This window comes from Orbicella franksi, chromosome 5 (assembly GCF_964199315.1).
Source record: "Orbicella franksi chromosome 5, jaOrbFran1.1, whole genome shotgun sequence".
Classification (NCBI taxonomy): Eukaryota; Metazoa; Cnidaria; class Anthozoa; order Scleractinia; family Merulinidae; genus Orbicella; species Orbicella franksi.
In genome coordinates, this window is record NC_138149.1 from 17284465 (window position 1) to 17356553 (window position 72089).

Below are 72089 nucleotides of genomic sequence, written 5' to 3' on the forward strand. Positions count from 1 at the left end.
AAAAGGAAAGAGGATGAGCACACTTTACAAGATTCTAGTTCAGCTCATTGTCGTTTGCAAGCAAAATGTCAGATAGTGCAAGCCAGTTACATTAAACAAGTGGGTCTCTATTTAAAATGCAGACCAGATGGGGGCAGATGGTGGATGGAAAAATGCAGACGATGAAATGCGGGCAGGAAAATGCAGATGACAAAATGCAGATGGAAAAATGTGGATGACAAAATGCGGATGATAATATGCGGATGACAAAATCCGATTATAAAAATGCTGATGGGAAAATGTGGATGATAAAATCCTTAGGAAGGGACATTTTCCGACAGTCCTAGTTGTTAATAAACCAGGCCCTCTTAAAGAATTTAGGCTGGGAGAATCCAAATTTTTTTAAATTCAATCACAAAACAGATCGAAACATTTTTTACGCCGGTTGAAAAAAAGGAAAAGCCTTGATTGAATAATAACAGACTATTGTAGACTTCATTCTTCTTTCATTACATTGAAGAACATTCACTGTTCACCCCTAAGCAAATTTCCATTGCCGAAAATAGGCATTGTCAAATTAAATGAAACACCACTACATGTACAATAACCGATCGCACCACACTTCCACTGTGCTGAATTTGAGAAGTTTACAAGGCACATGGAGTGTTTGCATATGCACAAGACTTAACACGCACAACACGTCTTCAAAGGTCGGTGACTCTAGTGCAAGTGAAAGAGCACGGACAATGGAGTTTATATAGTGATGATTCCTTGAACAAAGTTACCTTTGTTTCAGGTCAATCAAACTGACGGCAATCTTTGTTAGCCTTTCAGTTTGTGTGCTTTCTTGGGCAGTGAAAAAGCTGGTTATGTTATGGATGATAAAATCCTTATGAGGGGAAAATAACTACGATGTTCTCTTAGCGGCAGCCAATTTTCAATATTTTAGTTAGGGCAAAGTGGAATATCTGTCAACAGAATTCAATCATCACAGAAAGTTAATACTGTAGTTGCCTCTGATGGCTGATGGTGAAAATATTTGTGAGATGGATGCTCTTTTTGGTGCACTAAAAAGTCAAAGAGAAGAATCAGCTATTATCAACAGAAAGTGATAAGGTATGATTTAAGATTACAACCTTTTTGATGGGATTCAATACTGAATTATTTTCTGGCATCATTTTTGTCATTTTATTGACGCACGCCGTCTCTGCTGTAACAAGATCATGATAAATTATTTAGTTTTGATCTGACAAAGCTGTTTACATGTAAATGCACTAGAAAAACTGTGTTGTGGAATATATATGTTCAGTTAGGAATTGACATGCACTTTAAAATCTCTGGGACAGATTTCTAAATTAGGTTTTTGCTAGATTCCCATGCCATGACATGCTTCAGTAAATTGCCACCTTCAGCTGTTGCTGGTGGACTGAATAAATTACGATAAATTTTTGTTTGAACTGCACTACATGCAAAAAGAACTCCTTGTGGAGGTCTAAAAAAACTCAATTTTGGTTTTGTGCCATCTTACTTAATTGCAGAGCACAAGCTGAGAAAAAACTCTTTAAAAACTGCTTGTACTGGTGTACCTGTTTGATATCTGAAGGTCTTATACTGTCCATTTGACACTTATGAACCAGCTTTTCCACTGCCCAAGAAAGCACAGAAACTGAAAGGCTACCAAAGATTGCCAGTCAAAGTTTGATTGACCTGAAACAAAGGTAACCTTGTTCAAGGAATCATCACTATATAAACTCCATTGTCCGTGCTCTTTCACTTGCACTAGAGTCACCGACCTTTGAAGACGTGTTGTGCGTGTTAAGTCTTGTGCATATGCAAACACTCCATGTGCCTTGTAAACTTCTCAAATTCAGCACAGTGGAAGTGTGGTGCGATCGGTTATTGTACATGTAGTGGTGTTTCATTTAATTTGACAATGCCTATTTTTGGCAATGGAAATTTGATTAGGGGTAAACAGTGAATGTTCTTCAATGTAATGAAAGAAGAATGAAGTCTACAATAGTCTGTTATTATTCAATCAAGGCTTTTCCTTTTTTTCAATCGGTGTAAAAAAATGTTTCGATCTGTTTTGTGATTGAATTTAAAAAAATTTGGATTCTCCCAGCCTAAATTCTTTAAGAGGGCCTGGTTTATTAACAACTAGGACTGTCGGAAAATGTCCCTTCATAAGGATTTTATCATCCACATTTTCCCATCAGCATTTTTATAATTGGATTTTGTCATCCGCATTTTGTCATCCACATTTTTCCATCTAGATTTTGTCATCTGCATTTTATCACCCACATTCTTTCATCCACATTTTTCCATCTACATTTTGTCACCCACATTTCATCATCCGCATTTTTCCGTCCGCCATCCCCCGGTCCGGGAGCCTAATACATCACATACAACAACATATACTAAACATTTTATTAACACCTGAGTTGCACATGGAGGTTGGGTGCCCAGGAACCTGGGGGCTAGAGTTGCTGACCCCAAACCCATGTAGCAAGAGCACCCGAAAAGCTTAGCCAGCCACAAGCCCCTCCCACCACACCCAGCCCCAACCCAAGCACCTGTCAGCCAGTCAATCAGCCCACAAAACCATTTTGAAATAATCAGTATCTAAAAACAGAGAGGTGTAAATGCCTGAAACTTTTTGTATGAAGTGAACCTTTCTTCACATTTAGAATATTTGGATAAATCAGCTCTGTAATCATGAGGTTTGAGATTTTGCTACGGCTTTCCAGGTGCGAAAACATTCCAGGCCTTTGGAGAAACGGACCCCTGGTGTCTCAAAAACTAAGACCTAAGATCTAAGACCCCTTGTGAATCTCAAAAACTTTAAACCAAGACCACCTCTCAATCTCAGTCAAAGAACTATTAGAGCCTACTTCTGAATGCAAGGGCCTTTGCCTGATTCAGTTCTTACTGATATAAGTCATGTTCATTGCCTGGTTTCTGTGCACTGTTGACGGGCACTTTGTCAGCCAAGAGCTTGAAACAAGGAGTGTGGTGCTTAATGGTTAGGTAGCTTGCGTGGCAAGCATTTAGTAACAAGTGTTCTTCTCCAAACACTCAGCATTCTGACCACCCAAAACTTAGGTCTTGAGCAAAAACTATTGACAAAGCTTAACCTCCGACTCCATTGTTTTTTGCTCTTGCCTCTAGTTTTGAGAGAGCACACTTTACTCATTCGCACTTGACTACAGAAACGCTTGCTATATACAGTTAATGATTAGGTTAAGTTCTGATTTTGGAGTAACCTTTATAGTAGGCTATTATGAGGTTAATTAATATCAAGGGATTGCTCTGCTGCTGGTCTCCATGCAGTCAGCCAGATAGCTTTGTGTGCTAAGTTCTCATTCGAGTTCACTTTATCTGTCTCATCCTCACTCCATTCGATGCCAACAGCGCTATTCGCCACGAGTTCAGGTTCTCGTTTGACACGCAACAGCCACCATCATCTTAGCTCAGATTATGAGTGGGGAACGCTGCCATCTATTGACGAGAATGCATTGTTTAACGTATCTCGAGAGTCCCTGCCAACAGCCTTCGCTGGGAAAGTTCACAGGGACAAGAAATCCACACCAACCGACTGGTGCAGTCCCAAAAAGTCAGACTACAAAAGATACTCCCTAACAGCAGGAGCAGCAGCATTTCCACAACCTTCCACAGAACAAGCCATCATAGAAACACCACCCACTCTTTCTGGCCTAAACCTTGCCACGAGTTCAACCCCTTCGCTGGCCGTTCTTCAACTTTACAAAGAAACTCAAGAGCTCGAGATAAAGAAACTAGAATTGAAGCTCCAGCTCGCCCAGGCATAGATTTTTTCGCATCCTGGGAAATCACTTGGCGTCTTAAAGGCACCCCAGAAGACCCTACACCTGCAGCCCTGGCCACACATTTTTGCACCAGGTGAGATGTATAATGAACTATCTATGACTGAATTTTGGGCCGGGCATTTAGTCATTGTACAGCAAAGTGCCACCCAAACCCATTTCACCGCTCTTCTAGAACATTTCTGCCAACTCATGGTCCTCGCATCAACCCATCAGTGGTCAGCAGTCCAATCATTTCACTATAGTGTTGCATTCCCTCAAGCTTGGTTTGCTTAAATGGGGGGACACTTGATCACCTTAAACTTCAGTTTTTGACACCATCGTCCTTGCTGTCCAACAGCACCCCAAGGAGAATGGCTAAAGCTCCCGTTGGTGGCGCTGCGATTTCTACCCTTCCTAAACCGGCAATTTCGCGCAACCAAATTTGCGATGAATGGTCCTAGTATAACAACTGCTTGTCAGGCAATTGCTCCAAGCAGCATGTCTGCATCATGTGCAAACTTTCTGACCACCAAGCCCTTGCTTGCCCCAAGCACAAGTTTCCAGTACCAGCTCGCTGTACGGACCCATCATCTCCATTCCATCGCCCTTGTCTTTTCCCTCTGAAGTCATCACTTACCTCGGATTTACTTGCTCTCCATTCCCGGCTTCAGAATTCTTCCGGCGTCAACGCCTTCACGCTTCGTCTTCGGTTCCATCAAACCTCAACATTCCTGAATGACGCCACTGTCTTCACGATTATCCTGCCAAGTCTCTGTGTGACTTCTACAAATTTGCTGCCCAGTCGGATTTCCCAGTAGTACACCGCCTGTCCAGTCTGCCCAGAATCACAGTTCTGCCAGGTCTAATCCAACAGTCATCAATGACTTTCTTGGCTCTGAGTGTGACCTTGGGGCCACCTGCGGTCCTTTCGTTACCAATCCTCTTTCTGTTGACATCTTGATCTCTCCTCTCCAAATTGCTTTCAGCTGCACCGGCAAACCAAGCATCGTTGTCGACCTCGGTTACCCTCCTGGTCAATCTATCAACTGTGGTACTTCACGCCACCCTTACCCCAGTGAACTGTTCTCTCTTCGCTTAACCGGCCTGGATGCTTTGCTTGATATTGTCTGTCAAAAAGGCCAGCATTGTCATTTGTTCAAGAAAGATCTGAGTCAAGCATACTGCTAGTTGCATATCAACCCCTGTGACTATTATCTCTTCGGCTACCAGCACTGTGATTACCTATTGCTCCTCAGCTATGATGTGCCAGACCACCACTTCCGCTGTCACCTTTATGTGCAAGAATCTCGGCTACTCTTGTACAAATTACACTGCCGATTTCGGGGAGCAGAGACTCCTAATAAATTGGCCACCGCTTTCCAGGCCTTGGGTGATCTATTACATTGCCTTGGGTTGAGTACCTCTCTCGAAAAAGGATTCACCTCCGGCTACTTTGATGGTCTTCCTTGGTGTCCTCGTCAATGCGACTGAGATGACCATCTCCATCACTACTGATTGCCTTTCAGAGCTTCATTCACACTGTGCATCTCTGCTCTCTGCGATGTACGTTTCACAACAAGACCTGCAGCCCTTGCTTGGCATCATGTTTTTTGTCACCCCCTGTGTATGTCCCCCGCCATGTTTTTATGTCGTCACTGCTTTACACCCTCAGATCATACAAGCTGTCTAAATACTGCCCTATTTCAAGTGTTAATCACTCTGATATATGCTGGTAGTGTCACTTCTTACGTACTACGATGGTGTCTCGATCATTAAGACTTCACCTTGGCTGGATGATCATTTCTTCCTCTCCACAGACGTATGCAGCACCGCTGCACATGTGCAGCAACGTCAATGTTTCTTTGTGAAATACTATTAACTATGATGGGAAAACATTTTATAATTATTATAGTAAACTATAATAACAAACTAGCACACTGAAGGCTGGATTTCCATCATGCCCTCGTTACACCTGTATATGCTTGGTGCTGAAATTGGTAATTGTACATAAACAAAAGTCTAATTATTATTACTGTTATCATTGTACTTCAGTTCATATTACATCATTATCATTATCGTAGTGTTCTTCTTCACCATCACATTTTTTTGAGTGAGGAGGTAATAGTTTGTTAGTGTTGGTGTTCTTTTTGGAATATATATATTAGTACCTGTAATGAAACTTGTGACATTTTTTGTAATGTATGACACCATGGTTATATAAACACAGTGAATCAAACTGCAGAGGCATCAATAGCAAGCAGTGTATGTGAGGTTCAAAACACTGATTCATACAAGGACAGGAATGGAGCTGTAAGTCAGTGATCATCATCATCAATCCTTATTGCCCCCAGTGGGGGATGAGGCCGTAAGTCAGTGATACCTTGAGCATAATCAAATTTATACCTACCACAATATACAGCTCTACCCTCTGAGTGATACTTGCACGTACATCTGCATATTTTTTACATATGAACATGTTAGAAAGGTCTTTTAATGCTGTACTCTTCTCTGTTAGACTGTCATACCTGATTGCCACCATGACTCAACAGCTAATGCCTATCATTCAACAGTAGCAATGGTATCTTATCAGTATGTAAACACTAGTGATGATCAGCAGTTCATATCCCTTTGTAACATTAGTATTTCATGCTACAATACACTTGCTGTACATGCTTTTAAACAAACACGAAAGAACACCACACATTTAATTGAGTCGATGTACTGATGCACCATTGCCCTCAACTAGTAGCATACCAAGTTATAGAAGTCTATTGTGCATAACCTGTTTATTGATTTTGGGTTTTAAATAGGCAATAGCAGTGCAATATGAAATTAAAACCCAAAGACATGTCTTAATACATTATGGTAACTGGGCCTTTCTGTCTCCAGAGGTCACTTACAGTGAAGCATTTCTATTTTATAGGATGCAACAAGTGCTGGCTGCTCAAACAGAGACGAAAGTGGATTTTCAGAGCTTCCAAACACATGAGTTTGAGGCTATTAAAAAAGTTATCCCTGTTGTTCAAGCTAAAGGTATTTACAGTTGCACCACTCGTCACGCACCTAGATTACATGTAGTTCTCTCAATGTAACAGTAGTTTATTAACATATACTGGTACATCTTTTGGGACTCAATGTGATAGAAGTAGCACATGACTGTGCCAAAAATAATAAACTGGCTTTTACAGCAGAACATACAAAATTCTTTTGACACTTGGCATAGTAAGAAATTAATCACCTGATAATTCAATTCATATTGCAACAGTAAGCACATGGTTGTACTTATTATTACTGGCACTAGTAACACATTTTGAGTGGATTTGAAAACAAGACAATACATGGTGTTTCATGGCATTTCAATTTCTTTAGAATTAAAATCATAAGCCTTGTCTTCCAGTGAATCAGTAATCTTACTTTATTTCATCTAATTTCTCGTTGCTTTTAAGAACGAAGGGAGTGGCAAAGGCCATGAAAGAAATAAGTAGTGGTGCACAGAAATGGGAGGATGAAAAGTGGTATTCAGAGCTATCAGACAAGCGTACGTACTGGAATCTTTTTTTCCTAGTTAACTAGTATATTTAGGTACAACCCCAAGGGTTAGCAGGTATATAGAGTTGCACTGCTGTTGTTGAATTCGCTTATATTTTTAGAGGTGAGTGTTAAACAGCACCTCTACTATTCCATGAAGAATTGCACAAGTCCAGATGATCTGAGGAGGAGACTGCTCACAGTAGTTGATCACTGTCAGGTATGGCACTGTCTACTACATGATCAGGTATGAAAAGGTCAAGAAAACTGATTGATATCAATTATTGAAATGTAAGCAAGGATTTCTTTCAGTAACAACTAATCCTAGTGTTTAAGTGAAATTTTAAAAAATCTAACCACTCATTATTGTAGGGCAACCATGGTAGATACTGTTCTGCACACATTATTTTAGAATCAAAGGTGTACAAGCTTGCTGAGGACTACTATCTGGTATACTAGCAACCATTGGTATTTCTTCTGTGTTTGGTAGTAAGCCTTTAGCTCATGCCAAAGAACATGAACAATGAGCAAACAATTTCCAAGAAAGGTTTCGACAAATCACCACAAAGCTACTTTAACACTGAACCATTTCTATAATTGCAGTGCCATGACACTCACTGGGTGGAGTCTTTAAACAATTGCATTCTCATCTACTCCCCAAAGAAAATTCACTTCGCTGACCGCACTTTTAGCATGCGCAATTGCCTGGCAGTAATGAATTGGGCAAGTCACAGACAGATGGATTTAATAATCTGCATACATACCAGGGTGATCCACCTATTTGCCCCCTCCCTACCTGTATACTCTCTATACTCAATTTGCAGATAAAGCCGCTTACTGATTTTGTATGCCAATGGTAAATATCTCATGTTTCAGTTCATCAAATTTAACACATATGGCTGATATTATGTACACTGTTATTGCTATTGTATCATTGCAGAATGAATATGTTAACAGAGAAGCAAGCACAGTCAGTTTGTTGCAGGATGTCCACCAACCGAATTGCAGAACAGGTCACAAAAATCTTCGCCCCAAAACATTTCTATTCAGGGAGGCTGTCTGGAGTAGATTTTTCCAGTTGAACTACTGAGCATTGTGGAGCAAGATGGATGACTAACATGTAAGACCTACTCCAAAAAGGCTCTTCGGCAGTTCTCATGCCACGCGGGATAATTCAAAATCTACTTGGCCATGTTTGTCGGTTAATCGTCTGCTAATAAAAATCTTCCTTAAGAATGATTCCTTATATAGTGACCCTCCCCCCACGTTTAACTCAGCAGACATCTTCATACCATTACATTTTGGGTCATCTTAATGCCATCTGATTGTTACACCTCTACCATGGTCTGCCTATTGACTCTTTTACTTGTTTTGAAGTTTAACTAACCAAGAATGGTCTCGAGCGTGTTTTGGGTACCGCCACTTCTCAAAAACACCCAATTACGCCTGCAATTTTGATTGCCATACACCATTCTCTTGACATGAACTTACCATCTCCATTACAATTTGTTGCTCTCTTCTAACCATAGCAAAAACGTTTCTCAGCATTTGCCTGTTGTAGCCTTCAGACTTTCCCCAACCTTCATGACTTACTAGCTACAGCTAAAATCTCTTCTAATTCTGCCAATCCCCAACTTCCTTCTGGTTCTTTCCATTGTGGCAAAAACTGTTACTTGTCCCTACATTTCTTACACACCTACTACATATACCTTCTTTTCTACTGGGGAAATGCACCCCATAAAATATAACCTGACCTGTGACACTAAAAACGTCCTCTACATGATTCAATGTAACCGCTGTAATTTACAATGCATAGGAGAGACGAAATGTCGTTTAAGAGGCTGTCTCTGTAAGAACCACCCACTCAATTTCGCACCAAAAATAATTTTGCCTGAAACTCTGGCAACTGAAAGACTTTATTAAGGTTAGAATAAAAACAGGTTGGTTTGATTCAAAATTATTTTCTGGTCGCGTTAGGAGCCAAAAAATATTTTGTCCGGTCAGCGCCAGTTGCAACGTCTCCAAATGCATAAAATTGGCATTTTTCGTGGCCCTGAGAAATACTTGATTCGCAACATCTAGTATTGAATCTTCTGTCAATTTACTCATAAATCTCTCTAGTTTTTCAGGAGATCAACAATTTTTTTCTTTATTTAAGTGGCAAGACGAAATTAAGCAAATTGCTGGACACTATTAATCGCCATCGAACGATAGCTGGAAATAGCCTTCATCTAGAAGCTAATTTCTAAACTTTGGGACCTAATTGAGAACTATAGTCTATACAGCAAAAAAGGGTAATCCTTTGTCGACAAAAATATGCAAAAAGCCCTGTATGTTTTAGGTATTTCAAAAGTTATGGCTGTTTGTATCAGCACATGTACGTGCATTTGCAACTTTCATGCCTGCACCAAAATTGACCTATCTCAAGCAGATTTTATCATAAATACAGCTTACCTGCTACGCAGCTCGGGTTTTTCTGCAACTTTGGCGATTTTCTAAGCTTTCACATTGTTGAATTCAACGACAGTTCCAGTAAATAGGGAGGTATTGCCCTCGATCGAAACTTGAGCGCGATGGAACACAAGTGCTTATTAGAGACCAGAGGGGAATCATTTTGTTCCGAGTCGGCAAGTGCACTCAGCTTGATAAAGCTTTCTGACTGTCGAAGTAATATCGATGACCAGTTGCAAACGTGGCACCTCAGCCAGCTAATAGGTTCCATACAAGAATTTCAGATAATTCTCAAGAGGTTGGGTTTGCCTCATGACCTTTCCCCTGAACAGCTCGAAGGACTATGGATCTGTGAGAAACATAGAAATCACTTTGGTAAAAAGTGGTGCCTGCGACGCACATGCCAGTACCCGCTGCATACTGGTTGGCAGAAGCAACTGAAGACAAGAAACGCAGTCAGCCCTGACATGCCAAGGGAAATAACTGGTATTTATGGGAAGCATGTTCCAGTGGGATCCCGTAAGTCTGAAGAATTGTAGATATGGCATAAATCAACTCAAAGTGTCAGGACTAACAAGGCTTAATTTTTACTCTTTGTTTATTCCTAAGCCAACAGAACCAAACTTCGAAGTAACATTTGTGGCATTGTTATGACGCTGTTTTCACTTTGTTCATAGCAGAATATTTAGGACTAAGATTAGAATTACTGTTTCAGAAAGAAACATTAATTTCTCCTTTTCTAATTCAAAGATAACGAAGAAACGAGAAGAAAGTACTCAAATCGAGTCTGATGAAATAAGACGTGCATTTAAGTTTCGGTCTCTGCCGACAATATTGTTGGTTGACATGCCTTAATTAAATTAAATTGAAGTGTTAGATAAGCACAGAAGAATGATTAAAATTGCAGTAAATATATACGTATAGTGCGCTCCTAACAAGAAGTGTTGAATAAAAATGGTTCAAAAACAATTTTTTTATATAAGGAAAACATGAAAATGAAGGTTGAAGCTAAAATTCCATGTTTGAGAAAGGCATCTGGTCAATTTTCGCATATGCAAATTTGTTATGTTTGCAGTCTTTTACGCGCTTAAACTAAAGAGACATGAAAATGCTTTTAGGACTGAAAATAATTATTCAAAAGTACACTGCATTCGGTTTTCGATGGAAGAAAGTTTTTATTAAAATTTTTTCACAGCTCTTTGAGTATTTTCAACCGTCTCAAGCTGAAACAAACACCGTAATCATGCCAATTGAAACAGGCAAAAATGTTCAAGCGTATTTTTTATTAAGAGTTGTCCACATTGCGGTAGGGATTAGCTACTTTTAATGAAAAAAAAAGGTAAAAAATGAAGAGAAAATTACTCACATTTTTAGTGTACGCTCTGTAGATTTTGCACTGACTGGGCCTGGTCGACACCACAACTTACCTGTTTTGTGCTACTCAGTTTCAATTTGCATTCGTTTCCAAGCTAAGAATGTTATTTCCTATTGGCTATGCTTCTCAGTGATTTGTGTATCTTGCTCTAAGCTTCACCATATCAAGTTGGAGGAAAACAAGGCGTGGTTGAAAGGGCAACAGGTCCAGAGCAATACCCAACAGGAAGATCAGCATTCCAGGTGATTATGGGTTATTTTGTATTTGCTTTTTATTAATAATGGCTGTCCACATTATACCGGGACGTAGCTGTCAGGAAAAAAAATAAAGGCAAATCGAAGTCGGAAGTCTATTAACCCGTCTCTACCTAGGAAAAAAAACAAAACAAAAACAAAATACTCATGTGAATGTTCGTTAATGATGCTACGAGAATAATGATGTTTACAAAAAATATAATATATTCGCTATTTTGCACAATGACTGTATATGCATTGGGACACTAATTGGGCGTTTACCAATGGTGAAACTAGTGTTCAGCTGGTCAGCACTTTCAATAAAGTTTTGTTTTGACTCAAAAAGAATGAAGGACCGGACATACGCAGCGAAATGGCACACAATGTAACACGAAACATCTTTTTTCTCTACAGATGGCTACAAGCTGCAATTTCTGCACAATCAGCACTGACTCACCGAGCCAGTTAGAAGCCACATTTGTATAACATGACCAAAATGGTGACATCAACATTAGAATAAGCTGCAACTGTTCAGTAGCCTGCGTAGCAGGCGTTTCCAAAAAAGCACGCGAAGAGAACGAAACTGCAAGCGAGTGCGTTCGATCCCTCCGCCCAGAAAAGGAAAGGAAACGGCTGCTACACAGGCTACTGTTTAGCGCTAAGCGCATTTGTTCTAGGAACACAAAAGACGAAAAAGCAAATTGTCGTGTGTTAGTTGGTTATTGGATGCTCAGATTGCAGAGAATGACGGACATTATGCCACATCATTGTGCGCAATGTCACTGATAGTAGGCTAACGTTGAAATTACTGCGCGCAACATTGCTGAAGTAGAACGAGATGATACTACGCCACATATTACACCCAATAGGCATAGTTGTACTGTATCTAAATTACTTTTACTTTGATTAAACTAATCAAGATCAATGTACGACAGGATTATATTTTTTCTTTCGTTACTCCCGGACTCGCCAAATGTATTGCAGCTTTAAAACTCACAACTGTCATGTCAACCCCTAACGTAACACCAGCTCATCCGAAATCTGCCACCTACACTGCTGATTGGGCTCCAGGGTGCGAGTCTGAACAGGACAGTCAGAGCTCTGAAGAAGAAGATGAAGCTAGAAGTGGAGCTAAGGTGGCAATTGCAGCATTTAGTGATGCAATGCAAAGTCTTCAACAAGTGGCAACTAATGCTGGTAGGGTCAGTCCCATAATGTTTCAGCTCAAAACTTCATGGGACAAGGCGAGTGAACAAGAGAAGCAGGTCTGTATTGACAAGGCTACGGAAGCCTGCAATCTGGTATGTGATGTCATAGCTCCGAAGGCCGGACCAGAACTGTTTCAGTCCTGTCACACCAGAAAAAGACGCACACTTCGGTGACCTTTGCTAATGGAGGCCTACAGTAACGCTAGCACTAAGAATGTGAAGACCCAGATTCTGAGCCTGTATGTATATCGATATCCAGTGAAGACCCTTCAGAGGATCCATGAGCCATACGCTAAGTTAACTGAGTGGCAAATCAGATGTGCTAGAGCTCATGCGCAAGATTGTGGTCCAGGCTCCTTAGTAGAAACGTTGCCTTCTCATCGAGTTTGCCTACCCCCCAGCGAAACTTGACCATTTCTTAGACTTTGTGAATCGCCCATACTTCTATCAAAATGTGGCGTTCGGTACAAGGAAACTAATGCTTAACAGCGGCGAAAAGATCACGATGCCCAACGTTATTCGGAAGGTGACAAGGGCAACAATGATCAAGCAGTACCTCCAGTTTTGTGAAGAAGAGCAGTTTGAACCACTAAGCCGTGCAACTCTATTTTGAGTTCTTGAGGTAAGGGATGCCTCTCAGCAGAAGTCGCTTAGTGGCTTGGACAACATAGCAGCTGATGGTTCAGCGGGATTCGAGCGACTTGACTGAATAGTAGATGAGCTCAATCAAATAGGCCTGAAGGACGTAGCCGAAGAATTGAGAAGGTCGCTTTGCGACGGTAAGAGGTACTTCAAAACGGAATACGAAAGTCAATGCCCTGACCACTGCCGTAATCTGGGTCTCAGCGATCCGAAGGATCCAGATTTCCAGGAACATTGTACACACCAACATACGCTTCGCTGCCCTCAATGTGACGACATCACTTTGTGTTTGCAGAAAATGCACCAAAGTGATGCACACCCAGTGAAGGGAACAACCGCTGCAGTCAGCGTAGTCAAAGAATCAGAGAAGTCACTTTCAGTCAACAAAATAGAGCAGTTCAGTAGTCTTCACAACTTCCAGTATGAAGATTCTGGCCTGAGGGTTTAGAAATGTTACGATATTGGTAAAGGGAACTTCCTTCCATTCGACGGTTTCTATATCAAGCACCAGGGTCCAACATTGCTCCAGACTGCCGAATCACATGGGTTTTTATGATCCCCCCTGAAAGTAGTGAAGGGCAACAAAACGGTCAGCCAGTTGCCTTGCGACTTCTCCCAAATAGCGCGGTATTTTCTTGCACGTAGTGGAGAAATCAGTGTTGAAGTAATCGGTCACAGATGACATTGAAAGTAGCTTTGTGGAGGAATGGAGATTCCATGCCAGTTAGAGTTTACCAGTTCAAAAAAATTGCAAATGAAATGCTTGAAAGAACTACTGGCGGGCAAGATTCAGGTTTAGAACCGGAAGATGCAAACAAATGGTTCCTTTAGGAGCCACCACTTTTACCGAAAGCAATGATCAACAAGCTTCAACATGTTTAATCTTTATTAACTGGAGGTTTTCAGTTCAATTTATGACCCCTACAAGCCAGTGTATTCCCTGTGAAAGCACTGGTCTCGTGTATAAGCTGCGTCCACGACTTTTGGCCCAAAACTTAAGCAAAAAGGTGTGGCTTATACAAGAGTCTATTCTGGAATGTTTTCACTTTTTTAAAAAGGAGCTCCCACAAAATGCCCAATTTTGGCATCAATTTAGGCTACCACGAGCACAAAATACAAAAAAAATATCAAAAAATAAATAAAAATCTAAATGACTTATATTTTTAGAACTGGTTCACCTAAGCCATTATTCTGGCAAAGTTTGAGAAAATGGTTTTTTTTTCTATCTTGCATAGTTGATCCTTAGAGCAAACTTTGGTATGTTGACACTGAAACAACTTTGCAGTAATATATGGAACTAACAGAGGTTCAAAAATAACAAAGTTTCAGAGTGCTAAACTGTTGCGAAAGGCAATGGAACCAATCTTCAATCTGGGCACCAGTCTCCTACAGAGAGGTATCAAAAACAGCCCCACTGCAGGCAAAGAGAACAATTCAAATGGCCCTACCCCAGAGACAGCAGAATCAGTCAGAAACAGAGGACTCCTACAATTGAAAGGCTTGATAGAGAAAGGGCCTTTGGTATTTTTGGTGTAAACTTTGTTGAAAATACTCCAAATTTTGCATGCAGTTTTGTTTAGGTGTGTTTAACAATGGCCTGTAATTTTTTCCGCTGGATTTTGCTTTGATATAACGTATGCAAAAAAAACACTTGGTTTTTCCTAGCAGTGTCTTTAGAAGGTTTTTTTTGAACAAACATATTGTTTGTAGTGTACAAAGTCAAAATCTAATCCCTCAGAATCATAGCTGTCTTTCTTTTTAGAACATTCTTGCTAATTGTTTCTGCACAAATTTTTCTGCGCATCTCATCTCTCTAAGAATTGTGTGCGAGTCCCCGAGGTCCGCGCAAGGAAAAAACTGTCATGCAAAGGTTTGCAAACAAATATGGCGTCCGCTACGCAAAGTAAAAAAAGAAGTAAAAGTGGGAGATTCACAAAGGGTGAACTAAACCGACGAAAATTACGCGCTGAAAAGTTGCAAGTTGAAGGTCAACAATGTTCTCAAGGTGAAAAGGAGCCGGCCAATACAATGTCTGAAGAAAGTGAATGTGAAGTGTCATGGGATGATGGACAGTCATAGAGATAGGGATGTTAACAGAGGGTTTGGAATCGTGTTGCTTTAGTCAGCAACCCACACAACTGAAAAATGTTGTTGACAAAAAAAGGCATGGGCTGGCAAGTTTACATCCAGTGCAGCTAGTGGCAAATAAATACTTTGTGCACTGGTAAAAGTCATTGATCTACTGATGCACGTCGTAGAGTGCTGATTTATGATGTCAGTACAAAACTAGTCACAGGTACATAAAAATTTCTCAATCATGACTTCTTTACTTTTTGTGCTGTTCCCAAGCTTTAAAGATAAATGTTTATTTTGCAGTGATAAATCTTGAAAAAATTTAAAATGCAAATAGTAAACAAGTTTATTTGTAACATTTTGTCGTGCTCACATGCTCAAGCTAATGCAAGGCTCATTTTTAAGGAATGTTGCATACCGGTGTCGGAGAGAGACATGTAAATGATTTGTTGGCAGCAATATGTGTTCCATTTGTCCATCATCAGACCTTAAAGAGAAGAGAATGGGAAGCTGGGAAGGGGTGGGAGAGATTTTGGCAAGAAAAACCGTGGAAGATGCATTGCGTGAAGAGATCGAGAAGAGGTTTGCTTATAAATTATTGAAGTCTTCACTTAGACTTCGGTGCTTTGTTTTCCTATATCAGAGCTATTCTAAAAGCACACTTACCGATCTCCTGCTTTTTTAGCTGCCTTAGAATTTAATACAATGGTACACACATGTTAACACACTGGCTGTAACATTATCGTCTCGTGAAATAATCAACTCACTTGTTAAAGATTATTAGGCCAAAAAAATTGCAAATAGCTTCTTGCTACTAATCCACAAATAAATTTTAATCCATGTCATCATGCAATAAACTTACAGAAGCTTATTTTACCTTTCATGTCAAAAAGCATAAAAGAAATCACTGTACCAGTGTGTTTAGTCCACCAATGTAATATGCACACCACTGAGGAAACACATAGTCAACAAAATTTTGTCTCAAAAGTGAGGGGAAAAACAAATCTTATAGCTAAGAAATACAGAAGTAAAAGCTTTCATTTCAATCATAAATTTGAAATCCTACTTCAAGTCAATTTGGCCAGAAGGATTGTTTTTGCTGCTTTCAACTAGCATTATATTTCATTAAGCCAATAATTGCTTTATGGTGATTGAAGTTCAACATAAAATCACAAGTATGATTTAAGACCATAATTCGATTGGTCAGAGCTACAATTTACTAGGTTTTATTGAGAACTAGCTAACATGAATGTTAATCTTGTGAATACTGCTGCGGCTTCAAACAAAGAAGGACATACCATTCAATGCCCATTTGACATTAATGAGGTAATCCACAATGCTAAAAGCCAAAATCTTCAAGATGCTGTAGAAGTATGAAGGTTCCTTCAAGAAAGGATTGTTAAAGGAAGACAACTCGAACTGACCTCTTGTGAAGAAACATGTGACGGGGAAACAACCTTTACTACTATTGACAGGGACAAATTTTTCAAACAACCTTCAGTGAACTGGAATTTGTTGATGACTAAAAAGTAGAACAGTCCATTGACCTTGGAGGGCCACGCAGGGAGTGGATCAGATTGGTTAACAGAGAAATACCTTTCACAAGATTACCTTTATGTTGGTATCATGATTGCAGTGGCAATGTTACAGAATAGTCAAATGCCTGCATCATTGAGGATCACATTTTACATGAGATTGTTTCAACACTCGCTCTTCATTGCAATGCAGGCTATGTTTATCATTTGCATGCTACCAAGGCAGCTTGTAGTTCCACGAATAATCAATTCCTATTGTTATGAGATTTCAGCAACAGTGATTCATTGTCTATTCAGATCGGATATAGTTTGCAATGTAGTACAGTTATCGTATTTGCTTTTCAGTTTTTTACATATTGGACCAATAAAGATTGTAATTAAACATGGTTCGATGTCCAATTCAGTCAGAAAACCTATTGCTGTTACACTTGTTTATTTGCTGAGACCAGGCTTGCAACACAAGATGACTGTCCCTAGACTCCTCCAAATGTTGTTTGTAAGATATACACGAGAAGTTGCAAGTGGCCGACAGTCATGTGGGAGAAGGAAACTTGAGTTATGCCACATCTTAGAATTAGTCAGAGGTGCATCTGAAGAACTCTACTAGGATTTGGAATGAGTCCATCAATAGAATGTGACATTCTGAACATCACAAGAGGTCAAGATTACGTCCTTCAGGAGACAAGTATCATGGAGGCAAGAAGTGTCCAAGTTTCCTCTGACCAGGAGCCAGATCTCCAACAAGAAAGTGCTTCAGACTCCACTGCCCGAGAGGAAGAACCCATGGTGCATGCAGGATTTACACCTAATGCCCACACTTGTAGTGTGTTAAGTCTTCCAAGGCCAACCCATAAGGTTCAGTCGCCACCACAGCAGAAGTTGTTTGACATTTATAATTTGCCATTCTTGCAGCCTTTCTGTAGTAAAGGTTAAAGATTAGATAAGATTTTGTATTTCCAGAAAATATACAATGCTTCTCCATGGTTCACAGTGGAAATTATATTCCAACTTGGGGGAAGTACAGCATATGGATATTTTCAGAAATACAAATTCATCAACATTAGCCTGTGTAACTTTTTTTTTTCGTTATATTTCATCACTGTTACCAAAGCATCACAGTGGGCACAGGAGACTCAAAATGTGGCTGCGAAATCTGTTTTCAAAATGGTGGGAGGTTATTTCCCCCGTGGGGGTAGGGGTCAAATTACTTCTTTGCTATGCTAATCATTAACTTTGCGTCCAAAGTGCTATGCAGTAAGCGGATACTGCCAAAAATGCTCCTCAAAGAAAGATGCTTGAAAACTGCAGCTTTCAGATGGTACCAAACTCACATGGCTTGGTGTTTTTTACTCGACGAAACGAGCTTTTACACGTCAAGGTATTGTGAGAACTTCTTTGCCTCTTGTTTTTTCGTATTTTTGAGCATTTTAGGCTTCAAAAGGCTTTAGCATGGACAATTATTCAATCGTAAATTTGGATGTTTTGGGAAGAAGAATACCTGAAGAAGAAACCTATGTTTTTTGTTTGTTTAAATCTGCATTTAGCGCCGATATTTAGGAATTTTTTTTGTTTGGCAGGCGGAGAGGACGCGCGTGAAGACAAATTGAAGCATCTTATCATGGATTTCAAAGTCCTGCTGATCCGCGTTAAAGATTTCATAAAATAAGTCTAAACTGTGGAACGGTCCTTTCTGACAAAACCAAACTGTGGCTGTAGAAGATCAAATTTCGTTTGGGAGGAAAAGTCAGCATCAGGCGTCCTTATCAATGCGAAATAATTCGAAAAACATAGCATGCCTACTCGGGAGAAAAAAGTGTATGCAAGATTCAATGTGGGAACTATGATGAGAGAGCTGAAAGAGCTTCGAGAAAGAACTGCCCTCGAACATGAAAAGGTTTTGACCGCAACAAGAGATCTTCAGGCAAAGCAAGTCAAAGGACAAAGACTTCAGCAGAAGGTTATCAACATTTTAAGTTTTTTAATAGCCATGAGAAAACCGATTCGGTTTACCACAAACCAGATCTCCTTAAACACTTAATTCACTGTTGCAATTAAACCGGCTTCGACAAAACACTGACCCCCTACTGACCCCCTACTGGCCCCTGAACTGACCCCCTTAAAAATCATCAGGAAAAAATACAAAGCGTAGTACAAATCAAGTTCATAAAATAAAATCATGTTACCTGAAAGTTCCGAGAACAAAACCTGTACTTGTAACGAAAGAAGAAAAGTGTCAGACCTTTACAACACTCGCCCGCCATCTTGGAACTTTCAGGTAACATGATTTTATTTTATGAACTTGATTTGTACTATGCTTTGTATTTTTTCCCGATGATTTTTAAGGGGGTCAGTTAAGGGGTCAGTGTTTTGTCAAAGCCCTGATTAAACTGCTGTTTTTTACACTCAGATAATCTGAAATTTTTACAGAGCCAAAGTTTTGCATTGAATATTTATTTTCACTAGTATAGGTAATCACATGATTTTGAGTGTAATTTGAAATGCATACGCACTAGTAAATTTTTCAAAGGCTAGCAAAACTGCATGAGCCCGAAGGGACAAGTGCAATTTGTAGTCAGTAATTTACAGTTTGTAATTGCATGAGAACAATCTGTATGTGCAGCATAAAATGTTTTTACCTCAGAATAGTTTTTTCACCATTAAATTTGAACAATTTGATAATGAAACAAAGGGAAAATATTGTTTCGTTTTTAATAGGTGGATGATCTATCTGACAAGGAAAACCGACTACAGGCAACTATTTGTGAGCATCCTGCAGCCATTCAAATTCGAATCCCGTTGAAGCCCTGATTTTTTCAGGCTTCCTCCTTCCAATTGCTTAAATTGGAAAATTAACTGCGATGATCATTCTTCACTTTCATCTACAACCGCAGTTCATATATGAATTATTTCATATAAACTTCACATCATTTGACTCCTCACGGGAAGATATGAACTCAATTGTGTGGCCTCGCTCCCAATGTGTGGCTTCATAGCTCAGTTGGTAGAGCATCGCACCGGTATCGCCGAGGTCACGGGTTCGAATCCCGTTGAAGCCCTGATTTTTTCAGGCTTCCTCCTTCCAATTGCTTAAATTGGAAAATTAACTGCGATGATCATTCTTCACTTACATTTCAGGTTGTTCTTGGGGGGGATGGTGCCCCTTTTGGAAAAGATGAGTCAGCCACTGCTTGGAATGTTAGTTTTCTCAATAGGGGACAACATATCCTAAGCAGTAATGAGAACTTCCTCATTTTTGGAGCTAACTGCTCTGAAAGTTCTGTTTCTGTACAAAGGTATGTGAAGCACCTCTTACAAGAGATGACCACTATCGAGGGCAAAACCTACAGTATTAATGGGAAACACATCAACTTTAAGTTTGCAGAGTTTCCTAACGATCTCAAAATGCTTGCATTCCTTGCTGGAGAACTATCTTTAAGTGCCAGATATTTCTCAACCTTTGGAAATGTGAGCACTGCTGACTACAGTCATGTAAAAGGGACTTTTGGAGCTGGTCCAGGCAATAAATGGAAGCCATGGGCCTACGACAAACGGGTGGCTGTTGCAAGGGAGGTTGAAAAGCTAAAGGAGCAGGTCAGTAAACAAAAAGTTTCAGAGAAAACAAAGCGAAAAAAAGTAACTGACTTCATTTCCTTGAAAGGTAGTAGACAAGAATTTGTACCATTCATTGGAAAGTTTCTTGATAGAACACATGTCGAACTGTTGCATCCAAAAAACAATTCTTGCCAGCAATTATTTAAGCTGATCCTATATGAAAGCATTGGAAAGTCAGCACTTTCATCAAACATCACAGACTTTGATGTTGTGCCTTATACATCCCCATTTTACAAATTGGTCGACTGCCTTAAAAAAAAGGTCAAAATGGGTCGTCTTGCCAAGAAAGTGATTAGGTGGTTTAATGAAAACAAAGATCTTGCCCAATTTCAATACAGATTCACTGGTCAAGACTCTCGTTTGTTCCTACAGAATTTCATGTTTATCATTGATTCTATCAAGCAAGCACATGATTCAGAGAAGCAAACCTTTTCTCTCCATGTGTTTGCCTACATGTCACTACAATTGAGGCAAATTGTCTCCCTGTTTTGTAGAGTTGTCAATGTTTCTCAGGAAAACATTGCAGGGCTTAAACAGTCCTGTACCAATTTCTTCAGATGCAGCAGCTTGTTTAGCACGGTGACCCCAACAACCTGGACTGTGGGACATATCATTCCTGCCCATCCATCTGTTTTTCAGAAATACAATTTGGGCTTAAATGCAGTGTCTATGGAGGACCAAGAAGCCAAGCATATGGCAATTCGAAGGTATAGCCAAAACACCAATCATCATGCAAGGCGGATGCAGATTTTTCAGCATGAATTTGTTCACCTTATCTGGCTCAGAGAAAGGGGCTATGGGGGAGAAGGTATTTCTAGATCTAAGCAAACCTATGTACCACTAAGGGTAACAAATGGACAATCCTGTTTTTGTGGGTTTGACAAAGGGCCTGAAGAAGAGAAGTGCTGTTATTGTTCACATAACTACAGAGCCCAATTTGAGAGGAGTGTTCAACTAGGGAAGATCACTGTAGACAAGAATCTCTGTTCTGTATAGTAGCTGCAGAAACTAGGATTAGCTTACGTAAGCTAGAGTATACTCTAAGTACTCAAAAGTAAGCCATCAACAGAGAGTTTAACAACCTACAACTACAACATTTCTCATTCCAGCCTGCAACTTTATTGTACAACTTTATTGCACTGTTCAAAATAATTTAAACTGAATTTTTAGATTATGCTGGTTAAAATTTAGTCTTGTTACAAAGTTTGTTGACATGTTCATATATTAGCATTTGAACTGTTGTGTTTAATTTCATTTTCAAAGAAGTAACTATCATTTTGTTTGGAAAACATAAATGGGCAACAGTAAGCAACTCACTTTTAACAACAGCCTACAACTGCATAATTTGTATTCAAAATAATTTTGTGTTGATTTTTAGACAATACTATTTACTCTTGTTACAAAGTTTGTTGACATGTTCATATATTAGCATTTGAACTGTTGTGTTTAATTTCATTTTCAAAGAAGTAACTATCATTTTGTTTGGAAAACATAAATGGGCAACAGTAAGCAACTCACTTTTAACAACAGCCTACAACTGCATAATTTGTATTCAAAATAATTTTGTGTTGATTTTTAGACAATACTATTTACTCTTGTTACAAAGTTTGTTGGCATGTTATTAAATATCAACATTGAATAAGTTGTATTCAACTCAATTTCAAGCTATTAACTCATTAAAACACTGTTACCAAAAACCAACTAGAATCATGCAGTCTTTCATTGTCTGGTAATATGGAAAATAAGCAATGATACTGTAACTTAGCTATGGAGTGGGAAGCTAAACTTGTTCCAAAATCCATAATGGAATGTTTTCAAGAGTTGGCCAGCTTTGATCTTGTAAAGGAAAACAAAGTCTTTCTCCAAGTTTACTATAACTTTAGCTTGTAAAAACTTCCATTCGACCCTTTCCTCTTGAAGTATGACCTGACTGCCCCTTCTGACATTCCTGACAACACAGAGAATAATGCAACAACAGCTTCCATCCTTGTGAATGATATCGCATAGCACTTATTATTTTCAGTGTGGGAAATGTTATCAACAACATCTTGCAACCAAGAGTGTACAACTCCACTTCGAAACACCAAAAAAATTTCTTTTGGTAAATTTCGAATTATTTCACATTGATAAGGGCACCTGATGCTGACTTTTCCTCCCAAACGTAATTTGATCTTGACTAGCCACAGTCTGGTTTCATCATAAAGGACCATTCCACAGTTTACAGGAACATTCAATAAAATCTTTAACGGATCAGTAGGACTTTGAAATACGTGGTAAGATGCTTCAATTTGTCTTCGCACGCATTTCTTAAACATATCCAAATTTACATCACATAAATCAAGCGAGTCAAATGCCTGAAGACACAATTCAATCTTCTCACTGAGAACGTCTTCTTCGGATTCTCCATTAACTGATTCTTTTTCATCGATTTCTTCCGATTCTTGAAACGACAAGTCATCCCTATCAGCTAAAACTGCTTCTCGAACTGCATCTGTCGAAAGATAATTACTCTGGCCTTTGGCCACCATATTGAAATGTTTCACTTTGTTGAGCAACCGCTGACATTGCGCACCGCCGACCCCTGCCACATTTTGAGTCTCCTGTGCCCACTATGCATGGAAATGTTAAAGATATAACTTCTCGTTTGACTGATTGATTGTTATTCAGACCAAACAGTTAAAATAAGTACCAGTGTTTGTCATTATGCAGATGATTTGTTACTTTGATGACTGTTTCATCAGCATTTCATTACTTCTACAAACTGTTTTACAGACAAGGCGTCTCTCTTGGTGTTACTGGAAAATCTCACAAAATTCCCACATATTGTCACCTGAGATCCACTGAGATCTACTGAGATCAAATCAACATTTGACTTTTGAATCAAGTAATGGTTTGAATTTTCAACTTCCATTTGGACGGTGAATCTATTGAAAGGAGTAATTAAATGAATTTTTCCATGATAATTTCACCCATAGCAGAGATGCTTCACCTATTATGACTGTTATTATTGTGGATGCACTTGACCTAGAGAACAGTGTAGGATAATTGAGTTTACTCCTTTGCTGTTGTAAGAATTTAATATGGGATATGTATTGATTTTTTACAGAAAACATCCATGAGTTAAAAACTTCTACCCTCCTAACACTCACCTTCCAGGACAATTTTCATCATAACTTTCAAAATCCTCCCCAACTGGGTACGGTTATTTTCTAGTATCATTCATGGTTCTTGTTTATTCCTGTTTGTAGTCCCATTTCTGTTGAGTTCAGTTTAGTCACATGTTAAAGATGGTGACAATTGTAATTTAATATTTCCAATAAAAGTTTGAAGTTTGTTACAAACAAAGGAATAAAGAATGTTGGGAGTAAAGTTCAGTGTTTATTCATGGTCGCTAAATGTGAACTTGTTCTTTAAGGAACCTCACCAGTTGACGTAATTCTTTTAACAGGTCCATTTAAACAATATTTGGCAGAAAATATTTCACTTCAAAGATCTAATTGCAATATTTTTGGACTTACAGCCACTGTGGCCTTATTCTGCAGCAAAGCCCGATTTTTTTCAGATCAAGGATTTTTTTCCAAACTGAAGTTGGCAACTTCATTTTTTTTACATTTCTGACATCACTAACTTGTCATCTTTCAATGGTAAAAGTCTCAGAAAAACATCAATGTTGGAAACTTTTCGCATGAATGTCCTTAAGTCAAAGAGAAATAGCATAGAGAGTAGGAATCTGAAAAACAGATTGTTTACATCAGGCTATTGTGACATGGAACTCAACATTTGAAATTGATCAACTGTCAAAGGAGATACCGTTGAATAGAAAATAGATGTGATGTCTTAGAGCTCTGTCAAGTAATATTTTAAGTACTCTTTTAAAGTACCTTGCATGCCTGCCTGGTGGTTGAGAGGCATCATGGAGCCTTGATAAACCCGTAAGTCATCAACATGTCCAAACAAAGATACAATCGAGTTACTGACATTTGAAGTCAGATTGATCTAGGCAGCAAAGTCTACATGCAGTTCTTGCCCCCCCCCCCCCCCCAAAAAAAAACCCTTTCACAAGTTGTGGCCCATTTGCCAAGCGCTGGTGTCATAGTTTGATATTCTTTACTTCTCCTTCTAGTAGGTCAAGTAGGATAGTTTATAGCATGTGCAATGTATATCATGCAGAATTTTTACCAGGCAAATGATAAGATATTTCCCAACAATACAGTAAACACCCACATATAAGAACACATGGATTAAGAACATCAGGCTGAAATTTGGCAAATAAAGCACCACTTTTATAAGAACAATATCAGCCTGGAAAAAAATAATGTTCTTATAAAATGGGAAGGGTGTCAAAATTACACAAATTACCATAAACACACCTGCTGACCAATGGTATTAGCTAAGTTTTGGGCACCTTTGTTCTCTTCAGAATATCTAATATCATGAATTACATTTTTTGCCTTTACAATACTATAAACTACTGTATTGATAGAGAAAAACATAAGATTTTATAGCTGTATCAAGGTCAATCACAGTTGTAGTTGATCAAAGCTTGCAAATACTTGTCCAGTCTTTTGTTGCCCATTATGTCATTCAAATTTATTGAAAATAACTGAAGTTCAAACTCAATACTTCTGTATCTTGCTCAGCTTCCATTGGTAATCGAACTCAATGTTCTTTTTCTGTAATTTCTTGAGAAGTTTCTTGAGATATCGAGCATTCCCAACTAGTCTAAAGTCTACTGGTAGCTCTAGTCCTTTTCCTCGCCCTTTGTTTATTCTACTTCCAATGCATTCTGCTTCAATTTTGCCATACTCTGATAGAAATTTGAAGAAGAGTTTAGAAAGCTCAATAGGGACATGACCAACAATCCTGTCGTCCTCATTTTTTACCACAACTGCATACTTGCTGTGGCGATTATTGGGCTCCATTTCGCATAGAAGAATCTCTCCAATGTAGACTGTGGCGTCCTTGAAATAAGCATGATAACCCCTTGTGCTTGCCTCTAAATATAGTTCATATTCATTCGTCATTATTCTAATGTGTGTGGGTTTATCCTTAAAAATCTGTCAAGGTTTTTCATGAATTCCAAGATGGTTCCTCACTCGCACAACCTGGCAGTGCTCGAAGTGGTTCCTGGGTAATATAACAAAGGAAACCGCTGGCCAATGCAGAGGCGCACAAAGTGTTCTTCCTCGTGTGTTGAACTTCACTGTTTGGAATTTTTATGAGCTGAATATATTAAGCTAAAACAAAGATGAATCGGACTTTATTCGATTGTGGCGTTCGAAAAAAAGTAGAATTGAAGAATGGTTGTATGCTTGACATCACGCCAACGATGGAAAAGACAGCTGAGATATCTAAAAGTGCTGAAGTAAAATGCAACGTCTGTGGTAAATCATTCAGAGGTCAACAATACCTTGACAGCCACATGAAATTCAAACACCCGATGACCGAGAACTCACACGAGGGTTCAAAGCAAGAGAATATGTTCGCCAATTGAAAGGAAGCAGATGCCCATTGCTCATTGCCTGAGACTAGCCAGTCAGGAAGTAATGATCCCATTGTTCTAGACAGTAATGAAGTCGAAAGTCTTGGAAACAAGAGAAGGGGAAGTAAGAAGCGAAAATCGTACACAGTTGAATTCAAAAAGAAAACCCTGGATCTTTTTGAGTCTTTGAAATCATCAAAACATAGACACAACATCGTCTCAAAAGAGAAAGGAGTTCATCGATCTTTGATTCAAAAGTGGGACAAAAACAGAAACCAAATTCTGAAGGAACTAGAACTAAATAAAAAGGGAAAAAATTCTGGGAATATAAGAGATGCAAGGCAGAGAAGAAAAATTGTGGCTGGGCGATCGAAGCAGAGTGAGAGGTATCCACTTGCAGCTAATCTATTGATTGCTGAATTCAAAGTTCGTAGAGCAGCTGGATGCAAGATTACAAAACTGTGGTTCAGGAAAAAGATGAAGGCAAAAATTGAGATGACTTATGGGAAAAAGGAGGCTGAAAGTTTCAAAGGAAGCTCTAACTGGTTCCAAAGGTTTAAAAAAAAGGCACGATATAGTACTGAGAAGAAGAACAAACAAGAAGAAAAACTCTGCTGATGATGGTAGGTTAACCATCCAGAAGTTCCATCAAAATTTGAGGAAATCCCTGAAAACACAGAGGAGGCGGAACAGATCAACTATGACTGACCCCAAATATGGCAGGTGGACTCCTGAAAACAGGTACAATGTGGACCAGGTTCCTCTTCCATTCGTGGTGGACCAAGGGACTACCTATGACTCACGTGGCAATAAACAAGTCTGGGTTGCACAACCATCATCAGGTCTGGATAAAAGGCAAGCCACTTTGCAACTTTGCATAAGAGGTGAAGGAGAACAGAATGTAAAGCCTTCCCTTGTGTTTAGAGGGAAAGGGAATGTTAGTTCTCAAGAGAAAGAACAATATGATAAAAGAGTTGATGTGTATTTCCAGCAAAATGCCTGGATGGATGAGGTGACAAATATGCAATGGTGTAAGAAAACACTCATTCCTGGGGTTGGAAAAACTGACCAGGAAAAGGTGTTATTTGCAGACAACGTGTCCTTCCAACAAACCAAAGAGTTCCACGAGACATGTAGGAATGAAATCAGTACTTCTGTGTACATGCTACCAGAAAACCATACTGATAAAATTCAGCCAATTGATGCAGGATGTGGAAGGATGATGAAAGTGAAAATTGCTGCTGCAATGGACAGGTGGTTGGAGATAGATGACAATCTTGAAAAATGGCATGATAGACTTTCTGCAAAGGACAGGCGAATACTTATGACTCAATGGACTGGGGAAGCCTGGAGTGAACTAAAAGAAAGCAAAGACTTTCTAAGATGGCTTTTTGAAAAGACCGGCTGCCTAATGACAACTGATGGCTCAGGAGACGAGAAAATCTCTCCCCAGGGCTTGGACGAATACAGTTTTTAAGATGCACAGCTGGCTTTTGGGTTACAGATCTACAAACAATAACAAGAGTACAAACCCTTAATGTTATTGTTTTACTGATGTACATGTCAACACAGTAGTAAATCAGACTTTCAGATTTGCAGATGTACAGTGGACCTCTACTTTAGGCATTTCAAGGGTGGGGCAGCATATGGATCTGCCACAGAACTATACATACACCCTTCTTGTTACTGTTTTGTTACATTACTGATTACAGTAGACCTATTTGAACATTAGGTTTTTAATTATTGTTCCATCAATTTATGTAATTGTCCAAAAACATGATTAAAATTTCTAGCAACATCTTTTATGCTGTACAGCACTGAATTTAAAAAAATTTAAGAACATTTAAGAACATCCTGAGGCTGATTTTTCACTAAGCATCCGATAAATAAGAACACAATCAGTCTGACCTCTGAAATTGTGTGTTCTTATATACGGGTGTTTACTGTATCGTAGTAAATTAGAAGTAAATGACTTTAACAAAATACCTCATATGTCCATGAGTGCACACTGAGATTCATGCTATTTATGATAAGCATCACAAGGTGTTCCCATTTGTAAAAAAGTCACCAAAACATGCATAATAATGTCAAATATGAAGTAATATGAAAATGACACTTTGTGATGCTTCTCATAAGGACCATACATCTCATTAGCATTCAATCCTGGACATAAGTGCCATAGATGCCATTCTAAGAGATGTCATAGCTGGCTCAATCAACTTGCAAGTCAGAGATAGATTGAGCCTGCCAGATGCCATTGTCAATATTCCTGGAACGTTAATTCTTCTTTGATACACCCCTTGAACATCTAGATAGGGTTACTCCAAAAAGTATCCTTGACATGCTGAGGTCTATTCTTGTGACATTCAAGTTCAGAAAGACAGTTAAATCCTTCCATAAAGAATTTGGAGCTGACTTCACAAGGCGTTTCTTTGTTCCTGAAATTAAATCAGTCACAGGTAACCCACATCATGAATGTGGAGACCACAATCGTCTGTTGAAGAGAGTGGGAGCATGTATCAGAAATGACAACTGCCCATATCAGAGTTTTGAGGCATTTGTAGAGGCTATGCATTCACCCAAAATTGGTCTTACCTCCTCAGCACTTGCAGCAAAAAGAATGAATTTACAGTTGATATAGAAAGACTCCTTTCCCATCATGTGACTGATTTCTTTTAGAGAAAAAGGCCACGCAAACGAGTGCCAGTATGTGAAGGTTGTTGCTCATTGACATGAATCATCTGACAGAAAAGGCATATCACAGTTCAAGAGGAGCAGTAGAGATGTAAGATTTGAACTACATACTTGATAAATGGATGGCCCGGCATAAGGATGATAAGATAGATTCCACAGGGTTTTTTTTCTTTCTTCCTCTTTCCACAGTAATGTGCTGGTGATACCTTTATTCAGAGCTTCAGTTTTGCAACTGTTTACTCAGTGCAGCTGTGTTTCTCATTGTTGTGACTGAATTCTGTGCTATGATGTAAATTGTCTGCCATTATGCTATTTGTTTCATTTTTTCATCAGAGGTTTCACAAGAGACGTAGTTATTGCAATTATGGCAAACATTGAAGGCAAGGAGCTGAGGTGCCAGAATAATGAAATTGGACATCCTGGACACCAACATACAGAAGTAACAGAGTACCTCAAGGTATCTGCACCTGCGATTTTGGGTCATTTTTAAAGGCAAATACTGTGGTGTAAATGACATTGCAAAAGGCCCTCTAGACACTTGAACACTGCGAGTTTTGCGTGACTTGAACACTGCGAGTTTTTGCGTTACATTATAATTCATTGTGTCATACATGTAGTATGTTCAGCTTTCTTGTGCGAGCCTGCAATGCTTGTGGTTACAGTTGGCCGCCATGTTTTGTAAGGACAGAGATTTGGTGATTAAAGCCTAGTATTTCTGCAGGCAATCGTCTCTTCTCATTTACAACAATTTAATCACCAGTCTCGATGGACAAAGTACTCCGTCCGGAGCACCTGGAAATGGACCCTAGCAGTGGCGAAGCTTCAAAAGAATGGCTTCATTGGAAATGAACCTTCGATAACTTTTTGGCTGTCCTACCACAAAGGGACCTCGACAAGCTCTCGGTACTGGCGAATTACGTTTCTCCCTCAATCTTTCAACACATCGAAGAGTGCACCGACTATGAGTCAGCAGTAGAAATATTACAAGCTCTTTTTGTGAAACCTCGGAATGAAATCTTTGCCCGCCATATCCTTGCCACGAGGTGCCAGCAACCTCACGAAACTTTGGACGAATTCCTCCAAGCTCTGAAAACACTTACCAGGGATTGCAACTTCCAAAGTGTCACTGCTTCTAAATATTGCGAAGAAAGCATCCGTGACGCTTTTATCACTGGTTTACAGTCACCTTCAATCCGCCAGAGGTTACTGGAGAATAATACGCTAGATTTGAAGGCCATATTTGATCAAGCTCGTTCTCTGGAATTGGCTATGCGTAATTCCAAGTCCTACTCTGGTCCTCCTTCATCTGTCAATGCAGCCATTCCACCCACCACTACGGTGGATCAGGAACAGATAGATCCCAGCATGCTAGCTGCGGTAGGGTCAAATGGCTCACCTCAAGCGACTACCTGTTTCTTCTGTGGAAACAGCAACCATCCTCGTTCAAAATGTCCTGCCTGTGATGCAGTTTGCTCTAATTGTCAGAAGAAGGGCCATTTTGCAAAAGTTTGCCGTGGAAAGAAGATGAGCAAGAATAAAGTTTCAGCTGCAGCCTGGTCTCCTACACTTGCCACAGTTGGTGCCCCTGAATCCCTTTCAAAGTCTTCAGGAACTGTAATCATCCAAGTACTGGAGGTCAAAGCCCTCTTTGATAGTGGTAGCACTGAAAGCTTTATTCATCCAAGGTTGGTAGAGAGGGTAGCTCTTACCGTTCATCCTTCATCTGGTACAGTATCCATGGCTACATCAGCATCTCGTACAGTTAGTATCACCGGTACCTGTGTCACTGATCTCTCCTACCAAGGACGTAAATATGCAGATTACAAACTGTCCATCTTGCCTGGACTTTGTGCTGACCTAATCCTTGGTCTTGATTTCCAATCCCAGCATTCAAGCGTCACTTTCCATCACGGGGGCTCTGAACCACCTTTGGCTGTCTGTGGTTTTAGTAAACTGAATATAGACCCACCTGAGCCATTTGCGAATCTGACTGCAGACTGCCATCCAATTGCCTCAAAGTCTCGAAGATACAGCCAAGAGGATTCCGCTTTTATTGACGAGGAAGTGAAAAGATTACTCAAAGAAGGCATCGTTGAACCAAGCCTTTCACCATGGCGGGCACAAGTCGTAGTGACTAAAGACGAGAATCACAGGAAGAGGCTAGCGATCGACTACTCACAAACAATTAACAGGTTCACACTTCTAGATGCTTTCCCATTGCCCAGAATAAGCGACATGGTCAACAAGATGGCCCAGTACAGAGTATTTAGCACAATCGACCTACGTAGTGCGTACCACCAAGTACCGCTTAAGAAGGAAGACAAGCCTTACACAGCCTTTGAAGCTCGAGGAAATCTCTATCAGTTCACTCGCCTGCCTTTTGGGGTCACCAATGGAGTAGCCTGTTTTCAGAGAGAGATGATGAAGTTTGTAGATGAGAATGATCTTGAGGCCAGCTTCCCTTACCTTGACAATGTTACTATTTGCGGCAAGGACCAAGAGGACCATCACACTAACATGGAACATTTTCTTGAAGCTGCCAAACGCAAGAACCTCTGTTATAACACAACCCGGCGTCTCCCCGTCTTCGGATACACCATCGAGGAGGGTACCATACGGCCGGATCCTGATCGTCTACGGCCCCTGCGTGAACTCCCCGTTCCACATGACTCAAAGTCCATGAGCAGGTGTCTCGGGTTATTCTCCTATTATTCACAATGGATCCCAAGGTTCTCGGATCAAATCAAGCCAATTGTTCCTTGCAGGTCGTTCCCTCTGCCTCCGCCAGCTGTTGAAGCATTTGAAAGTCTCAAAAAGACGATAGAAGAAGCTGTTGTCACCGCTATTGATGAGACCATTCCCTTTGAAGTCGAAACTGATGCGTCCGAAGTAGCGCTAGCAGCCACTCTCAACCAGAATGGAAAACCTGTCGCCTTCTTCTCGCGAACTCTTCAAGGCAGTGAACTGAAGCATGCATCCATAGAGAAGGAAGCCCAGGCCATAATAGAAGCAGTGAGGCATTGGAGACACTTCCTTACTGGAAGACACTTCATCCTGAAAACTGACCAGAAATCGGTGTCCTACATGTTTGACAAGCAGCACAGCGGAAAGATAAAGAACGAGAAGTTCCTGCGTTGGAGACTCGAACTCTCCTGCTTCAGTTTTGATATCGTCTATCGCCCCAGCAGAGATAATGTCCCAGCTGACACACTGTCCAGGACTACGTGTGCCATGGCCACTGAAGATTCCCTCTTTAAGCTTCACAAAGCACTCTGCCATCCAGGCATCACCAGGCTAAACCACTTTGTGCGAACCAAGAACTTACCTTATTCCCTCGATGAGATTAAGATGACAAGCCGGTGCCCTATTTGTTGTGAATGTAAACCTCAGTACCATCGCCCAGAGAAGGTTCCCCTTATCAAAGCCACTCAGCCATTTGAGAGGATCAACATCGACTTTAAAGGCCCTCTTCCGACAAATAACGGAAACAAGTACTTCCTTATGGTTGTTGATGAGTATTCCCGGTTCCCATTTGTTTTCCCATGTCCTGATGTATCCACGAACACAGTCATTAAGTGCCTTACATCGCTGTTCTCACTTGTTGGAATGCCAGCATATGTCCATTCAGACCGCGGAGCTTCATTCATGAGCAGAGAGTTACGGGAATTCCTGTCTTCAAAAGGAGTAGCTTCAAGCCGAACTACCAGTTACAATCCAGAAGGAAATGGGCAAGCAGAGAGATGCAATGGTGTGATATGGAAAGCAGTTACTATGAGTTTGAAATCCAAGAACCTACCATTCAAGAACTGGCAGGATGTCCTCCCCGATGTGCTACACTCTGTTCGTTCTCTTTTGTGTACTGCCACCAATGAAACTCCACGAGCGATTCTTTGGTTTCTCACGCCGATCATCAGCTGGCGCCTCCATTCCCACCTGGCTAGCTACACCTGGCCCAGTGTACATTAAACGCCAGGTACGCACAAGTAAGATGGACCCTTTGGTCGATGAAGTGGAACTACTCCAGGCAAACCCTCACTATGCGCATGTGCGCTATCCTGACGGTAGGGAGACGACAGTGGCCACAAAGCACCTTGCACCCAAGGGCCACATGGAAGTTGTCGAGGCCCAGCCAGCACCAGAATGTATTCCAGAGGAAGCAGAGAACTTGCCCCTTGACACACATGCGAGTGTTACGCCTGATGCAGAACCATCGTCTGTGCCCGAACCTGAACTTGAACCTGAACTTACACCAGTACTGAATTCAGAACCTGTACGTCGCTCCCAATGAGTTCGTCGTCCTGTAGTTAGACTTAATCTTTAAAGGACAGGGTGAATGTGGTGTAAATGACATTGCAAAAGGCCCTCTTGAAGGCCCTCTAGACACTTGAACACTGCGAGTTTTGCGTGACTTGAACACTGCGAGTTTTTGCGTTACATTATAATTCATTGTGTCATACATGTAGTATGTTCAGCTTTCTTGTGCGAGCCTGCAATGCTTGTGGTTACAGTTGGCCGCCATGTTTTGTAAGGACAGAGATTTGGTGATTAAAGCCTAGTATTTCTGCAGGCAATCGTCTCTTCTCATTTACAACAAATACTGCATCCAAAATGTGTAAAATAATGAAGATTCTGTCAATAACATACAATCTCATTCATGTTAAACTTGAAAGTTCACCTGTCTCCCTCATATCAGACCCCCTGTGGGGGATCTCGGCTTAAATATTAACCCGCCCTAAGAAAACAATTCACAGTTTTTATTTAAACTGCGCAAATAATTCAAGATGTAAAGACATAGTCATGTCTGTACAAATAAAAGCTTTATTTCTACGGTAGGGTTTCTATGATATGTCAAAGAAACTCAAATTATTACAATGTGACTGAATGCATACTTTGCCAAGTCAGAACATAGTTGTGTTGGCCTCTATGTTAAGACCCTATCAAGCGTTTCCAAGTTATGTCCTTTAGCCTGCCAAATTTCATTGCAAAAGAGCCACTTGATTCCCTAAAAAATCAAATTTTCTGCTTACAATCCCTCCAGGAGGCATTATGATAGAAGTGAAAAGCTATCTAACCTTTGAATTCTAACGATATCACTGGAAACATGGCGTTCAAGCTTTCTGCCGCCAAATTGGATTATTATCTGCCGATCAAATGAGCTGTGGATGCCTGTTTTACTTGTTTGGCCCCCACCCCTATTCCCCAAACTTGCTTTCTTTGTCAGTTGCTAAGGTATGTCATGCTGTGTCAACTACGTCATGCTTGTGCCAGCGTGAACTATATCCGGTTGAGTACGATAGCGTCGAGCGATCATGCTGCGTAAAAAGAAATGCAAGATATCCGATAAGTGCAAAAGAAAGCAAATGTTAGGTGAGAGATCAAAGAAAGCATTGGAATAGAGAGGTTTAGGAATTAATACAAGAGTGGCGCTTGAACACGAGTGCAGTATATTACCCCTGGGAAAACAAAGTACAGGATGCAAGAGTGTAGGAGAAGCACTTGCCTCTAGTAACTTGAAAGACTGGTTTCATGACGGAACAACAATGACAGAAGAGGCACCTCCCGATGATGATTCAGAGTATTTCTTGAGTTCAGACGAGAACGTCAAAGTGGCGTCAAAGATGGAAGAAAGAAAGGGTTTCATCACTTGTTTGTATGTGATTCCACACAGCTGAGTGATTTGGTGGATCAAATTAATGCCCCATCAACGTGTTCAACTGATGGATGCAATGGAACGTAAACATTATTTTTGATTTCAAGGAAAGTTGTTTGATTTTTCATCGTTTGAGTCACTGAAGAAGCTTTCACAAAATAAAAATTATCACACCTAATTGGGAACTATAGAAATTGTTCACACCACGGATCCACCTCTTTGATATGTTTTCTGCTTCATTCATCAGTTGATTTTATGCCACTTTTTTCCGATTTAAACTCAAAATACTGCAATTTAAAATTTACCGCACAACAATACTTGTCATAGTGAATGGTTTGAACCCAGGGGTATCAGCAGTTCGTACAGTGTGATGGTCCGGGTGAGTGTAGTTCTGAAAAGAACTGTTGTTGGTGACTGACATTTCGACAACCTGAGCGGAAGTCATCTTCAGAGTCAAGTGAATTGTGTTTGTCAGTCGATGATGTTATAAGTCTGTTCTGCTGAACGTGATTGGTCAGTATAGCCATGATGGTATTGGCTGAAAGACTCGTGTAGTTTGTCATCAGTCATTGGTGGGTTTCGATCCGTCTATTGTTAGTCAAATCTGTCATCTCACAGATAAAGAAAAATGGATAAATTAGAGTAAAGGTAGTTTATAAGAAGTACCAACCCAATTTCAGACCACATTCATCAATCTTTAAACTCATTTTCAGACAGAAATTCCTAAAACATTGCATGCTTCAAACCCCATGGCTGACAAGAAAGAACCATTATCCCCCTTTTCCTGAAAATGACTCTATTTTACCAACGTTGCTCTCTTGGGTGTAGGTACACATCTTGAAGTTTTTTGTAAGTTCAGCGCATTTCTAATTGTAGGCATTCTTGTGTTGGCCAAAGTTGAACAGGTTGGTCTTGGTGGCTCTCTCAATGGAGTATTTACGTACAACAGCTGCACCCTGTGAACTGTGAACTTCCAGGGATCAGCTCTTGTCGAAGGTTCTAAAAGAACTGTTGTGAACCTTGCAATAGGAGTGGCATTCTTTATCTCTGGTCATGGCTTTCCAAAATTTGACAGAACTTGAAGGCAGTTCCTTGGAATAAGCTGTGTTTCAACGAACAGATCATATGACATTATCAAGCTTGTTTACCCGCACATTACTGCAATACTGGATGACATGTGTGAAGAGGAGAAAGATAGAATACCAACAAGCCAAGGATGAAGGTTCCTGTGTGAATACAGTTTGGCAAGATGGCGACTCTAGCTCTGCAAAGTCTGTGAGTCAACATCACCCAGATGCAAAAATATACAAGTGTGGAGGACATGTTGATAGGGTCCACACAAACAATTTAAAAGAGGCTGCCAAGAGGAAAGAATTTTCTGCAGATGTAAAGAACAAGCTAAAGGACAAGTTTCCTGGCATTGGAATGCTAAAATGTAAATGTGAAAGGCACAGGTCTGGTAGTAGATGTATGTCAGAAAATTTCATAAAGGCAGCAAGAATCAATCACTTTTGTATTCTCCAGCAGTCCAGTAACCCTGCAGAATGTGTAGAATGCATGAGGATTCTCTCACAGTAACACTGCAGAGACATTCATACCTGGGATGGAGGCTCGTGTGGATTTCACCCACAGCATACATGTACATGTAACAGATGTGACAAGGATGAGGAGCCTAGCTGTGAGGGGAAAGACCATCACACCAAGTTCCCATTAACATGTGACTACGACTGGCCCCCTCAGTGATACCAGCTAAGGAATGAACATGCTTTCTTACTTTTGAGATTTAAAAGGTAAAGTCTGCATGCGAGCCAAGTGGCCCATCAGGCCAGAGCTTATCCCGGTTTCTGTAGCATGAAGCGACTAGGAGTATTTCTACTCCCCCCTGGATGGGATGCTAGTCCATCGCAGGGTTACCCCCAGCATTAAGTTCGCCGGTACCCATTTATACACCTGGGTGGAGAGAGGCACTGTGAGAGTAAAGTGTCTTGCCCAAGAACACAACACAATGTCCCCGGCCAGGGCTCAAACCCAGATCGCTCGATCTGGAGATGAGCGCACTAACCATGAGGCCACCGCACCTCCCCTGAGATTTAAAAAGACATTTCAAAATTCTGTTCATCCATTCTCACCAGTACTTTAATTCCCAAATAAAAGTTATAATAATGAGGGTGTCTTCCAATGGGTTACACTACATGACCTTGACAAATGCAGGGCTATGTCATGGTAATATGACCTGGTGTTTTGAAGTTCGAGAAACCTCAATACCATTGGGCCATTGATCCGTAGAAGTGTCTCAATCTCCCTATCCTGCCAGCAGTTGTCCAGGCTCTTAGTGAGATGATCAAGGAGGGGGTTGCTGAACTTGAAAACTGAAAATCTAGTCATGCTAGGACCCTCAGAGTTCAAATGATGGTGGCAAGAGCCGAAGACCAAGAAGCCAGGAAAAAATGGGTGAGAGGTCAAGCAGTTCAGCACACCTATGGAGAAGATGATGATGATGATGAACCGCAGGAACAGGAAGAGTCAAACCATAATCAGTGCCAAAACCTGCTGCTGTGGTTTGACAATGCACAAATCATGCCCTCTTAACACCAAGAAGTCATGAGATGAAACTGTAACCAGTTACATGAAGTATGTTCATCCTTCTTTTTGCTTTGTTTTATTTTCCTTGCCATTTTATTTCAATGAAACTCTAGCTCTCCTTGAGTTAGAGGTAAACAGTCTTTCTGTTATCCAGCAACCAAAGTAAATAATCTGCACAACAACTTTCATTTAGCATTGAAAGGACTTTCATATACATATAGCTGTGTTTTGATTGAAGACCACTGAAGTTGTACTTGTGTTTGTTGTCAGCATTGTTGATTAATTAGTGAAAAAAGTAACTGAACAAGAAAAGAAAAGAAAAGAATGAAAGCCAGAACAATTCCTCTTGAAATTTAACTGCTTGAATTTTCTTTGTTGTTTCTCAGTTTTTAGTCAAATGTCACAAGAAAATAAGATTACTCAGTCTATCAGTTTAGGGGGGTGCATATTTGAGGTATGAGTTCGCGAATATGTGCTATATAGACTTCATCATCAAGCAAGGTATTGTTGAATTTCAAGAAACCACAGCCCTTTGAGATCGTCACAGGCAACGACATAAAAATAGATTGCCTTATGATCAGGTGCAATCAACACGGTAATGCCAACTTTGCTTACATACTTTACCGAAGATTTTGCCTGAAGAAAAACCTGTAAGAATTTAGATTCGTATGAAAAAAGTTGTGAATTCGGATGGCGGGCTCTGTAAATGTCAATTAAATCAAAGGTTTCCATGGCGGTTAGTAGCAGATTTCTAAGGGGTGTAGGTTTCCAAAATGCTCCGCCTTTTTTGTCTCTTTTTGTTAGCATACAGTTCCAATCACCTCAAATGACAATATTTGCTGTTTCGGACTTGTCTACAATGAAATTGTTTAATCTGTGGATGAACTCTAGTTGTTCTGATTGGTTGTTAGGTGCTTTGATGTCGAATAACGAAGTTTTCACACCATTTAAATGTGTGGTGATTAAAACAATTCTCCCACCAACTCTCTGTGAATGCTGTCACGTTTTCATTGATGAAAATCTTGCTGGCTCGAGCTTGATCTGCTGCTGTAGCATCTGCAAATATATCGGCAAATTGTACATTTTTCAGTTGAACTCTGTTTATAAAGAGAAGATTTATGACTAACAAAACGTACAATAACTGGGCTGGATTTCTTTCTTTTCACTCAATGGCAGATGTTGATATTGTTGGGTTTTACTTCAACATTCAACGCATTGGCGATTTTGAGTACTGCACCTTCATTTTCACGAATACTTTCAGGAATACCGACAATTTTAAGCGAGTTCTTTCTCAAGTATCGCTCTAAATCATCCAAGCAGTACAGGTCATCTATTTCATCTCTTTGCAGGGAGATTTTTCATTTAGCTGCATCAAGTTCAAGTCTCAGTTCCTTGTCGGTGTCTTGCACATCGCTTAGCATGGTCTTTGTCATCAACAGCTCGCTTTCCAACCTCCTTAAGCCTGGTTTCCATATGATCATCCAGATCGTCCCAATCATTCCAGTTGTCTCAAAAAATGTTCAGACGATCAGGAAAACTGAGACAATTGCTGGTTTCCATATGACCGCTTCAAAGACTGAAGACGCACGGTAATCAGCGATGTTCCTGGGTCCGACAAAAAAATTTGGTGCGATATTCGCAAACAAAATGTTGAATGTCAACTGCAGAACGAATCTCCTGGCTTGTTATCGTATTCTCTTCATTTTGGGCTGTAAAAGAGCTCAAAGAATCCCAAAGAGACACAGATTTTGGGTTCAACAGATATATCAGAAGCGAGAACAATTTGGAGCTTACCATACTCTGGTACAAGAGCTTGGACTGCATGACAGGGAATTTTTCTTCAGGTAGGATTTTCAAACTATGTGGTTTGTGCAAGTTAACAAGGAAACTGACTGATGTGAAGTATGAACTTATTGTCTAGCTAGGTTCACAAGAATGTCCCCGGAGCGTTTTGAAGACCTTTTAACCCTTGTATTGGTGACAGAAAGCATATCATAAAGGACTGCCCAAAGCTTCCACAGTATTGTCTTATTGGCAATTTGTGACGCTAAGTATTGTTTCACATTTGCAGATATTGGAGGATTTGGCAGTACAAATGATGCTAGTGTACTATCCTACTCCGTGTTTGGTCAAGCATTCGAACAACACCCCACAGAGTTAAACCTCCCGAGCCCTTCCCTCCATGGAGACAAAGATCTCCCCTATGTCATTGTTGGAGATGGATATTTTCCTACTTAAGCGCTGGCTCATGAAGCCATATCCTAGCAAAAACCTTGACCAGTGTCAAAGAATTTATAATTACAGGCTATCAAGAACAGGGCGAACAATTGAAAATGCATTTGGGATATTGGCAGCAAAGTGGAGAATATTCAGATGGGCAATAAGAGCAGATGTTGCTTTGGTAGAGAAAATAGTGCAAGCCACAATTTGCCTTCACAATTATCTGCACTTGACAGAGAATGCCAACTGTACACCAGCGGGGTTTGTTGTCTGCGAAGACAGTAGTGGGAACATAATTCCTGGTGACTGGAGGAGTGAAGTCAACTATGATGAAGGGGGTCTTAGACACCTTAACCAGATTGGAGGCAATAGATACACATTTGAGGCAAGAAGAGCACAAGATGACTTTGAGTCACACTTTAGCAGTGCTGAGGAGGAAGTTCCTTGGCAACTGCAACATGTCCAGAGTTATGGCAGAACCCGTAACTAAGGAGTGCAATGACTTTTGGCACTTAAATAAGCCCACTTGTGTAAGAGTAGATTTTATTTCCCTTTGCTTTTCCTTAAATTTATATTGAGCAATTTTAAAATAAATGCTACTCTATCTGTCAGTCACAAAGTATAACTACTATGTGTTTATCTGAGTCAATTCAGCAAACAATGGGTACAATATAGGTTGCTGGGTTTTTAATTAGCCAGCACATAGATCAAGTTGTTCACCCCTATCCATATATTTTACAATGAATCTACAATCCTAAGTAAAATAATGATAGACAGACAACATAACTGTGGCTGTGAAACTTGATTATTCTCCTACGCATTTCACCTCGCAGACTTTTTCAGGTACAAACACTAAATGCTTGTATTTGGGCCATAGCTAATGACTATTAATGATGATGGTCACAATAGTGAAGGCTTGGCCGGATGTATAAAAGAAACAAGTGAAGCTGATAAAGTTTACAGCTGTTGGGAGGAAAATCTAACACGTGCCCCCCTCCCCCCATAACAAGAACAACAACAGGGCACCTAATCGAATAAATACAGTAAGTTTAACACTAACTTCAAAATTTAAAAACAAAAAAATTACTTTAACTTTAACTTAATTCTTCATTTAAGAATTAAGTTAAAGAATTAAGTTAAAGTTAAAGTTAAATTAAATTAAAGTTAAAGAATTAAGTTAAAGTTAAAGAAGTTGGAGAAACAGGCATTCCAGATTGCAAGAGACTCTCATTCTCACTTGATCTTTCCTCATATTCAAGCAAGTCCTCGACATTGTTTGGGCTTTCTGCTTCTTCACCATGATCTGCATCACCTTCGCTTTCATCACAACTCTGCATGTTACTAACAGTGGATGGTCGTTGGTTGATGTGGTTTGCCAATCAATCCAAATTACTAAACTCTGCTGGAGACGGGACAGCATCACGTCCAGAACCAGATGGAACACTTTTTTTTCTGGCTCAGCTGCATCCAAGCCAAATTTCTCTCCTATTGCTTTCCAGATATTCATTCTTGTAAACTTACTGTTATAGTCCTTACAAAATCTGTTAAAAACTGCTGGATATTTTTGCACTTCTTCCAGAGTGATGTGTTGAACTCCGTGTTTTCTGCTGCCATTTTGAAATGGAGCACATGAGCTAGGAGTTATGGGATATGAGTTATTTCTGGGATAGCCTTCAATGGCCATGATCATCTCAGTCATCTGAGAGTGTTTCAATATGATCGCTTCAAAATTTACACGATCATCCCGATTGTCCAGATAGAACTCAATTCTATCCAAGCTATTGAGGTCGTCTCAGTCATCCAGGTCATTTACAATCGTCTGGACATTTTTTGAGACAACTGGGATGATGGGGACGATCTGGATGATCATACAGAAAACAGGGTTAAGCAACAACTTCACTTCACCAACTCCGTTCAAGAGTTTGTTGTTTTCCTTGAGGATATTTTCTGTGGTTATTTTGTATGCTAATGAGGTAAGTTTGAATGTTGTAAAGATTGGGTTCATTTGTAGTGTCAACCTCTTCTGCTTGTTCAACTTCTTCTTTGCTCTGTGCGTTGTCAGTCATCATGTTTGTGCGCTTTGCCACAGATATTTCTTCCTCTGTAGAACCTCTTGCACCTCTCTTATTCTTTTTACCTTTTGTAATAGGCATTTGTTTCCAAAGCAAACTTATATAACGATTCCAGGTTTGCAGAGGGAAAGATTTCTTCCCTCTCAGAAAACGTGACTGCTCCCAGCTGTTGCTCACATGCTCTCTCATGACATATGTGATGTAAGTTGCATGTCTTGCAGAGAAAAGATTTCCTGAAGGAAAGGGGTGAACAAGGACAAGAAAAAAGAAAAACTGTTCAACCACTCATGTTTATTTAAAACTTAGATGGACTTAGATCTTAGATCTATTGCATCTTGCACCAGAAGCAAAATACCTACTCTACACAGAACAAGCAAGATAGTGTCTCCTCAGAGCCCTCAGTGAGGTTTAAGTCTTTGGCATTGCCCAGACACCTCAACAGTAAGACACACGGCAAGGCTGTACAACTTGAACAAACCCTGAGAGGTAGTATCTTTTCAGAAAGAGGTGAGCAATACACAGCAAGGCTGTACAACTTGAACAAACCCAGAGAGGAAGCAGAGATGAGCAACAGAAAAGCTGCTGAGAGCAAAACCACTGAATGTGACATGCGCAATCTATATTTCTTGATGAAAGAAATAGATACCAAACCGGAAAGTAGCCTGTCTTAACGAGCTTGTAATATTGCCAGGGAGGACGAAATTAAGCTCTTCCAACATAGGAGTCAAAGAGTACAAAAGGAATGATGCTAGCATAAAGAGATGCAGTTTGCAATTCCTTCCTGTCAGAGGCTCAGGCAGCCATAAGTTTTGTACTACTTGTTGATGACTTCACAGATATCTCTGTGCAAGAGCAAATGATCTGCTTCATCCAATGTCTTGATCAGAAAACCACCAAACACACCAAGTTTCTTTTTACAACTAACTTGTTAAGTACTGAAAGCTGCAGTTCTAATGCTCCAACAATTAAGGCAGCTTCGTTTCAAGGACATGAAGATAAATTGCTAGAAACCACAAAGTTTGCCTCTATCTGTACTCATGGTCCATCAGTTACGACAAGTGAACATAATGGCTTGCCTGGACTTTTCTGCAGAGATTTCCCTATGATTGTGACATTCCACTCCATCTCTTACAGACTAGCTTTCACAAGTTGACTGCAGTTAAACGGGAGCTCTGAAAACAGCACAAAACTTCACGAGTTACAGTACTGCTCAAATGTAAGTTACCACTGTCTCGCGACATGTCTTGTTTCTCTCCAGATGAGTCTTGTTTCTCTCGAAAGTCTCGTTTCTCTTGAGACGCGTCTCGTTTTACACAAGTCTTTTCTCATTTCTTGCAAGTGCACTGTAAGTACTAATCATTTGCATTGTAGTAACACACAATGCCAGTGTTCGAATGCAATGATCGATGAGAGTGTTAAGTACTACAAATTTATGCTTGCAAATTGCTTTGAAGGGTAGATTTACACATGCAGCGAGATTAAGACACAATCATAGTTCGATTTGTTTATTTACAGTGGCCAAACTTAAAATTGTAAAGCCAGACTACTAAAACATCAGTACCACTGCAGATCTAAATAAAATACTATGAAAGTTGGCAATCAACATTTCAATCGGTGGCATGCTTGTGCTTAGTTAAAGCATTGCATTTGCAAATTACATCGCAGGTCAATTTACCCATGTTGATATTAAACCATAATCACTGTTTGATATTGTTTATTTACAGTGGTCCAACTGTAAAGCGAGACTTGTTGAACATTAGCTTGTTTGGACAAAGTCCTGGTCAAACGGCGCATGATAGTCAATGATAGTTGATTCTCTCCTAACTATCATCAACTACCAACAACTATCATTGACATGGTCAAACGGCGAAAGAAGCTGGTGATAGTTGACGATAGTTCACCGCCAGTCACGCAAGCAAAGTCACACGAGCAGCTAGTTCCAGGCTCTTTCCACGTAAAAATGGCATAGCATGAGACAAACTTGTAAAAGTATGAATTTTTCGCAACAAAAGAGGGTGGCAACTTGTTTACTGGTAATCGATTTGTTGGAGGAATGTATGGAAGATGAATTTGGAAAGTGTTGGTGGAAGAGATGACGGACAAGGGAATGGATCAAAAGGAGAAACAAAAGCAAGATGTTGAAATTGGTGGAAGAATTGCGAGTGCGGGACACTGCCGCTTACAAGGAAATGTTTTGCATGAACTTTGAAACACCTGAGGAAATATTGATCACTACCGGGCCTTAGATTACCAAACCAGCTGACTGAAAAACTTTCATGAACTATCATATGTGTGGTCAAACAAGAAAAACTATCATCGACTATCATGAAGAATTTGAACAAGCTCAAAATGAATGATAATGGATGATAGTTGATGATAGTGCATGATAGTTGGTGGTTGAACAGAAGCGTGTGCTTCAACTATCGTTAACTATCAACGCTGTCATGAACTGTTTGACCAGGGCTTAAGATGTAAGTTTGCAATCAACATTTAAATCAGTGATGCGCTTGTGCTTATTTTAGTCTTAAAAGTTATTTGCCGAACATAATACCTGTATCAACTGATTTGCAAACTCAGTGTTTCATACTTTAAAGCAAATGTTTTCATGTTTATTGGTTTACACTTCATTTGAGATCTGCGATCTGTGGTCGTTTAAGTCAACAATTGAATGCATTTGTCACTTTGATTCACAACAGTTTTGTGAGCTGATTTAAAACGATTCGTACTTTAAAGCGAAAGTCTTCATGTTTCCCAGCTAGAACTTTTAGAAACAAAGATACACATTGAATTGCAAGTTCAGAGACAGCAATGGCATAGTTAAAAAGCAAAATAACAATGAATGAATCATGGTGCCTTAAATCAGCATAGCATTCAAACCAAACAACTTGACGCAAGAAGGTTCGCTTTTGTCACAGCTTTCTTTCTTGGCATATATTTCAAAGGTATTTCTTTGCAGAAATCGAGATATTTGTTTTTTCCCCTTTTGCCACACAAAAATTGACGAACAAGATGCCAAAAACAAAACATTTCTTTCATTTGTCAAGTTGCTTCCAACCTTATGCACATTAGCACATCTGGGACATGAAATCCACACACATCTTTTGCATTCTGTGCTCCATTTCTATCTTGGTGGTTTTTGCAACATTGATTTTGAACTCAGTACCACTATTCTGAACCAAACTATAAAAGTTACTGATATAAATCAGATGAAAACCATTTTTAACCAAGCGATAAAATACACAACTTTTAGGAACCTATGGATGTTACTCGCTTGGTGATAATTGTCTCTTTGTCAAGTTGAAAAACTCCCAAGGTAACCATCAAAAATCTCTATGTGGAAGCGGCGATTGAACTCATTCAATGATCTGCATTTTCATAGCCATAAGTATGGAAAATAGCCCACCAAACGAAAAGAGAAGGTCGTTACTACAAGTTGTTTTGATCGCTAATGAAATTTGAGTCACTTGCTCAACATGTTGCTTAGCATGTGATGAAAATCTACCCAACACAAAAGTAAATTGGCGGTAAAATCTGAACAATTTTTTCGCAAACGAATTGTATTACTCTTGGGTTGTACTGTATTAAACCCTCCCTATTTCTCTGTTCTATTTCCTTCCCTGCGTAAACTCAAGGTTGTTTCCTTTGCAAATTATGGTTGAAAATAATGTTCCGCCACAATGCAAACGATGTATGTTAACATGTCATTACAAACGTTTGAGATGTTTGATGCAAATAGAGGGAGCAATCAATACACAGTATCTCACATTCGATGGAACTTTTTGCTGTAGCATACTAGCAGTTGCTTTTCATATGCACGCAAGCTTGTTGCGAGTAATTTACTCCAACACTTAATGCTTCAGTGATTTTACAGAGAAATGAGATGCATCTTGAGAGAAATGAGACTCGTCTCGCAAGAAACAAGATGAGATGTAGTAACTTACATTTGAGCAATACTGTAACATGTGAATCGAAAAAAACAAGTTTGGGAAGAGGAAATATCATTGAGGATATCATGTGGAAGAAACACCTGCCCTTCAATTTCTTCACTTTGACCACAAGTTCAAAACAGTGTGAATGCAAAGTGCTTTCAGAAACAGCAAATCTAAAAGCCAGATCAAAGAGAAATAGACCCATTTTTAGTTTCATCATAAAAACAAGAAACTCCTGTTCTAGTGTCAGTGCTCTTTGTTTGTTGTTTACCCTGGGTTGTGATGTATCTTTTTGTGCATCTCTAGGACCTTTCCGATAGTGCATTATCTTTGAAGGCGTATCTTTCTCTTGAAGGCATAAGAAACACACTGACACTCTTGGCATGACAGGCCAGTAAACATCCGTACATCATACTCTCTTGCTATGGCTGCAAAAGTGAGAGAATACAGGGTCCAAAATTGCAACCAGCTGGTCGGCAATGCAATTGAAAATTAAGTGATAGCAACCAGAATTTTGAGGCTAGTTTTAACGTCTTGAACCGGTTTCAAGGAATTGATTTCATTTTAAATCACAAAACTTTGTTTGGTGTTAAGCAAGAAAATTACCCCTTGTCTCTTCGAAGTTTTTAACTTCCATAAAAATTAATTTAGATCAAAAATGAAGGTAAGATTGTAGCCTATATGACATTTTACAGCATGAAGCACGCTACCGTTTCCACCAGCCCAAGATTTTCGATGAATTTCTGACACTTTTTTACACTCTTGAAGAGCCCCAACATCAAAGTGGGGAGAGACAGTCTAGACTTTGTGATTGATACGTGGAGGGAAGAAAGTCTCAATATAGTTTTAGTTTGTTTGTTTGTCGGCATGCGGCATAAAGTTCCAAGTGAAAGTGGAATATGGCAAGGGTAAATTTGTCAAGTTTTACGTTGAAGCAGACGTTGTCAATGGCATAGTTCTAAACTATTCATTTTCTTCACTTGTGGAGGATATCGGACAGACCTGCAGTAGCTTGCGACATCACACGCCCAGCACTTTGTGAGTATGATGCAAGGATGAAGACGGCGATTTTGTGAACATAAACGAGGATGACAGATAATTTTCAAGAGATGTTTGCTTGTGCTAGTTCAGTAGATCAAGGGCTTTATCAGGAAATAATTCTTAGAGTCAGTGAGCTAGATTCACCTGTTGTTCAACCGTTAGGCCTGGCAAGAAAAAGATAGATTCAACAAATATCATCCTCTGCAAGGGATACTGAACATAAGCTCGACCATTGCTCATTAGAGAGAAGCTTTGTTTGTGCTGCCACATCAACTGTAAAACCCGACTTGATCACCTTTAGACAACGTGAAAACTGAATTAGCCGAAAATGTTCAATTGAAGAGTATTGTTGTTGAGTGCCAAGGAAGAACTACACAAGGCCACTTGTGAAAATGATGCCCTCGACCCTCTCTCAGCTATTCACTCGAGGATCTATAGAAATTGTCATAAATCTGGACATACAAACCCGAGATGTACTTCATCTCCCTGCCTTTCCCATGACACTTGTGGTTTGAGAGACAAGCATCCAGAACTAAAAGAAAAGATATCAGAGCTGCCAAAAGAAATTAAACGATTACAGCAAGAACATAGTGATGCAGAATCAAAGCTGAAAGCATTTTGCCAGTCACGTAAGAAGGCGTCAACTTCGTTTTTTGCAGTCATGTGTCCCAGACTGAAAGTCTGTAATCTAATCAAGTACAGTGATCGCGTTTCCTTAGACCAAGATCTTCTTATTCTGGAAAAAGCGCTGAATGGAAAGATTCCTGAATTTCATACGAGCGAGGATTGGCAGCTACCAGTTCTGATTGAACAGTATCAAAACAGAAATGTTGATGTATATTTGAATAGCGCTGTAAATCGCCAATCTTCAGTTTCTAATGAATGAGCTGACATAGTCAACTGTGCTGATATTGCTTTGTCAACCGTTGTGTTCATGTTTTGATTTAAATTTTGTGATTAACGCCTTAGAGATTAAAACGTTGCGTTGTGTTGAATTCTTTCTTGATACCTGTTGTTTACGTATCACGGTTTGTTTTACATAGTCGCTCAATTTCTGATACAAGCGCAGAAAACATTTTTGAGTAGTCTGCCTTGAATACAAATTTTATTTCTCAGTTTATACCACCTAAATAATAAGAGGATACATTTTTACCAAATATCTTACTGTTGCATGCAATGTATTTCCAAAATGTATTTGTTCTCACGACTTGAGATAAAAATAGAAACTACAACAGGCGCACGAAAATGTCTTGAAACGAACAAGGGTGTGACATGCATTTTTTTATAAATATCAACAAACGAGAAACTAAAATAAATACTAGCTTTAACATCAATTGTTGCGAATATTCAATATAAGTAATGCGCAGCTGTTCTCCCTTTTTTCTCTCATATTTATTTTTATGTCATATATTGTCAGTTTTATACCAGATAGCCGCACTTCCTGTAATACCCTGCTGAGTTTTCTGCCTTGATATGACATATTTCTTCTCCAATTGCCACTTCCGTTTCATTCGTTGCCAACAACTGGTGCAGTCAAAGAAATTGTTTGATTTGGTTGAAACAGTACTCACATGTATTCAGGTGTGGTGAATACGGTGGTTTGTAAATCAACTCAATTCCACATCTATTAAGCATATTTTGCAACACTGGCTCAATGTGCCCGGCATGGTGAAATCCACAATTGTCCATTACTACAACTTTGCCACGCATGAGAGCAGCACTTCCATCAGCCCGGTCAACCTGTAAAGCATCGTCAAAACAATTTAAAAGTTCCAAACCATTTGATGGACCTTGAAGAATATTGAAGTAATCAACACTGACAACTGAATGGAGCAGATTCATTATAAATGTTGCGTTAGATTGTAATGCTGCACTTCAATAGCTTGCACGCTGACTTAAGCATTTCCATACTTGCGATTACCTATTATTTTGATCATGCTTGATTCATCAAAGAAATGAAGCTTACTGGCTGGATATCTAGATATAACTTGTAGATATTTGTTTTGCCGATCCAGTGCTCCTGATTTTTCAGCTTCAAGCGGGGACACCGTCAGTTTCTTCTTACTAAACAAGGTCTCCTCCGAGTCGTCGATTAATTTGCGACGTTCCCAGTAAGTCATTAGGATGTACCACTCCGTCCAACAGTAGCCTATGTTGTATCTCTGATGCGTATGTGCTCAGTTTTATATGCTTTTGCACTAAAATGTATTGAAGAACATTTACGTCAATTTTGCACTCGGCAAAATTAGCACGTGGTATTTAAATCGACAAATTTGTTTCATCATAACTTCTAATAACGTTTCTTACGAATTCATGACTAGTCCTGACCTCTCTTGCAATAGTGCATTGACCTAAGCCTTGGTGGTTCTAATCTAGTATTCGCTCACGAGCAAGAGAAGGGAGGCTCTTCCATTATCGTATAAGCTGCCATTTACGTTTACACATAACTGTATGTTTGCTGTGGATAGAAAAAATAGATTTGTTATTTGAAATTGAATTACTATCTTGCAAAGACTTCAGACATAACTTGTTCATTGCTTACAAATTTCTTGAAAATTCATTTTAAGGTTGTTTAAGAACGACGCGGTAATCTTAAGCCTTGTTCGCGAGTAAATTTCAAAGTGTCTGAAAAACTCCCCCCCTCAATCAAAAGTGTCAGAAAAGTGTCAAAAATCTTTGTCTGGTAGAAATGGTAGCGTACTTCGTGCTGTAATGCCCTTGATCTGACTCTTACGATTGTTAAGGAGTAGGAATCTTTTCATGCAAAGAAACATCTAGAAAAACTTCACGTCTTTGTTTCGCTGTGAAAGAAAAATTTTATTGACACTTTTTGGCAACCACATTTTTCCCTCTGGGCACTGAAACAAAAATTCCAAAATACCAGTTCACCCCTGCCTAAAAAAGTTAATTTCAGACCCTGGAATGGTGTGCAAGAGGACTGATGATGGTACATTGGACACCTTCTTGCTTTACATTCACAACTATGACTATGGAAGGCCCTGGCATTGCATCTTTCTTAATAATTGCCCTTTGTTTCTTTGGGGAGTTCTTTTCTTTATCACTCACAACCAAATACTCCGTTTCAAGAAAAAAAACCAGGTCCAACTGCCCAGGGCAAGTAAATTTTGCTCTTGGGCAAGTGAAAGTGAAAGTTAAGTGGTCCATTGGGCACGTGTAATTTGTCTTAGTAGTCTTGTTGGTGATAATTTCCAATCAAAAACAATTTCAAAACTTAAGACTGCAAGATGAGCAAAACAATGAGTTGAAAGAATTGATAATTTAAAGAGGGGGACGTACGGGGGGTCTGAAAGCCGCAAAACAGCATAAAAATCATAAAAACCGCAACACCGCATGGAAATTTACCAAAATACTGAAACCGCAGTTACAAACGTACTATGGTGCCGTCATCATTACTTCTAGTTCGCCATTCCATTAGAAATACGACCTTATTTAGACTGATTAAAGTGTACGTTCATGTTAATCAATGTATGATCATCACACTCATAAAATACTGTAAAAGTTGACACACGTCTGTGGGACTGACTTCGTTATGCTGCTGTGGAACTAATATCAGTGCGCTAGTGCACGCATTAATACTGCCGAGTTACCCAATTGAGACACATTGATGTTTACAACTTCAACACTGGAAACCAGTCGAATGTTACACAACGCAAGCTTTCCGCAACTTTAATGTTCGGTGAAAATTTGTCAAGATGCTAGTTTTCAAGCTCAAATATCCTAAATACAAGCTCGGAACATCCATTTTATGTCGCAATTCAACTGAATCAACCTTACATTTCATTTCAAATTTTCCAAGAAGAATTTTGAATGACCTGAAGACAACACAGTCAGCCCCATGAAGTGTTCAGTAAAGCAAATGATTGTTGAAGCGTGTAACTCTCCAGAAGCGACTTCTTGTTCCCAGAGGAAACATTGCTGAGATTCCAATCTCTCCTTGAAGTAACATCGTCTCTTCCCGACCATCCTCATAACCACTTTTTCTTGCTCGGCAGACATTGTCTCGCAAGAGGCCATGGCAAATACTGTAGGAGATCTGAACAAAAGATTCCCAGCCCAGAAAGTCAACAAGTCGACATATCATTGGATAAATTGGTTAATCATAGCAATTATTGACTGGAAAAAGTGGAAATTACAAACGGCAAAGCTTGCTTGCACAAGAGTGGTCCCTTGCAAAACATAAACAAGAGATCAAAAGTCATCGGAAGCATCAGGATCCGAGTAATAACTGTCATAACTGGAAAGCACAGACGGCTGCAGACTCTTTTTTACCGATTACCGCGATTGAAAATTTATGAAAACCGCATACTGCTTAGTTTTATTAAACCGCAATAACGCAGGTTAAAATAAAGATTTCCGCAAAACTGCACCAAATATAACGCAAAACCGCATCACTGCAAACCCTTACGCCCCCCTCTTTAAAATCCAAGCATACTTGTACTTTGCTTGCATTTGTCCTCCAATTGCAAAATGATATTGGTTGCCATATTGGATGTTGCATGCAACTGTAGTCTAGCACCACTAATAAAGAAATATGAAATATGTGGTGGATTCAAGAAGGCAACGAAGAACACGAACTTTCTGTATTTCTCTCCATCATTGTCCAATTTGAGTATGAACATTGCCCACCAATAGGGTAAGTAATATGTTAGTGGGAGCAGCTGAAAACGGAAATGTACTGTGCAGAGTTTCCTGCTAGTCAACCCAGTACCAGGACTTTTCCTAAGTAAACCCACTAACTGGGGACTCATGCGCTGGGCCAAACGAGATGGCCATGTTTGTGTTTCAAACACTGCGAACGATCTGAAGGACTTGCTCGGTATTTCTACCTTATGGAGTTCTTGTGTCTTCACTTCAGTAGCTAAGTTTACTTGTATTGTATTGTGATTTTTGCATTCTTGTTCGATTGCAGAATGGTTCTTTTATCATTGGCATTGAAGTGAATTTTGCTCATCGAGAAGGCAGTTCTTCATGCAGGAACCATGGTAGTCATCGCTTGTACAGTCCCCAATGTGTGATTTCAAAACCAATGACATCTCTGAGGCCCTCACCATCGCTCTCCTGACAAACCACGGCTTGGCCCATCAGTGCACATTGCCTAACACAACTGGGCCTTCGCCACTGCCCGTTACTCATGGTCCAAAACTTGAACAGCCCAAAGTAAACATTGGCATCTTGACAGAGGAATGGAACGCGTTTAAACGTCGCTGGGAAGTCTTTCGTATTGGATCAGGCATCAATGATGAATCTGCACCCTCCCAGTTGTTTCAATGTGCAGAAAATGAGCTTGGCGACAGTCTCCTAAAAGCCAATCCACATGCTGCTTCAACCACTCTACCAGACCTGCTGGCTGCCATGCACTCTCTCACAGTAATACCAGTTGCAACCGGTGTCCTATGCACAGAGCTAGTGCAACTACGTCAGGAACATGACAAACCTTTCCACGCATTTACAGCAAGGGTACATGGGAAAGCCGAAACCTGTGCCTCCACTTCAAAGTGTCAATGTGGGAAAAATGTCGACTACACAGACCATGTCATACGAGATATCCTCCTTAATGGGATATCCGACCCAGACATCCACCGTAAAGTTCTTGGGACCAAGAATGTTCTTCAGACCCCAGTTAATGACGTCATTGTCCTAGTGGAAAACAAGATGGCACGCAACGCTCTCCTGTCATGAACCCTGTCTGCTGTCTTGCCATTCAAGCACCAACAGGAACCACTGAAAGAGCCCCCTTCGGCAACCCCTTCTCAAGAACCTTTTCGAGAAAATCAAAATTTTTTTCGTGCCCTGCATTTGGTAGGGAGAGGCAAAGTTTGGTTTTCCACACCAAAAATGGTGTGAGCAAACTACCTTGTTATCAGTAGCCACAAAATTCTCTAGCTCATTCAAAATCCTTACCGTCCATTAGACAGATAAGAGGGCAAAAACAATGAAAATCAACCATGGATGCCACCAGGCAAATCTGCCATATTGTTTTCCCATGCCCTGATTACCCATGATAAACCTTACATCGTGAACAGTGTTTGAACTCCACCAAAGATGAAACAGGTTTCCCACTGCAGAAAACACACAGGCAAAAAATGTAGCATATAGGAAAGTTTGCTGCACTGAGATTTCTCCGACTTCTTTTTGTGACACAAAAGCAAGAATATGACAAAGAACCCAGTAGAGAAACATCTCATCACTATTCCATACTTTATAGCTCAACTGGTCAAAGCTCCCCTGCTTCAAGAGGAAAAGGACTCGGCCAAGTCTCCATATCTAGCCACAATAACCATCAATGCCTTTTGGTAATGCTGGTGGTTCCCTGGGTTTGTTTTTTTCACACACTTTTCATTTTTGCTTTGTGTTTTGCACGAACACAAAGTTATCTTAAGTCCTTGCGGGATTATGTAAGGTCCCTAGGGACATACCTCTATAAAAGGGATCATGTGGTTTGAATCTCGCAGAGGGAACGTTATTTCGTTAAGAGACGCTAAGTTCGTACAGAGAAAGAATCATAACTTAAACGCAAGGTTTACGGATGGGAAAGGTTACAAGAATTGTAAGTAAAATTATAACATATTTTCAGTTCATATTACTTCAAGGTCAATTACAACAATTACGGCACAGAGCCTCGAAGTAATTGTAATTTTTTTCTTTCAGTTTGACTATGTACTTCTAGACAGGAGTGTAAAAATACATGCTCATAATTCCCAGCTGTTGTGGTCTGATTCAAGTGCAAACCAGTCAAAAATTCTTTGAAAATGTTGGCTTGGCGCACCGTGGACAGATTCACAGTTTGGCATTGCCATGGATTATCAGTCGATGAGGAAACTTCTTGTTATAAAGAGAAGGTCAACAAGAATCCAAACACTGGTAAAAGCCTACTACAGAAGAAAACTGAATTAATAAATTTACCAGGACAAAAGGTAAAATTCCTTTTATACTACGAATTTAACGGAGCCATAAAGCAAGATCAAGTTCAAGAAAGAAGAACTTACAGGAGAGTTACATTAAACAATTAAGTAATGTAGTTTATTCTAGTATGCATGCCACCTAAATTAGAGAACATTGCAACACTCATCGCAAAACAAGACATTGCGATAGCATCTTTAGATGAACATTACGAAGAATTTAACATACTTTACCAAGTTGAACCCGAATTAATTGCACTAGAAAATGTACACAAAGAAATAGCAATTAAATACTGAAGTGTGAAAAAGGAACAATCAACAATAGCGGCAAGGCTAATTGAGTCCAGAGAGACTGAAAATGCCGAAATGAGTGCAAACAAGCAAATTGGTGAAAAAGTCAAGTCTGATTATTTGAAATGTACCAAAAGGTTCGCTGTTTATCAAAAGAAGTGTAACGCGGAAAAGAAGCCATCAAATGATCACATAAAGCTCGAAGCTATGGCATTCGCAGTCACAAAAATGGCCGATGTGTTAAGTTCCCAAAAGAACACTAATCATGGACTCAAGAAACTGATGGTACCAAATTGAGATGGAAGTAGGAAAAATTATGCACCTTGAAAGAGTGAATTCAATTAGTGGATGGAAAAGTACAAACAGGACAAAGACGAGCAATTACAAAGACTTCACAAAGCACACCAAAAAATTCGTTTTGGACAAATCAAGTCAGGCCTTGCAAAACAATCGATCAGGCATGGAAAATTCTGGACTCTGAATTCGGAGATCACAGAAAATTAATGGATGGGCTGTTAAAAGAAATTATCGATCTTAAACCAATAAAGAGTGATTCAACTTCACTTTCTTGCTATGCTGCAACGATTCTTGGATTCGCAAACACTATGGAACAAAAAAGTTGTGCAGTGACTAATGCCAAAGATGCGCCCTTTGTCATGTCTCGCTTCTTTCAAAATTAGACACAAAAGACAACATCGTATTTGGCCGTGAAATGCACCGCATTGAAAAGGAAGAAAATGTTCTGAACTTGATAGACTGGTTGAACAGTGAAGCAAGCTTGCTATCTCGTGTCAGAAAGAATGCCGATTACCATGACAACTCAGGCGATCACCGAATTCTATGAAAATCTGACAATCATGCCATAAACAATGAAACGTCCAATGATGACGTGTGTCCACTAGGCTGCGAAGCGAAACACCTACTTGCCACGTGCCCAAAATATCAGCGATCAACAGTCGATCAGCAACAGGAGGTAGTAAAACAAAACAATCGTTGCCAAAAGTGCTTCCGAAAACACCATACAAACGTTTGTAAAATACCAGACAGATTGACGTGCAAAAAATGCACAAGACATCATCGCACTCTTCACAATGAGCAATTTGTTCCTGCTAACTTCAGTTTGAACCCTCAAGCCGCACCATATGCAAATTCCATGCAAGGAGCCAGTAGCCACATCATGTAGGGAACGAGTAACATCCCGGGTCATTGGGCAGAAACACAAGCCAGTACCCTCAACGCTCAACAAGCGAGGATCGTCCACAGTCATTGCCCAATTCAGAAAGTGAAGATTAAAGACCAGGACGGAAACTTCATTGAAGCCCTCACAATGTTAGATAGTGGTTCCAACACGAGCTTCATTTCAACGAATGTAACTAAGAAACTAGCTTTAAGTGGCCCGAAAGTGCACCTAACCATGAATCTGGCTGATGGTCAGAAGTGAAAAGAAACAGAGTTAGTTAACATTACTGCTGTACCAATTTTAGAAGAAACCATTCAGAAGCCCATGTAGGTTTACGCAATAAATAAACCATGCAGTTCAGCAAAAACAGTGTCAAGAAAGATTGTGAATGGCTATCTGCACTTAGAAGGAATCTCGAATGAACTGTATTTATCTGGGGGAACAGTAGACCTGTTGATCTGGACAGATTTCGCTGATGCATTTGTTGACATTCACGTTATCCCCGGAAGTCCAGGAGAACCAATAGCAAAGAGAAATTGTTTCGGATGGTATGTCATGGGCCAATTTTCCGATTAAGGAGATGAATCCTCTGCAATCAGATCAGTTGATGTAGGAACTGTCAGTGCATTGGAAGACATGACGAAACTTCTTGTTCAAGACACGTTAGGAGTCAAGCCGACAGAGCTTTGCACATGTAAAGACAACGAGTTAAAAGAAAACAAGTTTATCAAGTCAATTGCAGATTCAACTGAAATCGTCGATGGGCAAGTCCAAGTACGAATGCCATGGTCAGATGATAGACCCCCAAAGGAGAGCAATTATGATGTTGCGTACCAGCGTATGTTGTCCTCAGAGAAAACCTTCAAGAGAAAGAACTGTCTCGAGGACGTACAAGTCGACATTCGGAAGCTGCTTGAAGAAGAGTTTATCATAGAAATAGAATGGGTCAGTCATAACATCCCTGAGTGGTATCTTCTTATGCAGGCTATTCTAACCCCAGATAGAACCACCAAGCTTTGTTTAGTCTTCAAGGCGTCCGCAAAGGGGCAAAAAGGAAAGTCCTTAAATGATCATCTAGAAAAGGGACCGAACTACATTAAGAGTTTACCTAACGTTCTTATGGCTTGGCACTTCGACCAAGTTGCATATACCAGAGACATGCGCAAGATGTTTAATCAAGTTCGGATCTACCCAGATGATCAAGTATTCCACAGGTTCCTATGCAGAACAAACAAAAGTGAACAGCCAAGAGTGTATCAGTTGGCCAGACTAAATTTTGGAGACAAACCAGCACCCAATATTGCAGCTGCAGCAATCAAGACCTTGGCCAAAGCCTCAGAAACTCGGTATTCAAAAGGAGCTAAAGAGCTCTGCAAACATGTCTACGTGGACGACATTGGCGTTTCCAGAGAGAATGAAGCAAGATGTAAGAAAGTTACCAGAGAAATCGACACCATACTCAGGACAATTTCAAGTCAAAACATGGCACTCCAACAACAAGAACGTTAACCAGTCAGAAGAGCAACGTACAGACTTTCTTGGCCATAAATGGAACAAGTTCTCGACAAGATTTCCTTTAAGAAGAGTGAAATCATTGCAGACTTGACAAATCTTTGAAAGAGGCGATGTCTAGCCTCTGTCACACAAATGTGGGATCCCATGCACCATTGAATTAAGAATTATCTCCAAGAATTGTAGAGTGCAGGTTATTCATGGGATGAAATTCTCCCTGAAGGGGCACAGGCGTTCAAGTCACTTGAACATGTGACTAACATGGTTGAAGGTGGTGCCACTTCGATTTGAGGAAAGGAAGCCAAGACTATCTTAAAAGAGGCTGAGCGTTATCTCAAAACTGACTTCAAGAGCCATGTTGGACCCGAGGAAAGATGTGTTGACCACTGCACTGGTTTCAGTCTCAGCAACCCTCACGATGACACCTTCACTCAACATTGTGATCACACTCATGAAATGTCTTGCCCCTCATGCAGCCAGCTAGATGAGGTTTTATCTAATGTTATGAACATGATCAATTCCCTGAAGCTGACTCGAAGTGGATGCAGAATAGCAGTTGCAGAAGTAGATGTAGCAAAGGCAGCTAAGCCGGTAGAATGGAAAGGGATTAGCTCACTGTTCAACTTTGAGTTTCTTGCCTCCGGAATTAGGGCTCGGAAAGCTTACACTATTGGTGAAGGTCAGATGTTTCCATATGATGAAGTAGGTCAATCTCTGCAGGGTCCAACAGGTCTTCCTATCATCATGCCTCTTACGCCTCTCACCCCACTGTCAAAGCCAGGGCTGCTGATGGTAAAGGCGAAACATATTACCAATTTGCAAGACCTTTTTGTGTGAAGAGGAAGGTTGTGTGGCCTCATTTTGAACCCAGGGGGATCTCCAAAGCCACACGGATACTAGGCAACGTGTGAGAGTGATGGAGCGTGATACTGTTTACGATTTAGCATGAAAAAAATGGGCAGAAAAGGTTACGGGAATAGTCAACGCACGTTGGAGAAACAGGGCACGCACAAGCAAATAGCTATTCGATGTCAACACGAAAGGCACTACTACAGGGTTGGGTTCTAAAACGGCAACAAAAGGGTGAGAGACCAACCAAAAATGTGAAGAAGTTTCTGTTGGAAAGGTTTAATAGCGGGGTGACAACAGGTAAGTTATACTTCAAAGATCAAGTAATGGTCTTCACAGTTGATAAAAAGATGCGTCCTACTTCTTGAATTCAGCAGGATGAAGAACCCTAATCTTTGCGGTATCGACCAGAAGGGTTGCTATTGATTAAAACCTCTCTGAAATTAGATCTTGTTAACACGCAGTCTTCCATCTCTTGAGCTCTTTTCACAAGTCTATTCCCAAGTGCATGTAGAGGTCAGTTTCTCCTTCCTTTTCACCTGCAGTGGACGTGAGTTTATAAATCTCAGCACCTGTTTCACCAGATTGTTTGGTTGATCGCAGAAAATCAGTGCGATAGCCCAATTTCGATACATCAAAATTCAGCCTAAAACAACAGACAGCATGAGGCCTTGAGCTGCAGGCTATTGTCTTAGGCTGAATTTTAATATGTTGAAATTGGTCTACTGATCTCAACTATTCAGAACAGTCTAAGGAGCCGTGGAACTGTAAAATTAGTTCAAGAAAAAGATTAAATTAATCATATGAGAAACTTAAAACTTTTTGGTCAGTAGGCTGTCAAATGTGATTCAGTTACTTGAGAATGTTACCAATAGGTATGTTTAATTTGCTACTGAAGGAAACAAAGAAGATCCAGCAAAGGTGGCAAAACAAATGAGAGTTGCTAGGAACGAGCATGGTAGGCTTTGTTTTGCTCCAGAAGAATGGCGAACAGCTAAGCAAATAGCTAGTCATTTCTCACGACTTGCAGCAACACAACATCAGCAAAAAGCACCTGGAGAACTACTTGTTCAAGAAGCCGAAGCCATCAGTGAGGAAGACCTTCAAGCGTGAGAAACAGAAAGACAGCTGCAAGAACTGCAGACAGCGGTGTACCAAGGGGTCGGCTTGCAGTATCCAATCGAATACAATGGCCATGACATCTGTGGCCTTGCAAAGCGTGACATGCTAAAATCAAAAATTTAAGGTTGCCCAACTAAAAGAAATATGCTTTCTCTTTGGAATAGAAATCGAGGGGCCTGCTGGTAGAAAAGACTCTTACGTGAAGCCACTCGAAGATGTGGTACAAACCTGCAGTTCTTTTAAGGAATGACTTGAAGATTCTGATAGCAAACCGGATAACTGGAAAAAAGTGCTTGGCATGAGCAAGAGAAAACAAAACAAAACAAAAATTGGGGATAATAAAACTAATTTTTGTTTAATTTGTTGCGTAAGGTTCCATCAACAGCATATATAACCAAAGAGCACGTACTCCTAAGGACCCTCTGGTGTACATGACAAGCCGGGACGAAAAGTCCAACGCTTTTATTAAAAGCAAATGAGGTATTCAGTGAGGGCTCCTAGGTAAATATTTCGTTTCCCAACACTTGTTCATTGACAGACCAACGGAACTAGCAAACTTCAAATAAGTAAACGAGAGATTGGAAGCAAAAGCAGACATACTTTAGGAAAGGCAGTTATCTGTAGGAAAAAGGAAACTTCAACCCAAAGAGGATCTGCACGGAAGTCTCTTTTCTAAATATCAAGCGCAAATTTTCCGTTAGTTATCTTTAGTTTTACGCAGTTTAATTGATGGGTAGAACAATACCATGACACAGTTTCTACTTATTTCATACATGCAATCTGATTGCATTTTGCAGTAAAGGTAGCAATCATATTTCAGCTTTCCTCATTGATTCAGAGGGGGGGCATGTCGAGTAGAGAGATTAACCAAGGAGAGTCAGTCAAGGAGAGTAATAACTGTAATCAGTTTGCTTATACATTGTCCAGAGATTTGTTTCACTAGTCTTCTGTAGTGCAAGTGTCAACTAACGGTAGTTCTTTCGAAGTCACTAAACGGGAACTTTTTTATACAGGCATTGCTATTTCTGTTATTAAATCAACAATTTCGGTTGTTCATGCTTTAGCACACTTTATCGAGTTATGAAGAACTCGGGAGTTGGATAGCTTGAAAGAAGTGTAAGAGTTTATCGAGGCAAGAGCATCGCTGATTTCTTGACGGTGGACATGTACATCAAAAGCCAGCGCTCAGAAAAAAATTCAGATGAAGCTGTTTGTTCACGATATTGCGCAGTTCTGCTGGCTCTATTTTAAGTGTGATTCATTCATATCATTATTTGTTCAGACCTTGAGCTGTTTATCGTGACAAAACACACATTTCTAGCAACAATGCAACGGCGATAGGACCCTCTCCACCCAAAGTAAAAATAAGTAGGTCCCAGTCCCTTGCGAGCAATCCAACTCAAGATGGCATCGTTCTGTTTACTTCGTGTTTTTCTAAATTCTCGTTCTGTTAAATTGGCCAAAGAGGGGTTCTGAATTTTTTTGAGACCACTTTAGTCAACTGCATATATTTAACACTGGACAAACCCAATGTGAAATCCAAGAACGGCTTTAACAGCACATTGCTTGCGTTGTGTAGTGCTGTACAGGACATCGCGTGGTAGGAGAAATGGAGGTGATGTAGTATCTTGGTTTTTGAATGGCCCAAAAAGATTATTGCTGTTTGTGATAGAGGGAAAGTAAGAGTGTTTGGTTTTGGCATCCGATTATTGCTGAAGTTTTAGCTGTGCATTCTACGGGAAGTTGAAAATAGCTCATTTGTTGCTTATTCGCAGATACAAAATATAGGTATTCGAAAACTAAATGGTGTAGACTGACTTGTGCTTATTTCTCATGTCTCTGGCTTTTTGCAAGAAGTTCTATGTCCATCTATATCAGATACAAAACACGAACTTCGTTCGCTAAATTTTACAGTTTTTGCTTGATGTCAAATTTGGGTCACATTTACTAGAAAAACTAGGACCTGAGGGGGTGATGGAGAGTGGATCTCATATTTCCTTTACCAAAACACTTGAAGAGCAAACTTTAGTATATTTATCTATAAGTCAACCTAACCTATCTATGATGTTAGTATGGAATAATTTGGCCGACCCCCATCTTTCAGCTTTTTCAGATTTTGCCCGGTTTTCTCAGACAGTGACTCTTATGTTTTAAAGTCATTTTACCCTTGGTTATATATGCGCTACCAATTTGGGGGTGTTGTACAAATAAAAATGAATTTAATTCTTTGGAATCCATACATTGTAGGGCTGCTAGAGTCATATATAACCTCCCGTGCAACATGCCCTCTCAGGATGTAACAAAAACAGCTCACTGGGACTCTTTATTCGACACTTATGAGGTCAAAATAGCCACCTTAATATTTAATATCTACAACAACATAACTCCATCATGCTTGGAACATATAATCCAAAGGAAAGAGTCTAAGTATGACCTCCATCATCAACATCGTGTTAGCGTACGTTTTGAAACTTATTATATGAAAAACTCTATTTCTCACAGAGGATCCATTGTTTGGAATATTTTAGAACCATCGACTGCCAGCGTCAGGGACTATGCCAAAAGGGCAAAAAAGTTTCATGCCCTCAGAAACTTGAACTTTAATGAAGAGTCACCGCAAATGGGCCGTCCCCAAATTGACAGGGATTTCGCCTTTTATTAAATCTGTTCATATCTTTTATTGTCCATATCTTACTTTTCATTGTCTACATTCAGTTTTAATCATTTTTAATTTTTTATTATTTTATTAACATTTTTTACACGGCCCCATAAGCTATATTAGCTTTAAAACCCGTGTTTAAATAAAAGATGTTGTTGTTGTTGTTGTTGATGTTGAAAGTTATCTTATGGAAGCCTTGAGTACAACTGGCTACAAAGCATCACAACACACCTTGTTTATTCATTCATTTAATTCAATGTAATTTTATTCTTTTCTATCCATTTGTGAGGCACATTTGAAAACTTTTGTTGAATTTGTGCCATCCAAGTCTCAGGATGAAGAATTTGTACCTCAACAGGTTGAACAATTTAATCAACCATTAGCAGAAGTAGAGGATCCAGGAAGAAACAAAGAAACTACATCTATCACAGGTAAAATAATAATAGCAAGTAACCATAACCATTGCATGTATCTCATGCAATAAAAACATTGTGCCCTGCCCAGATGATGACACTCTTTTCAAATGTTAAGAGTGTTAAGTATTCCAGAACCTTTCTTCTTGTGTCTCACACGAGTGTGTTCCAGTCCTGGTTCAATTAAAGCTCAAATGATCTCACCCTAAAGCACAGTCTGATGCTATACAATCAGCAACTCGTCCCACTAAACACTGCCCTGAACCTCTCACTGAATATTAACTCTACCAGTGAAAGAAAAATTAATCTCATGCTCACTAAACCAAACAAAACTCTAACCTTTTCATACAATTCATCTACATAAACAGTAACAGACATAAATGAATAGTAATTATTATTAGTGGAGCACTGGCGGCCAAAAGAGCTGCAAAGAGGAGCACCATACTGGTAGGAAGCCACAAATTGCTTTTCTCTTGGTCATCATGGCTCTAGGAGTATTGCTCGTTGGGCATGTATGCAGACATAAATGAATAATATTATGCAATGAAATAAATTGCAGAACAGCACAGTTGTGAGCTTCTGTCCTGTCGCTTACAGCAAACATGATGCAATATTACCCAGACCAGAGACCTTGACATGAACCTTTTCAACACTGTTTTTATTTCACACTAGTAATTTTGTTGTTAGAAAGCAAAGTTGTTCTTTGAAGCCTTTGATGGTTTCCTTGCAAAGAAATAATGTTCTTGTTTACACTGCTTGGGAATGTCTCCATTAACCTGTTTGCGCACTTTTCTTTTAACAAAGATTTCAACAAACCTCCTTTTTCCCACACCCAAAGGGAGGACTCACATACAAAATTGATGGCGGTTGTCATGGAGTTTCCATGAATTTGAACTGCAGTAACTGGAAACTAACCAGAGGCCTGGCTGTAAGCCCGAAGGCCTGGCTACTTACGGACTTTGGACTAAAAAATGTGGTTTGGGAACAATTGAAAATTGACTTTTCAAAGTGGAAGTGTAAATTTAAGGTTTATAAAAATAATGCAGTGTTTTGAGCCAGAACATTTTCCTTGAGGGCCAAAGTGGCCCCTGAAAACCTTTTTTAGGGGCCAAGTTTTTAGGAAAGGAACCAATAAATTGAGAGCTACAGAAGGAAAAAATGTGTCAGGGTACCAAGGAAAAGAAAGCAGTTCATTAGAATCTATGATAAAATTTAACAGCAAGTGCTTTTTGAAGTGTTTCTTCTCAATAAAGTTTCTTTTGAATCAGATGTTGGTATGAAGGATCCATGCATTACAAGAGAACAATCCACAGGCATACATGACATAGTCAATGAACAAGGGTCTGCAGTGCATTAAAGGGCGGTTTCGAGCACAGTCAGCCATTTGGAAGTTTTCCGATGTGAGAGAATCAATACAGCATTGAGCAAAGCAAAAGGGTGGATTGACTTCTTTTCTTAAGTTGAATGATTCAGAAGCAAAGATCTTTCAATATAATTTTCTTGAAGGACAAAATGTGTGACAAAATAACCATTATTGATCGTTAACACAGAGATATCTAATCGCCATTATGGCAACTAAACCAGAATTTTCGGTCGTCAAAGATGAAATGTTAGTTGTATTGGCAACCATATCGGTCGCAATTTCGAACCTTGGGATGGCATTTAAAATGCTATGCCTGTGTTAAGCCTGCAGCCTTGTAAAACAAAAGGGCCAAACTGGCCTTTTTTGTTTTTCTGGGGGCCATCTCTGACTTCAACGCGGGATTCCCGCAATGGTGCGGTCTGGCAGAAACACTGCAAATGTGACCCCATCCTTGTCAACAAGGGAGGAGTGGGTGAACTCTGTTCAAATGAACAAACCATACATCTTCACAAACCTTTAAATGCAGAAAGACAACAACATGGGTCAAATGTAGGGCAGTACGACCAAACAATGCTTCAAGATAGAACAAGAACCATACTTCACAGAAGAATTGCATAATGCCAAACCAACTCCTCTAGACATGGCAACAAAAGATGTCAGAGTCATCATTACTGGTGTGAAAACACCAGCCTGCTACTTTGCATGCAGTGCATGTCATAAAAGAAATGAAACAAATGGCAAGTTACTGAAATGTGACAACTGCAAACAGTTGACCAGAGAATTACTACAGAGAGCAAACAAAGGTATGTCAAACTATTTGTTCAAGACATAACCAACAAAGAAAAGTTCAACATTGCAGCTTTTCACAACCAACTACAAAACTTCTTTGAAGCAAAACAGAAGGAACTCCACCCAACCCTAACTGAAGACGAAATCAATGGAATTCTTCTAGAGACAAATAAGACAACAGTGATATACAAATATTTGGCAGATGGAAAACTCTTCCATGTTAACAGCCATTAAATGAATATATGTATTTATTATATAAAAGTCAGTGGTATACTGAGTTGTAACAAATTGATAAAAATGATACAATATCCTCACATGTGAAGATATCACTTTTGACCAATCAGCTTGCAGTATTTTCACGCACTATCAAACACTTGTGGTCTGCCGAACCATCCCCATCATCTGCTGAGAGTTTCTGCTTTGGCTTTTTCGCGAGTCAAAGTTAAGTTTAGTTTTATTCTAATATGGAAACAAGCAGGTTTGTCGAGATCACAGATGACAAACTGAACAAATTCATCACAGGACGATGAAATCCAAATACAAAGAAGAAAACTGCATACGAAGTCGAGTTATTGAACAGGTTCATTCAGACATCAAATCCTGGCTTGCTTGATTCAACATCTCTTCATGAGCTTTCACCCCAAGTTCTGAACGACCTCCTTTTGAAATTCATCTTTGCTATTAGGGAAAAAAAAGGCTCCAAATATGAACCAACAAGTTTGAGAGGTTTTCTTTCAAGCATCCACAGATACATGTATCTGAACAAACAAAACTACGGCTTCACAATTTTTACTGACGCTGAGTTTAAAACTACAATGGCTACCCTCAAAGCAAAACAAATGGATCTAAAAGCCAAGGGAGTTGGAAACAAGCCTATGACATCTGATGGCCTAACAGACAAGGAAATTGAAAAACTGTACACTTCCAAAGGCCTGGGGATTGAAAGCCCTCAAGCCATTATAAACACTTTATAGCTTAATTCAACCATACATTTTGGCCTTTGCGGCAGCAAAGAACAGAGAACAAACACCCAACAGAAAAGAGTATTTAGAATACTCGGTTAAGATTCTATTCTACTTGGCGGTGAATAATATTCAGCCATCCAGCCTATCAGTAAGACCCTGGTATAAAGTACAACCCATCAGTGTAAACAAGCTCAACAGTTTGCTAGAAGACATGGTAAAAGAGGTTTATCTTAGACTAGAAAATGAGCGATTGACAAACCATAGTGCTCATAAACACCTTGTACAGAAGTTAAATGACAACAAAATACCTCCAACATCATGCAGATCACAGGACATCGAAATGTTAATTCTGTAAACAACTATTCTTCCTTGTCAGACAAACAAAAAGAAAAACTATCCAGTATTTTGTCATTCAGAGGCCAGAATGACAATCAATTGCAAGAACCACGTGCATCCACTGGTACAACACACCTTGCTATGGAAGAATATCAGTGCATTCATAGCCCTGAAGGACTTCGGATGCCTCTAACAGGGCTTGGGTCATTAATAAGCAGAACAATTGGTGGAGGAACATTCAACATAAATGTGAATTTGCAGCAGAATACCTCTCTTGTTAAACGTGAAAGCACATCTGAAAGTAGTAAGAAATGAAAGCTTGTAAGGGCAGTTGAAAACAGTGACAAAAGCCAGGAGTAAGCTTAAAGAACATTATGTTACTTGATACTGTTTACCAAATTTCTAACCATCTTTATTGCCTTTAGTTAAGACCATTTCCTATTTATATAGATTTTATTTCGGCCTTTTCGCTTAAGTCTTTCTTTGTACTGAAATAACTTGTCCTTGTTTACAATTCATACAAATAAACAATTCACTGCAAGCTTAGGTAGTCAATTTTGAAATAAAAACTAAATCATCTTTTGTTGTATTTTGAGGATTTTATATAATAAAACGAAGATTACATGTCTGCTTGGAGATTTCACTCATTCACTGCACTCACTTGCAAAATATTTTTCAACACTCGAAGAGAAATTCATATCTCCGTGCAGCCATGTAATATTCTCTATTTATATAAACAAGAACAATTAAACAAGTGTTTTATTCCCATAGTGAACTGGACTAATTTGACTTCTTTGTTTTTCTTTTTAAATACATGTAAACAGCCAATAATTATGGCACAAATACATACATACTATCAAATCAGGAATACGTATGTATACGCACAAACAGTTTTAAAAACAAGTTTTATCGCCAGAATGAACTGGACTTGTTTGTTATTGTTTTTTTTTCTTCTTAAATACCAGTTTACAGCCAATAATTATGGCACAAATACATACCATCATATCAGGAATATATAAACAAGAACAGTTAAAGTAAGTTTTATTCCCAGAGTGAACTGGACTTCTTTGTAATTGTTATTACCAACTTAAATGCACTTAAATATCTGAAGGTTGTTTATACCAGTCCAGAGCATTTCCACATTTGGAAATGTGCAAAACAATAGTCTGACGTAGACTTACCTGCCATATTTTTGGCATCTCCATTGTCAATTTTGGCAAATGGCATGGCTTTCCAAAGTTGCTCAGTCCTTTTCAGGGACCCAATCAATTTGTTGTTCTCCTGCCTCAGTCAGACAAAACATCCCAATACCATAATAAGTACCACATGCTAAGTTCCTTCAAAAGAACACTTCCTTTCCGATTTCACCAACTACTTGTCTGGCTCCAGAAAACTTCGATGACCCAGTTTATACAGTGAATCGAATCTTTTTGGAAGGTTTTTACCACAGTTGATCAGACCACCAGGAAATATACCTTCCAAGCTTTCACTAGTTTCCACCTGGCACATTACAATTGTCCAGAACGACGTTTTCACAACAAAATACTAGAAACCAGACATACTGGTCTCTGACATTTTGATTCTCCTGGTAGCCCCTGCACCACTAACTGGTTTCCATGCTTCAAAGAGACGAGACATCTCCTGTGTATCTATTCCTTCCGGCCTGTGCCACGTGCACCAAGAAAATTCGAGTTCTCATGCTACATGTTCTCAAATGTAAATTTTTTTTAATCACCCAATAATAAATTACTGTATTCAACTTTCGGAAAGTATTAGTTTGGCAATTTGTTTTCTTTCTTGTTTTTTCGTCAATGCCTGTCGAATAATCATACTCACCTGAGCACAGGTACACTTTAGACACAGGGCCAAACTAAGTCACAAGTTCCAAACATTGGCCTGGCGGCCACATTTACTGAGGCCATGTTTACCCAGAGTTGATCACAGAGATTTTTTTTCTGTACCTTATCTCTGAATGGTAACAGTTGCACAGTCCACATAAAGTGTATAAGATGATGTATATACCTGAGTTCATCAAATGTACGAAAAGGATAGATAAAAAATGAATTGGATTCACCTTTAAGTTCCAGTGCTATAAATGAGCCGAGTTATACAGGGTCAGTAAACAGAATTCATCATAAAAGTAATGTTACCACTACATAAAATTTATCATTACTTTTTTGTGTGTGCAGAATAAACAAATGATTCAGACCCGTTTGATAGAGCTTGCCAGCAACACAAGAAGGTTGGCAGTTCCTGGAGTGATACAACTGAAGCCCACATTGGATAAAAGAGTTTGTCCAGTGTGCAGTACAGTCATGGTTCAAAGGAAGCGGAAGTGTGTGAATGCTGATTGCAAACGTGATCTAAAACAAGCAGAGGAGCATTTGAATGGTACTGATGTTCTTGGGACTGCACTGCTGGATCCAGTGCGGAAATTTGCACATCAATTTAAGGAAACTTATGTTGGCTTTACAATTGAGAAAGTGGGTGAAATAGCATGCAGTGAAGGGGTAGAAAGTTCCTGTAACAATGAGCAAGATGACATTCCATCCAATCACCCAGAGGATCCTATCGCTGTTAGGGTCAGTGCCCCAGTGTTTGTAAATCCAAGTTCATACTCTGCTATGAAGGAAGTGCTCAGAGCTATTGGCAAAGCTGCAGGCATCAGAAGATATGCACCTGCAATTGAAAACCCAAGAAAATGGCTCCCAGTAACTATGAATGGGCTACCTTATGGCCTTGCTCAACATATTGTAGAGAATACTCTAACATGTGTTGAGTGTGAGACAAATAACAGCTCCAGTGACAACACGATATGGAGGAAGGACTAGAAAGGGCAAGTTAGGAAGCAGCACAAAGGCAGGAATGTACAATAAGTGCAGGCGTTTGACTGGCTCATCCTACGTACAGGAAAGTTGCATGTGGAGATGAACATGGGAAAGTACTTTCTTGAGTTTAACTGGGAGGTGCTCATGTCTTCCTTGGCCATGGAACTTGGTTTCTCTAGCAAGGCTGCCCAGTTGTATGCAAAATGTGGGGGCAACACCCACTACACCATGACTTTGCTCAAAGTTGCATACACAGGAACATGGATGGAACTTCATGTCCCATATGTGCGAGAAAGACTGAGCAGTGGGAAGGAACTGTCTGTCAATGACTTCCTTTATGAGTGGTATCCGACAATGAAAGATCCAAACTACCAGTTCATGTTCCAGATGGTGTGGAAGTACCTAGCTGGTTTCTTTACCTCCCATTATGGCATTCGAAGGAAAAACAAGATCTATGTGCAAGCAGGCATAGAATCATTTGCAGATATGTTCCACTGCAAGGGTTCTTCAAAATACGGAACAATTGAGCTACAAGACCAGTAAGCTTTTCTCACAGCCTTTGTTAATTACAGAAATTTCTCAATCTTAAGTAAGCTATTTTCGACCTTTATTAGGTCAGTTAGATGTCCAATAATATTTTGAGGGGAATTTCTGTTTATTTGTCATTTCATGCAAACAAATTGTAAGGACTTGTAAAAGGTGATTAATCAGTAGACACGTTTACTGGGCAGCACAACAAGAACCCCCCTAGGTGGCAACAATCCATTAGCTTCCGTAACCACACATAATAATGTAGGCATTTCATTTGAAAAACACTGACCACTCTAGCAAATATTATGGGTTTAATGTTGAACTAAAACTGAACATAAGAGAATTTACATGCACAACTGCTGTAAGGGGATGGAGGATTTCATTTGACCTTAACTGTAGTACAAGGACAGCTGTAGCCCATGATCCTGAATTAAGCTTGAGTCGTAAGTCCAAGAGCTTTCTTATTGTTCAACACCACTCTGAAAGTGACATTGGTCAACATACCAGTGTATATTGTAGTAATACACAATAAGATTTGATATAAATTTAAATCTCTCCTCAAAATTATTATATTTCAATAGATGTGCACAGAGTCTTTACTCAGAAGAGGTTAGTACTTTCCAGGCACAGTAAGAGTCCATCTCGCCCTCTGGCAATCCATCAAAGGGGGAAGACATGGATGCGCAACTGGAAGAGGTGAACAAGCAGTCAAAACTGTGGCACAGAGGAGCCACTATCGCCGTGGACTGGTTGCACATCTTTAGAAACCTCGACAAATTGTCAAAGGTGATATATGAAATCCACTGTTTTTCTGGCTTTCCAATGTGCCTCCTCCAAGGTATTACATATGTACATATGACACTGTTTATCTTAGCAATCAGCAGAAACTTCAACATGTCATGAATGCCAAGTTTTTTTAGAGGCAAAGGATCACTGTATTTCTCGATAGGGAACCTTTTTAATTAAACGATGTAAATGAAAACAAATTTAATCCCTCTAGCAGTCCATTTATTTGTCAGTGTTTATTTTTACCTTGAATGGTGATCTGTGCCCTTCTTTGGTGCACTATACTAGAAATGTTGAAGGAAACATGAACTGCATGTTCATAATTATGACAGAAAGTAAGATAGTTGCAGGTATTTTTACATGCACACATTGGTACACAAATTTTCTAATAGTGGTACACTACACTGTAACATTGGAGATATGATGGTTAAATGATAAACTGGTCTTTGTATGACAATAGCAATAATTGTGCACAATTTAAAGGATAAAATGTGTCTTTTTTGTACATACATGTAGTTGCATACATGGCTGTTTAAAATTGCTGGGATGAAAGATCCCAAAGACTATGCAGTGGTGGCAAGGAGAAAATTTGATCTTAATTCTGAAATTTTGGCTTGGAGGATAAAGCTTCGAAGAGAATGGTATGTACATACAATTACATATTATTTTGTAACTGTAACTCTGCAATGTCAAGATGGGGATTATTGAGAATTATTATTACCAATCCAGTACTAGAAATTAAGCAAGAAAGGTTGTATTTAAATGTCAGTTAAAGATTGGCAAATGATTCAAAATTATTAAATATAAATTAGATTTTCACTGAAAACCTAATTAAAAACTGATTTTTAAGTTGACATCATCTAAGGTTTATGAATGGGTGCCACATAATTCTTGAATTAAATTAATTTCCTATTTTTTTTGTTAATATTGTATATTTTTCATATTTAACCAACCCACATGGACTACAGGAACACATGTCTGTGGAGGGAACACCACTGGACCACCAGCTCTCTGAATTCCATTCTAAGTTAGCAGCAAATAGGCAGCAGTGTCATCTAGACATTGCCGTTGGTGGAAAAAGCAGAAGTGAAGTAAAAATTAACAATGTGTACGTGACCCCAGAAAACAGGAGGAAGGACAAAGATATCAACAAAAGCAAAAATTGTTGTGAGAACAGAGGAAAAATTGTTGGCTGTGTGTGACTGAGACTAGTGAATGCTTGCAGGTTAAGTGGTCACCCATGAAAAGAGATAATAAAGTTAAAAAGGAACAGATGATTGAATTCTATCAGGACATTTGTTCAGAAATTGCCCAACAGGAAGAACAGGAAGTTGGAGCATTTGTCATTGAATGCAAAGAAGACTAAGAAAATTGTGCCTAAGCTTTTTGACAGTTTTTAAGCCCTTAGTGTTTTCATGTTTATTTATCATAGTTTGTAATGTTCTTAAAACATGGGTTTTCTATTGGACCATTTACCAGATTTAAACACTAATTAAAAAGAAAATCCACCTATTATGTAATTTTCGCATGCTGGGCTCCTAAACCTTTGATCAGCAAAATATTTTTCTACCTGTATCTCTGACCAAAAACAAAGTTAGGAGAGGTTTATCATGCTGTTAGTTATTCATTAGTTGTCTATCAGTTAGGCTTATGCATGTACATGTACAAGCATTTCTTTGATAGACACGCTGTGGTTATTTAAGGGATTTGATTATATTTTTTTCTATGGTTATAGTAGTAACTAGAATGTTATCACTACTATACATGCTAATCAAGTGTTTTTATACACTTTGAAACGTAATTGTATGTTTTGCAATTTTTATATTCAGAGAATTATTCAGAGAAGAATCATGATTACATTGCTTATATGCATATATTGCTTACAGAGGTTTGTTAAAATAATTTTCTCTTCCAAATTTTTCAAACCCTAATTTTGCAAAAAAAATAAAAATAAAAAGAAGGTAAAGTGATGGAGAGAATTCAAAACAGCGTTTGGTGCCAAACGTGATAAAATAACTGCATGTATGTTGGTAACAATAGTATTCAAGTACACAGCTGTTGTTTTTAAAGTTTTTAATAGGCTCTGCTGGAGACCCAACAGGACATGGCACTGAACCATTTCATTCACTTTTCGTGTCACTGCCACTTGGGACTAACATTTACGTCTGTGGCCTGACAGGACCAAGCACTGAACTGAAACATTAAGTTGTAGTGTCACTGTCACCAAAGTCAAGTTCGGACACTAGACTGAAAGATGGATTACATATTTGTAACAACTTAGGATTTGAAAATGAACATAACTTGTTTAAATCACTGTCGATGAATTTGTCTGATCATAACAAAAATTCTCTAGATTTCATTCCCGTTGTGGGGCATTTATTACTACTGTGATTGACTCATCTGAAATGAAGCTCATTGCCACTTGTGATTGTTGTGGTGTGCAAAGGGCTTTTTCTTGTTCTGTCAGATTTGGTAATGGCCTCCTGAAAAGAACCTCTTGTATACTCTGCTTGACAATAACATTTTGATTTGCTGCTCTACCATGAATGTTGAGACCAAACAATTCGGACACGTTTTCATCCAATGGAAGTTTCTTAGGAGTGTCTTCAAGTGGAGCTACCCCCAAAACTTTCACCATCTTCAGGCTTAATTGTTTTGGTAACGTTTGCAAATTCTTTGGTTCCTGTTGGAGCCAGCTTTCCAGATTTGTACTGATTCTTTAAAAGGTCAGATGCACAGATTTTTCTTTCTCTATTGGTTTGTACAATCACTAGCACTTCTGCCCCAGTCATAATGTGGAGCTTGAAACCATTTGCGAGAAGCATATTTTTCCGTCTAGTCAGGGTGCTGCTGTGTCTTGTTTGATTTTTGATGAACTTTAAACTCTCCTTTGGTCTTGGTCTTGACCCTTTTCTTTTTAGCCTCGTTGTGAACAACACTGACACTACAAAATACAAAAGCAGCAAAATTTGAAATGTTGTGCATCATGCTTGTCCAGTGCCAGGAAACCGGGAAGAGGTGGGTGAACACCAGAAGAAGAAAAGAAAACAATTGGAAAAGGTACAAGACACAGCGTGATAGACTTAAGAGCTTGAATATTTTAGGTAAACATCTGTGCTTCAAAATATAGCCATGGGTGTTCTAGACCAGCCCTGGTCTTCAAAACAAAACAGAAAAACTAACCAAGTGCTCCGGCGACAGACTTGACAGAATTGGTATCTTCCAAGGAATTTTGAGCCACCGGTTCTTCAGGAATTTCTCTGATTGTGACTTCAATTTTTTTTTGGACTTCTTGTGCTGTAGATTCCATACTTTTGAAAGTAAAATTATTATTCAATAGGATTCAACCACACTTTGCTTAAATCGCAGTTGTTATTAGTGCCAGTTTGTTGTGGTGCATTAAATTTTCTCCAG

At 39.6% G+C, this 72089-nt stretch overlaps 4 protein-coding genes and 3 pseudogenes across 4 annotated transcripts; 5 read left to right on the top strand and 2 right to left on the bottom strand.

Moving 5' to 3' along the window:
• Nucleotides 1-25076: 25076 nt before the first annotated feature.
• LOC145487834 (uncharacterized) lies at nt 25077-25508 on the bottom strand. Its single transcript, XM_081466629.1, has one exon. It carries the CDS (start codon nt 25482-25484, stop codon nt 25077-25079), a length of 408 nt encoding a protein of 135 aa, XP_081322755.1. The 5' UTR covers nt 25485-25508.
• A 92-nt stretch (nt 25509-25600) lies between these two features.
• LOC145486476 (uncharacterized) lies at nt 25601-27466 on the top strand (annotated as a pseudogene).
• A 1208-nt stretch (nt 27467-28674) lies between these two features.
• On the top strand, nt 28675-31701 carry LOC145487835 (uncharacterized). Its single transcript, XM_081466630.1, has 4 exons — nt 28675-28727; nt 28970-29083; nt 29521-31648; nt 31681-31701. Exons 1-4 carry the CDS (start codon nt 28675-28677, stop codon nt 31699-31701), a joined length of 2316 nt encoding a protein of 771 aa, XP_081322756.1.
• A 4722-nt stretch (nt 31702-36423) lies between these two features.
• On the bottom strand, nt 36424-43118 carry LOC145486484 (uncharacterized; annotated as a pseudogene).
• Nucleotides 43119-45765: 2647 nt separating this feature from the next.
• On the top strand, nt 45766-51831 carry LOC145487249 (uncharacterized). Its single transcript, XM_081465977.1, has one exon. It carries the CDS (start codon nt 51160-51162, stop codon nt 51829-51831), a length of 672 nt encoding a protein of 223 aa, XP_081322103.1. The 5' UTR covers nt 45766-51159.
• A 3327-nt stretch (nt 51832-55158) lies between these two features.
• LOC145487836 (uncharacterized) lies at nt 55159-56031 on the top strand. The gene has a single exon (XM_081466631.1). It carries the CDS (start codon nt 55159-55161, stop codon nt 56029-56031), a length of 873 nt encoding a protein of 290 aa, XP_081322757.1.
• A 10697-nt stretch (nt 56032-66728) lies between these two features.
• Nucleotides 66729-70996, top strand: LOC145487837 (uncharacterized; annotated as a pseudogene).
• The last annotated feature ends 1093 nt before the right edge of the window (nt 70997-72089 follow it).

What these genes read in the sequence shown, in the direction of transcription:
- LOC145487834 (XM_081466629.1), bottom strand. Translation starts at nt 25,484, where the DNA reads ATGACGAATGAATATGAACTATATTTAGAGGCAAGCACAAGGGGTTAT.
- LOC145487835 (XM_081466630.1), top strand. Translation starts at nt 28,675, where the DNA reads ATGAATCATCTGACAGAAAAGGCATATCACAGTTCAAGAGGAGCAGTA. An exon ending in TCAAGAGGAGCAGTAGAGAT is followed by an intron (nt 28,728 to 28,969) that starts GTAAGATTTGAA and finishes TTTTTTCATCAG; the next exon opens with AGGTTTCACAAGAGACGTAG. An exon ending in CCCAGGCCATAATAGAAGCA is followed by an intron (nt 31,649 to 31,680) that starts GTGAGGCATTGG and finishes CCTTACTGGAAG; the next exon opens with ACACTTCATCCTGAAAACTG.
- LOC145487249 (XM_081465977.1), top strand. Translation starts at nt 51,160, where the DNA reads ATGTGTGATTTCAAAACCAATGACATCTCTGAGGCCCTCACCATCGCT.
- LOC145487836 (XM_081466631.1), top strand. Translation starts at nt 55,159, where the DNA reads ATGACGAAACTTCTTGTTCAAGACACGTTAGGAGTCAAGCCGACAGAG.